The 72089-nt window shown below is 39.9% G+C and overlaps 1 long non-coding RNA gene across 1 annotated transcript; it reads left to right on the forward strand.

The window, feature by feature from the left end:
• Nucleotides 1–1894: 1894 nt before the first annotated feature.
• Nucleotides 1895–36460, forward strand: LOC143157365 (uncharacterized). The gene is made up of 3 exons (XR_012994770.1): nucleotides 1895–1933; nucleotides 2023–2215; nucleotides 35061–36460. It is a non-coding gene; the product is annotated as an uncharacterized LOC143157365 (long non-coding RNA).
• The last annotated feature ends 35629 nt before the right edge of the window (nucleotides 36461–72089 follow it).

A 72089-nucleotide genomic window follows, 5' to 3' on the forward strand; every position in this document is an offset into this window, starting at 1 on the left:
TAACTCCGTGCCTTCAGGTCTGTCTCCATCAGATGTAGCAACCATGATGGAATCATGTCCTTGCTGGATTTTACATACCTTATGCTCCTATTCATTAACCAAGACAAGATCTCAATTTCAACAAGTAGCTGCTAACTAAAGCTACTTTCTGAGTGCTCAGGAAGCAACAAAATTTCCTTTTTTCAATGTTCCCTCTAAAGTCATTAGGTATTTCACAGTGGCTCCATGGAGTAATAGTAGTATCTAGACAAAACATCATAGATCTTTAAGTGCACATCTAAGAGCAACTATGTCAACTTTCCCTTCTAAGTTTCCTCCACATGCCAAGTCTTTCTAGCTGCTTTTCTGTTAGGTGCCAGTATCACAGGCAGCTAGCAGAATCATAGGCATCACAGATTACAAGGCATATATTCATAAATTCCAAACCTAACCCTAAGCCATAGATACCCGCGCTCTTGCAAAATATAAAACAAGAAGGATTATCCTTTTTGTTATCTTCCTTGCAAGCTATGAGGTACTTTGGAAAAGAAAGTAGTGAACTAAATGAAATAATTTTGTTCCACTTAATGTACCATATAGTGCCATAGATACTTACTAGGAGAAAACCCCAAATGGAGAAAAATTAATTTAGAAATCTTTTCTAATGGGATTTGTAAGAGCAGTGTAAAGAGATTGCCACTTAACTCTCAGTTGTAAAAATATTATGGGTTAAAGTTTGATAGTCAGCTGCAAAGTGACTTCAGTGCTTTTTGGGTAGCCCGGCAGTCCATAAATAGGATGCGTAAATGCTTAGGCACCCCAGTATCTCCAGGTATCCTCTGATTCTGTCTAAAGGACCCATTTCATGCAAGATTGCCTTTCCTACGTTAGACAAACTTACTGGCTTTCTGCAGCTCAGAGTTCTGGTTTTCAAGGCTGTTGGCTATTTGGAGATCCTGTCAACATCTCTGGCTCTTCAGCATTGCCTGTCACCACATCTTACTCCCATTGTGGAGCTGTCAGAATGGCTCAGACCCTCTGTCGAGTTAGGCAGAGGAACCACAGGATAAGTGGGTAGCACTGACAGATATGCATTGATGTGGATCTCGTTGGCAAATTCAAGAACTATTTTTGGCTTTTCATTTTTAATATCCATAAATCAGCAAGAAGTGAACTGGAAAGTGAATAGCCTTCTCCAGCAACATTAAGAGGTTATACTCCTTAAAATGTTTTCTTTTTTGGAAATGTGAGTGCATACAATCGGATGACTTAGCTCATAATACCCCATATGTTAGCTCAAAGTTGAAAGCATCAGTAAAACCATTGTCCATTAAAACTGTCTAAGTGCTTTCTTGCTTTCTTTTGGCATTTGTCCTACAATAAAGTACGTTACCTCGAAATAATCTCCCTTTTACTCATGGGGACTACCACATTGGCTGGGAAGATGGAGTCATTCAGCGGGAGTGAAAGCGGTACCAAAGCCTATGGCCAGCTTAAGCATATTTGTATATTTGCATATTTAGACAGAGAAAGGAATGGAAAGCATTCCCCCGCCCCCCCCTTTTCGGTGGCTGTCATTTTGAGCATGGCTAGAGGTAGGATGAGGTTAAAAGTTCAGGAAAGAGAGAGAACACAGAACAACATCCTATGCACTCGCTGTAACTGCGACAAGGGGCTTAAAACCTTTCCCACGTATTGCCATATACAGTACTCACCGCAAGCAGTCCCCTATACTGTCTGACTGTGATTACAGTTCCTTTCTCAGCCAGGAGTGGGGTAGGACAGTCCTGAGCCTGGGCAGGCGACTGCGCTTTCAGCACGCTTTGCTGGATGGATGAGACCTGGCATTTCCAATTAGGGCACTCACACAATGCAGCGGCCAGGCCGTGGCATTGCCATGCAGCCCAGCTCCTCGGCGCAAGCAGCCCCGCTCCGCTGGCACAGCAGCTCCAAGGTAAGGATTATGCTCCCTGCCCTGTATTTGGGTGCAATAACCACGAGAAAATTTATATTTATTTTCTGTACATGCTCTCCTCCTCACAGGGAAGTGCAGATCAGGATTTCTGTACAGCTCCGTATTGAAAGGATGAGGAAGAACTGCTAATTTCTCCCAGGCTTGTGAGCTGCCATCAGAAAGCAGCACTTCAAAATGGAAGGGGCAAGTAACACCCCATCAGCCGACGGCAAGCAGACCGCCCTGGGGAGACAGGGAGATACCTCCCTGGAGAGGCAGCAGGTATTTGAGAGTGCTTGTAGTGGAAAAGGGATACGCTTTTACTTTGTTTGGGGTAGACTCATCCTTTATTCTGATGTGGCCAGAGTAGATTTAATAATGCTCATCAAAAGTGACAAATGATTCACGCAGCAAATTTTGTTTGTGGCTGAATGACATTGAAATACAGGACTAGATGATTAGCTTGCCCCAGATTTGCTAGCCTTGAGTTTCTGACATTAGAAATAAAACAATTAGCATACATTGGCAGCGAGGGAGGCCAGAGCATAGACTCTGTGTATTCCTGAGTTTCACGATTCCCACTTCCAACAGCACAAACAATAAACCAGAGACCCCTGCCTTTTATTTCTGCTTAATCTGCATGGGAGGGAATAATTTTTTTATTTCAGTTGTTGTTGGGAATTTGTATAGTATCTCAATTCACTGGCTGAATCTAATCCTTATCTCAAGACTTTGCATGTAGTATGTAGCTACTGCCACTCAAAGCCTTCTTGCAGCTATCAAGAAAACTGCTCTGGGCTTATGAATATAGCCAGCTTTGTGGATAACCATGAGGAACCTCATATTCTAGAGAAATCTGTTAAAAATAATTTGATCACTTTCATCTCCAGCTCCCCACCTGCAACCTGCCACATTTAGTGGGCACTTTATCTATTACGCTGCTCCCTGACTTCTTTACCACAGTAGGGAATCTTGCCAGCATTTTTTTTTTTAGTCAATACTATTGAGGTTTTTGTTCATTGATAAGAGGAGATCTGCTGTACTGAAATAACAACAGAAAGCTTCTAACAGGTGCTGTGATAATTGTTCCTTCTAGCAAAGATCTAATTCATATGATAATCTGTCATCGTCTGGCATTTCATCCTAACTGATTTTTAATGCTATATTGATCTCAGCTTCCATAATCGGTCCCTTCAAATAGTTCACTTTCTTCTTCTCAGAGAAAGGCAAATTGCAGGTTTGGGGTTTTTTTGCAGGCCTCTTTTACTATTTGGTATATGCTGCCATGGAATTTAATTCTCTATAACTTGTTTTTTTTAAAGCAGAATCTACGTTTCTGGAGCCTAAATAAAATACAGTTAACTTGCATTTGATCTTGAACCTTATGTAAGCCAAGATTTCTTACTTGAGAAAAGAAATTATAACTAAAGAAATTGAACGGTTGTAATTTGCCTATCTTTAAAAAGCAATGATTTGATTACTTCACACAAAGGGTGTCACTCCTCGTAATATCTCAGCCGGAAAAAAAAAAAGATGAAGAATTGTCAATAAAAACAAAAAGAAAAAGAGATGCTTGCGGGCTTTTGTGAATATCTTTCTGAATGGTTGTACTCTAACCTATATAAATCAGCACCACAGATGCAGTAGCTAAGCTAACAAAGACGTATGGTGCTCTGTGACCCTCATCATCCCCGTGCATCTGAGAACAGAACTCAGAACTATAAGGTTACTGCGAAAGTGGAAAATGGCAGGCAGTCAGCTCTTTCACCAGACTTAGCAAAATCGTAAGAATAAATGAAAAGTAAAAACATGTAACCAGTTCCTTGCACAGGGATGGGGGAGAGGGGAGAATTTTAGGTCATCTAACAGCTAATGTAAACTACAGGGTGGATTCCTTCCAGAGCTAAGCTTGTGATTACATTAATCATACACACTAGAGCTAATGCTATACATTACATTTCCAGGATTTCAATAGCGGGTTAGAGCTATAAAAGGGGGAAACAGTCCCCAATATTGGGCACACCATTAATAGAAATAAAGAACAGGAAAATAATTGCTGAAACAGCTAGTCGGCTGAAAACCAAGGAAACAGTGAGTGAGCCATTATCAGTTTGTAATCGATGTGACCATTACCCTCTTCTATAGTCTCTTTTTGAGCACATCTTTTGCACCTGGCACTTCAGCGAAACAGCAGCTGAAAGAGGACTGTAACATGTCCATAATAGACTGCTCCCCTGCCTTCAGGAGCAAGTGGCCATTTCTATGGCTGCAGATGTTAATGTAAGAATGGACACTGCTAGGTACCATTCTCTAGTGGTAATGCCAGAGTCCTTGTAGTCAACAGTTTGAGCTCTTTAATTCATGATACAGTCTTTATGCTAAAAAGTCTCAAGGAAACACTGATAGCTTCTGCTTCAGATGCTCTCAGCAGACTGTGTAAATGATGCGTTGGTTTAGAAGGTCACATAGATGTCCTCTATTTAGGACATAAAGGCCTTCATTGGATTTTTCTGATGCCGTCTGCCTAAATGGATATGCACGTCAGCTGGGTAGCTTGCTGAATTCTGAACACACTAAAAAACCCAACTATGTTGTAACTGGTTCTCATTAAACTGCTAAATAGAATACTAAAAGGTAGCTTAAAATCAGGTGCGTTTAATAAAGCTGTATTTGAATTGGCACACATACGGGTCCCATGTGTTTTTCAGTTTGCTAGTGTTGCAAGTTTATCATCTGTACTACCTATTCTTAAATGTTACTTCACTCCAATAAAAACAGGAATCATTTACAATTTCTATCAAACATCACTAAGTAACTCCATGACCAGATTCATTAGCTAAACGTTTGAGGCAGCATAACACACCCATTGAATTTACTGTATCTTGCCTTTAGATTAGATATGGGTTTGGAGGATTAAAAAAAAACCCAACACAGGGGCATGAAGAGAGGATTTTCTGTAGAAGATATATTTTTAGTTTGAACAGAACTGTACAGAGCACTCATTCACTACAGTTCACTTTCCTTGTTAAACCTGCAGAAGCCCTGGAAAATAAATCACAGGGAGGAGTTTCACCAGTGCAATTATATAAAAATTCCACGTTGAAGAAAGCTGTGTGATGGGATTTGTTGTTGGAAAGAGTGTTTTCCTGTTTCTTCACCAAAATTTCTTTGGGGGGAGAGAGCACGGAGACCTCTGCGGCAAGCCTCTCCTGAGGGTTCCCTGCCCAGCCCAGGAGAGGGGCTGACATCCTTCCAGGTCTGGCTGCTTCTGTCTCTTCAGATCTGCTGTTATGACTCAGGCAAGGGCAAGTCCCGACTCCTACACTGATCCCAAAACAGATCGGTATCCCAGCAAGACTGTGTAATACGCATTCATAGCCAGACTGCCAAAACTAACCTTGGCCATAGGAATTTGGTGTCGTTGCAACTCTGGAGATACTGCGTTCCTCAGATATGATAGATTTGTTGAAATACGAACAGTAGTTTTACAGATTTGCCTCAAACTGCCTTTCACATTCACAGTCATAGAAGCCACTCCTCTGATTTGGGACGCCACCATACCTCCACAGCACTTTGTTTGGTTGCTTACATGGAAACACAACAGTAGGAAACTATTTTACGTCATTTAGCAGTGAGAAAGAGAGCAAAGGAGCCAGCATTGTGTGATCATCCAGCTCTCTGGACCATCATCAGGTACTGCCTAGAATAAAATTTGGTCATCTCTGCTTTACAGCAGCACCAAAGTGCAACAGGTTTCTACCTTTCCTTTTTCAGATTGTGAAGCTGAAATAACTTATTAGAAAAAGAATCTGAATTTTAATTAGTAATCATGCCCATGGTAAGATAAATTTATGCTTGCAAAGGCTTCAACAGATGTTTTTCATTATAATGGCTGAGATCCAGAATCTTTTTACATTCTTATTTTCTTTCCTCAAACTGAAATAAGACCAGAGGTCACTCCAATTTTTTTTTTTTTTGTGTGTGTGTGTCTGTCTGTGAAGAAAGTGGACACATGTAGAAAAAAAAAGAGCCTTCTAAATAGGAAAAATGAATCAGAAGTACCACAAACCAGGATAAACTCAGAATTTCTGAGTGATGCAGACATTTGGAAATAAAAGCCATCTGAAACAGTAATTTAAAAAACATCACAACTTCTTTTGAAGTGAGATTTCTCAATGAGGAAAGCAACTTCTTTGGCTCAAGGAAGGTGCAGTGGCACCATGAAGCTCATGCAGCTTTTCCAAATACTTCAGAAACCTGTATAAACTCATCCAAACCAAAAAGGAAAACATAAAACAAGATACTTGACTCACAAACTAGCCACTGAAATGTCAACTGGTTACAGAATGCTCCACCTGCCAAGGCTGAAATCTGGGACAAAGATCCCAGCGGGGTCAAAATCTTGCAATCCCTACTCAGACCAAAGCCCTATTAACTCTAAAACTCCCCTAAAAAAGGAGAGAAAATACTGTATTATACAATGAGACTGGAGTTAAATGGTTTTTATTAAAACAACATGCTTGTGGAAGGTGCCAGGCTGCTAGTCCCAGTAAATAGAAGGCAGCTATAGCTGAGGCAGAAGTAGGACTTGCTTGTTCATCAACCTGCCATGACCTGAGGCCAGGACAAAGAGTTCAGTCTCCCTGCCTGCTTAAATCCTTGGCTCGGGAGCTTTCGTAGCCAGCAAGTGTGCTAATTAGAGTCAACTGTGGTGTTGACACATATGTACTGGGAACCGGGAGGAGACCAACCTCATTTTTACAACAACATCACACAGAAAGAAGTTTTGGTTGGTTTGGTTTAATGACTTGATTAGAATTTGAGCTGATAATTTAGAAGGGATAGGTGCTGTATCCACTGCTGGTCCTCTAAACCAGCCAGCTTTGTACAGGATCGAATTTATATAACAGTCCCGACTCAGCAGTGACATAAATAAGGGTACAAATTTCATGCCAAGTGTAAATGTGTAATGAAGTAGTTACAAAGTAGTATGCCTGTACGCTGATTTGGCATTCCATGCGTGTGCAGAAGCAATTTGGTATGCTATGGGGACAAAATTCAGCCCGGGGAATAAATCAATGAGACTCACATCTATTGAACACCAGAATTAAAATAGGACTCAAAAGCATTTTAGACGGCATAGGAATTAGTGATGGGAGGGATATGTGAAGGGAGTATGGATGGGGAACAGCACAGAAGGGGAAAAGAGCAGGAAAGAAGCAAGAAGAGAGGAGCGTAGGAGGTAAACAGGACCTTCTCTGTTCTTTTTACTGTTCCTTTTCTTCAATTGGAACTTGATTTTTATTTTTTTTTTAATTCCAAACTGTGCGATGAATTTGGGAACAGCTTGGAAACACTTAAAAGCCTTTTAATGATCAGTTACACCTGATGAGTAACAATCATTCAGGTCAATTCTGAATGAGGTCCAGAGACCTCTGCCGAATTTCCATCTGCTCGCCGCAAACAGCTTCAGGGGAATTTGGCCGCCAAATATTCTTGAATCCATAGTGTTATAGTCGAGGTGAACTGAGCCCAACGTATACAGTTTTCTAGACCTAGTTTCCCGCAGCAAACAGACCCTGAGTGATAAAACTACAGTAATACAAACGCCCAGACACATGGAATGAAGAATACTGCAAATCTGGGTGAAAACAGTGAACTACTGAGATGTAAGACTGGTAGCTGAAAGCAGGCATGGCTTTACCAGGTGGCTGAGGCAGTTCAGTTGTGACTCATTTTATCAGGCACACTTGCATCACAAAAAGCAAAGGAGAGCTGCATGTCTCTGCCGCTCCCCTATATAAACTGAAGCATTCCTTGAAGTGTTTATTATTGCGCTGTGCGAGCCTAGAGGAGACCAGCAAACAATGGTATACGGTATTGCCTAACAGGTTCCAGATTATCCAAATAGTTTGTAAGTGGGCATGAGGGAGCAATGCAGAAGTTCTGCAAATTGTCACCATACATTTCAGACATTTATAAGCTCTCAGGTGTTGATCACAGTGGTTTATTTATATACTATGTGCGCAGTGCTAAGGTCCTCAGCACTAACAGGGAACAGAAAGCAGCTTTTTATTATTTTTTGGTTAGATTTTTTTTTCCAGACTGAGCACTTGCTACCATTTTTAGACAGCAGGTTTCGATACTGATGTCACTTTTGAACAAGCTTCCACTATGGAAAGCTCTGCAGACATTTTAGGCATGGGCATTTGTCTCATCGTTATGCATAAATGCACTTGGATTATCAAAATACTCTCTGATACATTTTCTGAGGCTTCCCAGAGCAGGAAACAATAAAATTCAGGGTAAGACATGGGTATATGAAATCTCCACTGTCGGCAAGCTGTACGATTTCACTACATCTTTTTTGTGCATATCACCTGCATTTTATTACCAAAATCAGTAGAATCTACTTAACTGTATTCAAATCACATTTAAATTAAGTGGCACAGTTTCTGAAAATGTTTCTTCACAACATACTGAAAGGATGCTTATAATTGATGTGGTAAGCATAAATTTATTACAATTATTCACCTATTTGATCAACATCCACCCACATACTGTCACTCCTTGCTGGAAGTTTCATCCACATACAGTTTGAGAAACACATTTAAAGCCACAAAATGGTGTCATGTTTTGCTCCAGTGCAAAAGCTCTTTTCTTCCGCACTACTGTAGCAAATTGTAGAGTAAGTAAAAATTGGTCTTGGGTTCTTAAAAATGCTCAGGCATAGGCTTCCAAAGGCTATCAGAAACATAAACAAATACACTTCACAGCACATCACCATCACCCATCAAAACATTGGTTGCTGAGAATTATGAATACTTCCATGGCAACGGGTAAAAATTAATAACAGAGAGTGAAATGACGATAAATACTTTCCCACTGGTATATAGACCCTTAAGAACTTTTTTCAGATCCTTCCCTGAGAACAGAGAGGATGGAAACTTCAGGGGAAGCTCGTCTCTCATGTGGATTACACTTACCAGAATAAGGCTGATGAGGTTGCTTTTGATTAAACTCAGGACATTTCAAAGCCAGCTTCAAATAACATCCAGTGTATCTAGCTCCTGGCTAGACTCCATCAGAGGGCAAAGGCTGGGTTAAATGGTAGGTTATCTAACCACCTGCTTGAATTAGAGAGATCTAGTTTAAAACATGCACTACAGTAGTTCATTAGAGTCTAGGGCAAGGCTTATGCATGAGCACACAGTAAAGTGCTTGCATTGTCAGAGCCGGGCTAGGAAACGTTGCAGGGCTGCCTTCACTCCTAGAAGGCTCCATACATTCTTGACCTTTCTGCCATCAAACAATCTAAGCAGTCACACTGATTCACAGAGCCAGAGGTAATTGGGATGAGAGAAAGATCCCTCAGGATCCCTGACCGGCTCAGTTCTGTGTAGCACAAGTTCTGTGCAAGAGCAGACATGACCCCCCCCCCCCCCCCCCCAGTCTCACAGGTGGTATTAAAGTTTAGTCATAATGTATAGAACAGGGGATAAGAATAAATAGATTGGCATATAATTATGTTAATTGTGGCACCTGTGCACTTCATCCCAGATTGAAGCTCAGCAGCTGTATAAATTAGGCATTTGAAAAGAAAAGAATTTGGTGACTAACCTTGAATCTACTGTCCTTAAGCAAACAGAGATTTACTTATCAGAGACACACTATCATTTGTTGGAGAATGTCATAAAAAGGGGAGAATTCAATATTTTAAAGCCCATGTGCAGCATCTTAAAATATTCTGCTAATCATGCAGCAAAGTTCAAGCATCCTCTTTAGATCAGACTGGATTTACCCAAGGCTAACAGTCAGTTCATTTTCCTTCACCAAACAAATTTAAGTGCTACAGCTGTCTGCAAGGAACTTCCTGGGTCATGAGCTTAGTCACCTGCTCACAGATCATTAATTCCTTCATGTACACACTGTCCCTAAAATCAGAAATATTTTTCCCCTCCGCCCCTCTCTCCCCACCTTACTCCGATTGAAAGTTTATTCCAGAAGCTGACTGGTTTATTCCAGAAACTGCTCAGGTTTATGGCAGACCTGTCCATATCTGGCAGAGAGCAGTGAAGGGGTGTACCTAACAGTTAGTTTGGCGTTAGAGCACACAAAGTTTTGCCACCGGCAATTGGGTCCCACCAGATAAGACAGCCCAACTGTTATGTGTGAAATAGCTGTGAAAATGGTGAAAATCCTTTTCTTGCTACCATCTCACACAGTTTCCTTCTGAAGATCACAGGACAGATGAGATGCAGTATCCAGTTTTACATTATCACGGTGTGGCATAGTTTGTCAAAGTCTCCCAGGAATCCCTGACTTAGTTTCCCAGGAGCAATCAGTAGCATGTTCCAGAGAAAATCTTCTTATCTGCCTCTGGCTAGCTAGCATCAACCTGAGGAATAGACGGCATGATCCTTTAGGAAAATGGAGATAGATGGGCAGAGGCGAATTAGACCATTTGGATCTATTTATCTGATGAGGAATGAAGCCCTAAGCTGGCATCAGCTTTTTCTGAGGTGGTGGCGGCAGCAGCAGATGTGAAGATGAGCAGGTGAGACAACGAGATCAGAAGGCACCCGGTGCTGAGATGTACATCTCCTTTACAGCAAGCTTGTATGACGCTGGCCAGCTGTCTAGCCGAAATTAGCAACTTCTTGAGGTTTAGCTATCAAAGCAGGAAGCTAGGTAAGACTGGGTGATGCTGACAGAAGAGGGAGAAGTCTTCTGTTAGAGTACCTTTCCAGGGATTATACACTAACAGGGTTTTGTTAATCTTTTTTGGATTCTTGCCTGTAGCCACAGCAACTGAGAAATCACCGCTTTCTCCTGTGACCAGGCAAAATGCCGCTCACTCTTTCGTAATAGAGGTCTGGCAACAGCCTTTATGATTTGATTATTTCAGTTCCTACTGCCGAGCAATCCAGCCTCCCTGAAAAAGCTCCAGTGAATAAGGAAGTAACAGCCTGGTTGAGGTGTTCCCATAATCATCATGACCCTCTGAAGTGCCGGTTCAAGAGGTCTCCAAAGACCTCTGCAGAATTGGTCTTTAGCACCCGTTGTAGGTGTTTGTTACACAGAGAGGCTCCTCAAGCAGTTCCTGTCGCTTCTTCCTGGCGAGGCAGTGGTATGTGCGGGTATGGGACGGCACGACAGCCGTACCCCTTCAGGGCTGAATAGCCGTATAGAGCGTTGCACCGGCAAAGCTCCTGCCAGTCCATGAACCGATGTGTGCGTCTGGGCTTGGGACTGCTGTTTTGTCAGAAGCACCTTGCTTTTGCATTCGTATGGGTTTAGCTGTGCCCATGAGAAGGGTGGCTGGGGGGGCACGCTGGGTCAGGCCCTGTCTCCTTTGCTCTAGGAACTTTCCCTTTCTGCCTGCCCAGCTGGGTAAATGGGGAAGGAAAATGCAGGGGCAGAGGCAGGTTTCTCCCAAACGTTCTTACTCCTCTCCCCATTTGTATGGAGAAATAAAGCAATTTAAAAAAAAAAAGAGAAAAAAAATGAAGAAGGAGAAAAAAAAGCAGTTGTCTTCTCCCCGCAGCAGGAACCACAGTGTGAACAGCCACTGAGTGACAGAGTAAGAGTAGGAGGTTGGGCTTAGCTGCCTTTATTCCGCAGTGCATGTGGCTCACAACAAAGGCCATATGCCCTGATCCTAGACATCTTTAGTCTTTTAAGCATGCAAGTAGCTCTATTAAGCATTATTAATTATTATAGCACATGGCTGTAAAGTTTAAAATGAGAAAAATCTTATCAGTTCTTTTAATTAAAAAAGCTATACAGCTAACCTCTTAGACAGTCTTCGTAGACAGGAAAAGAAGATAAATTAATAGGGTTTTTTGGTGGGTGAGTTATTTGCAAGGCACTCCTGATTTCTGCACAAGCAGTCATTCTTCATAGAGATTGAAAAGAAGAAGTTTAGAATAATACCTGTCAAACTATGAGGTTATCTGTGAATTGTTCATTTTGACCATTCACTATCAATGACATGCAATTTGTCCCATGAAATATTTTCTGCTATCTCAATGGGTGAGATAGTTTTATACAAGAAAAACAGCTGAAGGAGGCTAGGACAGGTTTGTGAATGCCACCAAGTGAACTGCTATTCAACAAAAGACATGAGACAGATTCTGCTCCTGTTACTCTCGTATTTCTAAGGGACTATTCAATGTAAGATTGATCAAGTTGTCAGTTACAAATTACATCAAACAAAAACCTGTGCAGCTTATTGATGAGTTTATTTGCAATGCTGCGTTTTCTGTTCTTTGCTCTTGCTGAAAACCAAAGAATATTGAATTTGCTTGACATAATGAAGCTGATTCTTTATCTGCCATATTCTGGTACTGAGCAATTTTATATACATTTACAAATAAAGCTCTAAGGTACTGTTCATTTCTCATTTTTCCTCCTCAAAAACAGCAGAAGTCTGCATACTTCGTAGAATTCAGTCATACCACTGGGCAACAGAAATGTCTGACGTGATCTTTTCCATTTAAAAAAAAATAGTGACTCAAGAAACAAACCCTTGAAGTAGAAAAGTAATTTTATTCCATACATACATTTTGGCATAGGCAACCCTGTTGATTAACAAAACCGGTTAAAACATTAATCTTATTAGTAAAAATAAAGGAAACTCTCTTACTTCTTATTCTTGCACTTTGAGCAAACTGCTCACTTTAATACAAGAAGCCAGAGACCTGAACATTTCAGTAGAAGCAAATGATAAAAGATATCTGTATTTTGAAATGTGCCTCAAATTTCGGAAAGAAAATACAGCTGGGCCCTCTTCAGTCTAGTCTGTTAACTAACCTCATCAGGTTGAAATCCAGCCCTTTCCTATAAGCACCAGGCTTTTGTAGTGTTTTCTCGACCCACAGTCAGCCGCCCAGCTCACTAAGTGCTTGCATATGCATAAACAGAACAAGGCATCCTTCCCCTGTCTGTCCCCTGAAAGCCTCAAATGCTGAAGTACAGGGGAACCTTTTAAGCAGGGTTTTAATTAGCACCCATTGTTCCTTGGCTGGCAGGACAGGCAGAAAGGCCCAGTGATTTGAAAACTGCCATCACAGTGGGAATCTAACTTTGCAATTGAATCAATCTGCAAACTCCACAGGACTTGTACACTGAAAATAAAAAAAGAAGGAGTAGACCAGGGCATTAATTATAGTGGTGTACTCATACTGCTACATTTAAGGGTCTGTGAGCATTTCTCGTATATTTTTAAGAGGAAAATAGAATCATATAAATCCACTAGAGAATGAGACCTGGTCACACAAGTCTAAACATAAAAGTGAAATTCAGCATTAAGTCTACCACTTGATCTTTAACTTGTAGCATCTGTACTACAGATGGTTATTTCTGAAGATGTCTGAAATGGCTAACTAGGAAAAAGGGATTTCAGGAAGAAGATATTCTTTGGCTTTAGTAGGCTTGGTATATAATAAGCAGGGGTTTAGTTTTAACAGAAATTCCTCTGCCTTCAGTAGAGAGGTGCGTGTGTGATGAAGCATGACATGATGCAGCTGTTTCAAGAAAACCAGGCTGCAATCATTGACTTCAATACCCCAGATAAGAACTTGTACTGGCGGCTATCTTTTCAAATTTGAACAGGTAAAACCTGACTGACTTTTTTGTGGTTCTGCACCAGCCCAGGCATGGCTCACCCCCAGTCATTCTGGCTACCCTTGCGGCAGGCAGGCAATTCACGTCACCATATCAGCTAGTTATTTCTGCAGAGAACTTCTCCCTGCCTTTTCAGGGACCAAAGAGAAGTATATCTTTGACTCTTACTTAAAAAAAGGTGGAAAATGAGCAAGACCAGTGAAAGCAAACTATACTCAAGCTCATTTATCAGTACCACCTATTTTATAGCTATATGGAGAATGCAAAGATTTCCATCTAAATGGAACGTAGAAAAGCATGACATGAAATAACATCTTACCTTGTTATAGTTATGTTTTTGAAAGTTTAATTCTGCATATTTGTTTTATTTCCTTGCTATGTTTTAGGAACGATAGGTCCTCTATTTCATATGAGAGGATGCACCATGAACAGTACTGTTTTCAGGACAAAGAGATCAGAGATGGTCACTATAACTCATAGACAAGAGGACACTCCAAGCAAAAACCTTTAAGTTAAATTTTGGAGTGAATAAAATAATTTTAAATAATAAAATAAAAAATAGTGGAGAATAAAAAACTGTTCTTCAAAAATCTATTTTATGTTAATTTAAGCAGTCAGTTCTATGAGGAATTGTATCTACCTTCAGTGCCAAAAAATACAAAAAGGTTTTCTTATCAGCACAGGTTTTCTTACTGACGGCAGCTGAGATTCCCTGACATCAAGACAGGGGAGCAGTGAAAAGGCCCGCTCTGAGGAACAGATATATTTATGGACCCTTTTCAGCTGTCTAGAATCTGATCTGAATCAAAACATGGATGTAGCCAGGAGCAATTTGGGAACTACATGCAAAGCAAACCTCCTGCCGATTTGAAGAACGTTCTTTTAATTGCATGTTAAATATATCTTAAAAGTCTATGAGAGCTGGCAAGGCAAGCTTTCAGAAGCTAAGTATCACAAGTTAAATTGTCTAAGTAAAAGCAAATATAAAAAGTAAAATCAGCTTTTTTCTCCATTCCTCTCTTCTTGTTCAATGCACAGGATGGGCAGAGTTCAAATAATGAGCAGCTACGCAATGTTTATGCCTGCAGGCCTTATTTACTATACACAATTCATATCCTGCTCTGAAGACGGAGTTATTAAATTCCCCATGAACTTTTTCATGGCTCTACTCACAATATTGTATCTAAGGGCTTTGTGAACAAAATGAATTTATTTTTACAGCGTGTTTCTGAGGACAGGGACACATTGCAAGAGGCAAGTGTTATCATCATTTCATAGAGGGGGAACTTAAGGTCAAAAGGCCAAAAGTATTTTGGGCATGCAATTTAAAGAACCAGGACCTGATATTTTTGAGAGTACTTCACATTAAGAAGAGCTTCATCTATTTGAAGCATGAATAACTTTGCTTACTTCAGCTCCAAGAGTGAGTATTTTTTTTCTCTACAAATCTGCCCACATCCCTCCAGAAAGGCATGCCAAAAATGAGTGACCATCTGAAAAATTTTGGCTTCATTCCATGGCCACAAATCACAGAGCAACCCAAAATTTAAACACAAGGTTCATTTTCCCCTTCTTGCCATCCCTGCCTGATTTGCCCTTAGCAAACAGAGGAGTCCCACAAACAGCAGTGCCTTTATCAAATAGCTTTGATTATTTCTCAGAAAAGGTCTAGCTTTTCTATATAGTGAGGATGATGTCCTGTGGGATAACAGCAGAGTCAAGATCATCTGGATGCCTTCACACTTAAGCATTTACCTTACAGTTGCAAACCAAGGTCCTGCATAGTCAAGGAAGAGAAGTAAGTGCTTCCAAAGAGCAATTCTGAAGACCTCAGTGGGATGGATGACTAGTGTCAGTCAGTGTGACTCCCCCTGGACGCCCCTATGAGGCCATAGAATCGGAGGGGGATGGGGCAAGGTGCCAGGGTATGGTGCATGAGAGAAAGAAGTTTTGCAGGCAAACTACCTTCTGGCATTTTTCACCTTTCTTTGCTGAGCTTTGCAACATTATATTCTTCCAAACTGGTATTTAAGAAAGAAAACACTTGGGAATTTACTCACAAAACTCTTGATTGAAAATAGAAGGCTTCCCTTCTGTTCTCATATCAAAACCTGTGCTGGACATCCCCAGAGCTGGAAGGCTTAGTGCCATCTCAATAACTTCTGATACTTGTGGGTATGAAAAACCGCTTGCTGCTATGGGATCTGCACGAGCTGGAGCATATCCAGCACGGGCAGCTGTGCTGTGGGGTGTGAGACCTGTGTCCTGCCTGCCAACAAGTGGGACTCAGAAGCACTGTGATCTTTTCTTACCCTCTAGAGAAAGGTGTGCTGGGACATGCACAGACCTATGTCTATTCGCCACCATCTTAACTACGCTGTATCCCAGCCAGGCCTGGTTACCTTAGGTCCAAATCCCCTTCCCACCCCAATTCCTCTTGCAGTATTATTTTTCAACCAATCTCTTTCCCTCTTCAATTCTCATTGCCATCTCCTTCTAGTTTTCCCGTTGCGGCTCAGCTGTACAAGCCTTGTTTCTTTTTCATTCAAATGCAACACCTTCTTTTCCATGTTGCCAGGACCTGGCAGGAAAGGACATGGTTAAATGGATTTGATAGCCTGAACAGCCCAAACCAGTCTATTGCAATTACAGGACACATCTAACTCAAATGTAAAAATATTCTTTGGAAACAGAGTTGCCAAAAGCTTACAAAGTTGCAACTGAGAGTGTTCAAACTGCAATCTAAAAAGGCTTAAAAATTGGCCAAATTTGGGTAACAGAATAGCAGAGCCCTTTTCTGACACAAGGCAAGCCTGAGTCACTCCCACCTTGTGTCAGAAATGTGCGTTCTTTTGTATTATACAGGATGGGATTGTTTCATAGGGACAACTGAGTGGTATTTACCTCAGAATGCCCTGTATGAGAAGCATAATTGTTTTAGCAAGGTAGAAAAATTTCAGCTGAAGAGCAACCCTTATCTAATGTTTGATGGCTGGGACATTGCTTTAGAAACTGTGGCATATATATTAAAATCTCTGGAGGATCAGAAAATTGATTCCAGCTTTCCAGTTCTGGAAGAAAGACCTAACTGGTAGGCTCTCTGGAAAAAAAAGGGGAATTAACAACCTTCAACTTTCTTAAAATTCCCCTTCATTGACTTTCATTTTCTTGAAAGCTTTCCCCAAATTGCTAAAAAAAAAGAAAAAAAAGAAAAAGAAAAAAAAAAGGCATTTTTGGGTTACCTTCAGTCCAAACCCCAAAGGTTTTTCCTTTCCTTTTTCCCCTCTTCCCAAGCAATTTGAATCTTGTGGGTCCCTATGATTGCTCACAGGAGGTGACATCTGGTTGCAAACCTGGTTCATATGGGACACAAGAGACCTGAACAGCAGTTCCAGTGAACCTCATTTGGAAAATGGATTCTAACTCAATACTTGAGAACTGTAAAAAAAGAGGGGTGGAGAGAATTTTATAAAAAGCAAATACTTCAAGCACAAAAAAAAAATTGTTAAAAACCTATTTTCCATAGAAAACTAGTATCAATGGAAAGTGTTTGAACAATCCTAATAACTACCCTAGTAACACATGCCTTATATTGACTTTGACTTTTCATGCCTTAAACACAAATGCACCTCTTTTCTTTCTGTCTTATTTTTAATTAAATAGAATTTTCCTACCACATTGTCCAAAGGTAGAGGAAATCACATAATACCCCTACCTTTCCTTTGGGAGACAAAATGCTAAGAAGTTTTTCATCTTTAGCTCTCTTTTACTGCAGATGGCAACACATAGTTTTACAAGTCAAGGTCACATTTAGCTAGTTGTCATGGTGAATGAAAACACATGGGAAATCGGGCATATAGCATTTAGTTTGGCTTTCTGGGAGAAGTAACGTACAAGAAACCCTGTCACGAAGAGGCTGTGTTTCGCCAACCTCTGGTACCTTTAACAGTCATCTTTTTGGCACTCATGTTTAAACAGAGTAATGAACCTTTTCCTCTTGTCAGCTGTAAATCAATACCACCAATGTGTCCCTTAAGAAAATCATTAACAAATTGTATAAATGCCTAACTAGTCAATAGAAGGATTTCCATTTCAATTGTCCATGGAAAGAAAAGAAACTCTTTTTCTAACATATTCAGAGCAAGTTCTGGTAGTGCATTGCAACCATTTTCAAGATAAATATTTCAAAAGATATAACTGACTCAGTGCTAAATGTTTTCTGGGAAAAATAATAATCATGTATGTATCTATGAGCTCTTAATGACTATTTTCTCCAAAGCAGGAATTGAAAGAAGCTGAAAAAATTATGGAAAATGCAATTTCAAAACAAATCTTTCTTCTTTCTAAGTATCTTGAAAGAATACCTGAGAAAAGCTTTCTTAGCAAAGTAGCTGAACTACTGTAGATGAGGTTCCCCTAGAGAAACTCTTCTGGTAACTGCCTGCTCTATGTACAAATTCAAAAGCTGGCCTGGAGAGTGCAGGAGTAGCAGTATGGGAAAAGGGCAGTGATAGGCATCAGCTGAGGAAAGACCAATATACGGTTGCTGTTTGAGCTTTCTCTAGAGGCTAAAAACCATTTGAAGACATCTTAAATTGGAAAGCAAGATGGTTTGAATTTTCACTAGTAAAGTGGAGAACAAGAACAAGTTGCTGGAAAAAAAGGCAGAAGAGTGCAATTTTAATAGAACTGTGCTGCAGTTCACAATAAAATCTTTTCAAATCAGAATATTTTGGGTGAAAATGATGTAATCTATCATTTTTGATTGCCAGTGGAAGCTCCTAGTACCTTCCCTAAATCTAGCTTGGAATCACATGAGGCACTTGGATGTGCTTTGACCTGGATAAGAATATCACCAGCTCTTCCTTCTGTCCTAGCCCATCCCTGTGGCAAAGATTACATACATTCCCACAGAAGTCTGGGCTCAGCAGTTCAAAACTTTCCATCGAAAAATGTGACCAGCAGGTCAAGGGAGGTGATTCTGCCCCCTCTACTCCGCTCTGTTGAGATCCCACCTGGAGTACTGTGTCCAGCTCTGGAGCCCTAACACAGGAAAGACATGGACCTGTTGGAGGGAGTCCAAAGGAGGGCCACAAAAATGATCAGAGGGATGGAACACCTCTCCTGTGAAGAAAGGCTGAGAGAGTTGGGGTTGTTCAGCCTGGAGAAGAGAAGGCTCCAGGGACACCTTATAGCAGCCTTCCAGTACCTGAAGGGGGCCTACAAGAAAGCTGGAGAGGGACTTTTTACAAGGGCATGTAGTGCTAGGACAAGGGGTAATGGCTTTAAACTGAAAAAGGGTAGATTTAGATTAGATGTAAGGAAGAAATTCTTCACTATGAGGGTGGTGAGGCACTGGAACAGGTTGCCCAGAGAAGCTGTGGATGCCCCCTCCCTGGAAGCGTTCAAGGCCAGGTTGGATGGGGCTTTCAGCAACCTGGTCTAGTGGAAGGTGTCTCTGCCCATGGCAGGGGGGTTGGAACTACATGATCTTTAAGCTCCCTTCCAACCCAAACCATTCTATGATTCTATGAAAACCTGGCTGTATTTATTGAAAAATCAAGCAGCGATGTCACCTCCATGGCTTACCCTATTTGTAAAGGGAAAGTGGTCCTAGGAAAGAAAGATTAGCATTTATTTGCTGCTAGGTAATGGGAGAAAAATAGAACCAGAAAAAAAAATAAAAATCACCCATAAAACTAACACTTGAATAGCTCCTTCAGGTTACATGTCCGTTTTGGCCAACCACTCTGAGTCAGAAGGGTTCCCCCTCACTCCCATATCCTCCTCCCAAATCCTCCCATTCTTCCCCCCATCCCCAGGAAGGAGTACATTCCAGCTCTGTGAGGAGGACGGCTCCTTCCAACTCCCTTTTGCACTTAGGTTTGTCCCCTGCTGTTTAAAACCCAGTGATTTAAGGGATAATCTGGCATGATATCTGTGTAGGGGCATGGTAGGGATAAAGGGCCCCTGATTACTGTGAGTACATCTTAAAATAAACCTCAGTATTCCTTGATGGAGCAAAACAGGGAATGAGGAGAGAAAGTGAAACAGAAAAGCAAACACCAAGCTGCAGTTTATGATGAGACTGATTCAGAAAATACTACTTTCTAATGCAGGCTCACAATTATGTATCTAGTTCAGTATTTTTATACAGAAGTGATGAATCCCATGTTTTTTCCTGGTTGCAAGGAGTGCCACGGCTGATCCATGGCTGTGCAAGAGAAATAACAAAGCTGGCGTTCACATGAATTTCCTGAGCATGCAGAGGGTCGGTGCAAAGAGTGAGTGGGTTTAAATGATAACATCTAGTGACCCCAGAGCTCCCTAAGCAGGAAAAAAAAAGAATGAGAACAAGGATTTCTAACAGTAGTGGCAAATTCCTTATTACTGTGTGCAGACAGCCTCACATGCAGTAGTGACTTTGGTGCACGGCTTTCTGACAGCTCATGCCAGAGCCATTTTGTAACGTTAAAAGGCTAAATAGTCAAGAAGAGGGAGAAGGGAAGCAAGCAGGCTATTATAATAATTCATATTAGCCTTGTAATACTTTTTATCATAAATCATAAAGGAAGAAAGTTTGTCACATTGTCCTATTTTACATGATCACTCAGAGAGAAACTTATTAGACGTGTAAGCACAGAGGATAGCCCAATGGCTGCTGCTGGAAACAACTACATGCACCTTCTGGTTTGGGGATACTGGACATACCAAGAATCAGGGTCAGGATGCCTCACGATCCTTTATTTTGTGCCTAATGCATGTAACACTGCATAGCTACCTAGTTGTTTCAGTATTTGTAAGAAAAAAAATCCTGTATGCAAAGACTAAAAGAACAATTAATTTCTTCTAAACTGTAAAAATCCCATCTCTCTCCATATTTTTATTATGCTGAAATAATGACAGAGCAGAGACAGAGAAATCATTACAATTCTGCCCACGTGGTGTTCAGGCAAAGGCCCAGATTCTCCAAGGACAATGTGCTTCAGGTGTTTAAGTGTGACAAGAGGACATAGCCCTGATACTAATTGCACCTCAGACGTGACTACTTCTTCCAGCAGCTGCAAAAGGAGATAGTTAAGCCTCATTACCTAAATCCCAGCTCTACTTTGGATGCTAATAAAGGACGTGGTATAGCTGTCAGACAGTAATTCTTCCTCCTTGGAATCAATACAGCAGAAATTGCCCAACGCTGGGGCTCTGGGCTGAGGGGAAAGTGTTTATAGGCCAAGTGTGAGATCAGTGCACAACTTTTCAACTTTCACCCCAGCAATACTATTTCTATATTGCAATTTGAACTACAGGTCAAGGAAGGTATCTGAAAATACCATCATGAGAAAAAAATAAGAGAATTTGTGTTGAAAATGCAGCTGAGATGAAGAGTTTGTGGAGGAGACAAGAATGTGGGGATAGTATGAGCAATGAATCAGAGAGCATGGGATAGGGAACACATCTCACAGGAGGACAAGGAGTGTGGGGAAAAAGGGTGCAGAAGCAGCAGCAGAAGTACTGGGATTAAATACACATGTGTAAAGAAATCAAAGTATGTAACTTTCTTGTTCCTAAAGTGGAAATAATTGTCAAATACAAAGTATTGCAGATAAAATTTGCACATAACACAAACGTTGGCATATATTAATGAAGACGGAGCACCTGTACAAAGTGATCTCAACTGCTGGATAAGACTTTTTTTCAAAAGACAAAATTGATATGAGTTTTGGCTATTGCAGACTTAGAAACCTAGGGCATACTTTAAAATGGCATTTTGAAATTTATTTAGAGTAGTATCTTGAAAAGCAACCTTTCTGAAATGATTTAGGGTCAAAGTAGGCAAGTGATAGAACATAAGCTTCCACTACGATGCTGTGGCCAAAGGGCTAATACAATCCGTGGATGTATAAATGTAGGAAAAATGGGTGACGACTTCATTTTTCTCTATAGCAAAGATGAATTCATTAGAAAGGTAGATATATTGGAAAAATTTGAGCTCTTAAAAGCAGAGTCACAGACTTGTTCAAGAGCCATAGAAAATAGCCTCCTAGAAGAGACTTAAATACTTCAACAGATTTAGTCCATTAAAAATAAAATTGAGAGTCACTTGACTACAATGCATAAGTACATTTATGACAAGAAAATAGAGGGCCTTTTAACAGTCAAGAAAATATGATAAACATTGAAAGCTGAAGCTGGACATACTTATATGAGAAATTATGCACTTTGGGTTTTCATACAGAATGAGTGATCAACTTCTGAAACAGGAGAAGCTTTAGAAACTTTTGTTGTTTGAAATCCTCATGTGAAAACTGGCTGTTTTTCTGAGGGGTATGATTTTGCTCTGTGTGTATTATGGACCAAGTCTAGAACAAAGAAAAAACATGCCTTTTTCACAGGTAAACCAAAATACAGAACACTTAGCCAAAGCTGAAAAACTGGGGAAAATGGCACTTCAATTTTAGTTGTTCTCTCTATTTTTAAAACTTAAGGAGGGTAGATTTGACCCAAAGCTATAAAGCTTCTGTCAAGCTGAACTGAATCTTTTGTTTCATGTACTGCTTTACCAACATGTTTTGTCTAGCTCTATTCAGCTCAGAGGTAATACTGTGAGATTTAATGGCTTTGATTTACAGGTCTGATGAGACAATCAAATGATCTTGCCAGAATTTAAAGTCTATAAATCTATCAATTTATTCTTATTAACAAAAGAACTTTGCATGCTGTGCTGGTTTTATCTACTGCAGTTTAATATCTTCTTTTCCTAACAATAATCAATGAACATGTTCTCTCATATATTTCCCGTCATTAAAAAAATACTATCTTTATCTGCTTATCTGAACTGCTGAAAAAGCACATCCATTCATGCACAAACTATTCAATGAATTTGAAAATAAAGCTTTATGTTTAAATTAGCATCCCGTAGTCTGCTCTTGATGATCCCCTGTCTTCCCCAAAAGTGACGTGCATTGTGATACTGGGTAGTGTGCACTAGTCTTTCAATGACACTGCATCCTTTGAAGCAAAAGTAGTTGACAAAAACATCATCAGAGTTGTGGGTACGCTGGCAGCAAATACTGATGATTCTCATGAGAAATTTTCTTAGGAACCTGAAAAGCAACAGGAAGAATTTGAAAGCTGGGGGAGGCAACGCTAAGCACTTGGCAAAGTTCTCTTTTTATACTTAAATTCTGCCCTTCAAGATACCCCTCTGCAAGACAATGCAGGCATCAGACTTCACTGTCTGTTATTGGAAAACCGGGCTGCCTAATCTGTACAGGCAGAAGACAGAGCGGAGTCGCGGAGTTTCTATGGAGATGGGAATCAGTGAAGAAGTGCATTTTCTCCCGATTCATCCAGTCTTCCTCATCTTCTAAGGGGCCATTATAGCCATTTGTCTCTCTCTGAAGAAATGATGATGTCCTTGGGAGCAATTGCAAAAGCAAGGTTAAGTTTGGCCCCAAATGAGGATATCTGGTTTATTTTCACTAGGTCCAGCATTTCAAAGTGTAATTCACAACAGTTTTTGGTTCTTAGACCTGACAGTATATGCCAAATATAGATAAGATAGTAGGCTGGTTTTGACACTCAGTAAGAGGTAACAGAGAATAAGAAGCATTTCTCAAGTAACAGTAATCTCATTAACACTAACCATGCTATCAAACAATTGTAGACTAAAACTCTCCGCAGAGCAAGCCTGTCGAACACCACTGCATCTTTGGCAAGCATGTGTAGGTGCCAAAACCATCTGAGTTACTAACTCAGACATGCAATCAGGCAAATTAGAGGTGCTTTACATGATCATTTGTACACCTGAGAGATGCCTGGAAAATTTGAGTTAAATTTCTCCACTTCCAGAATACATAGGGTTACTCAAACTCTGTTTATGTGCCTGTCTCCTCTGCCTCTTCCAGGGAATTTTTTTTAGGAGACGAAATTTATAACTGGAAAAGGAAATTGTCTGCAGGAAGAGAGAGCTACAAAGCTGGATTTTTCTTTTTAAAGCCACTTGTTTGGCTACTGTTACTTTGGATGGGTTTGAGGCTGCTCCCTTATCTACACATGTATCTTTTGAGAGGCTGAAGGGCTGGGGAGAGGAGTTAAAACATACCTTGATGGAGTCATCAAAGAGAAATATATGTCTGGCTTCAATTTAGCTCAGTTCAGGAACATAATATATGTGGTGGGTGACACTCATTTTTAAGGGCTTGTAAAGAAATATGTTTCTCAATTTGTATTCTGATATAAAAGAAAAGTTTTTTTTTCAAATCTGTAAAGACAGATGTTTTTACAGGCTTTGTAGCACGAGCTGAAGAGGTTGAAGGGAGCCCTTTGCCTTCCTCCCCCCGCGCTCTGCCTCAGCGGCGGCGGTGCATCACGGCGGTACGTGAGGTTGACCAGTTACCTGTCCTCCCCCTGGAGAGCACCGTCGCTGCCCCGCGCACCCGCAGGCTCCTTTATTAGCACTCCCAGCTTTGCGAGCACGTTTTGATACACGTTTGAATCTAAGCTTGATTTATTTAATAAAATAGGCTTTCTGGAAGAAAATGTGAAAGTCCCAGGGGGAAGGAGGGAGGCGAGGGGAGGAAGCGCACAGAATTGCAAATTCTGGTCCACCGCTCTGAAAACTCTCACGGGAGCTCAGTGAAGGTAAAGGGCCATCACATAAAACAAGTTCCTCAAAAACCAGAAGGAGCGAGGAGTAGGAATTTCCCTAAAGCCATGTAAATCTTGAGGACAGGAATATATATGTGTATATATCTACATATCTCACAATGACAACCCAACCACAGTAGTTTCTTCTGAGCTTATTCTTAACTTGCAGATCCCCTTTGGTTTTAACCTTTTGCAGTTTTGTTTCATTTCTGATAGAAGCAAGGTTGTAAAATTAGTGTTTAGCTAATGCAAAACAATCCGCATATATTTCAAGGAATATAATTTCATAATTTACTTCAGTCTACAGAAAAAATAAAATTATGGAGCATTCAGCTGACACCAGTAGCAACTAATACTTCATTACTGTTTTCAGTAAAACAGATCCTTTTGATAATGTAGAGAAACATTTTTGTACTGAGGCATTTTCAAAAGAAAAGAAACAAAGAATATGACTAGTGATCTTACTACTAGTTCACAGGTTCGGAAGATATTATTTGCAGTGTAATATTCTGTGTGTTTTGTAACATACATAATAAATCACTTATTTACTTATTAAAAGATTTTTCTTTTTGGATCTACTTTACTCAGATTTTTAGAATTACTCAAAAAGATTTTGAAGCTTTTCTAAATTAGATTGCTGCCTTTCTCTTCTTTTTAGTAAATCAGAGATATTTCAACTGTGGTAGACATACAGTGATTTATTTGCCGGATACATTCTCCCTTCCTCCCTTTCCCCACAAGCCAATTCCTCGGTTTTCTTGTCAGGACAATTCAGGAGCCACATTTTCCTTGTACAATGTGTATCACCTCAGCATTTTGTGGTTATACACATTTTACAAACTAAAAAATGCCAAGCAAAAATACTGAGCCACCACTGGAAGTTTTTTCTTCTGAAACAGGGACAGCAGGTCTAAACTCATTAAAAGTTATACAAAAATCAGCAGGTCAGCAGGAGAAAAAAAAGTAGGCAGAAAAATGTGGCCTCTAGTAGATACAGACTGTAATATTTGAATCTTTTCTGACACAGGTATTGAGAGTACTATCACAACACCTTCAAGGAACAGCACAAGGGGTTTCCTTTAAAGAAAACAAGGTGTTAGTGTGGTCTTCAAACATTGCTTTTGCAACCCACACCACCTCATATTTGTGGCAGCTGTTGTTTGCTGCAATGCACCTGGGAGAAGGCTGCGGGAAGAGCATGGTCCATTTCCAGACCTGCTCTCCGCTCCTTCAGCAGAGCTGCAGCTGTGGGGCAGCATGACCCCCACAGTTGGGGGCAGAAAGTGGTGGAAGAAGGTAAGGGAAGAGAAGCCCAGAACAGGGCAGAAGATGGGTATGGCAGACAGCAAAGCTATTTGACCTTACTTCTTATCATAGGTTTCAGTATACAGATGCATACACATCACTGCCTTCTAGTTTTCACATAAAATACTGAAAAAAAACTCATGCCAGATCTTGACGCACGTCACTAATCCAAACTTTTATGATCAGATTGAAGGAGTTGGAGGGCATAATAATAATTATTATTGCCAATAATTTCTTCATGGTGCAACACTAGATAAGCCAAAGCAATAACAATTCTTCTAATCTTCATGCAGGAACCATCAGTGGAAAAAAAAATTAAACCAATCCATTTCAAGCCTGATTAAAGATGTATGACATGTGAAAACATACTGTAAATAAGCCAAACTCTGCTATGCATGACTGAGTGCAGTAAATTTGACACATCTTAACTATATGTGTAAAGATTTGTAATGAGAGCTAAATGTCATCAAGTTCTGTGTTTCTGCTAAGGTGTCAGTCTTAGAAGACAGAGTAGATCATCCTTTCGTGATGAGCAAACTCTTCAGGCAGCTGCTGTCCTTTACACCTTCCTCATCTCCACCAGACTAGAGAAGAGTTTGTAAGAACCAGCACAGACCAGCAAGAAGAGTAGATCAAATGAGGGGATAGAGCTCTGAATGTGGTAGAGGCTGGTTCCTGGGGCTCAGTGAGGTACTTCTGCTACCCATGAGCAAGAGAGGTGCCTTCTGGGTCTTCTTCCAGGAAGGTGCTAGGGGAAACCCAGAGAGGAGAAGCCAAAAAGCTGCAGCCAAACACAGAGAGAAGCAGAAGCAACCCAAGCGGGGGATATGCGCTGTACAGCAACTTTCCAGTTATGCCCAGGCTTTCCAGTTCCCTTCCGATTTTCTTTCTTCTTTTTCAGCCAGATCTTTTAGCAGCTTCCCTATCCACCTCCCTTTTCTTATTTTTCCTTGCTTTTCTGTACCCTCACCCTCCCTCTCCTTTCCATGTGTGTATTCTCTTTACAATCTTTCACTCCTCCTTCACCACCCCTCCAAAAATGACCAATGAGTTTTGCTGTAATCTTTCTGTCCCCTTCTCTTTTCCATTCAACCTCTCCTCTGACAGCTCTCTTGTCTGTGTAGTTAGCAAGCTCTTCAGGAGAAAACCACTGGATCTTCTGAGACTATGTTGCCATGAAAACTAACACCAGATCTGTGAGCAGTAAAGATTTGACCCAGAAGAGGTCACACAACTGAGCTTTGGGGTTTATGCTGACTCCACACCAGTGCTGAGAAAACAGGCTGCAGTTGGTTTGGTACAACGTTGGATGGCTAGGGGAAGACGATACTGAAGCTGGCATAAAGCCAACCAGTATAAAGCTAAATTACCAACATTTAAAAATACAGTTGAATTTGCAGAATTATTTCATACAGCGTCAGCATTTTGGCTCATGTGGCTTTCGTGCTTTTGATCCAGTAGTGGGAGCCCTGAAGCAGGAGTTATTGTGTTCTTGAACGACAGCCCAAAGTTGCAGAGCACCCAGCAAGATGAAGCTTACCTTAGCTTGCTCCTTAGGCGCTTTTGGAAGAAGCACTATTTTATTATTAATAGTAATAGTAGTAAAAATACTAATAATTATTCTGTGCATTAAGCCAACAGCCATTCAGGTGGTGCCTAAGTTACTGAAAATAACTTGGAAACCTAATCAACTCGAACCACTCCGTTTCCTGGAGGGGAAGGCTTCTACCTCCAGCATGGTGCTGGAGAAGGTGGAGAAGTCTCTGTGCCTTAGCTGCTTTTATCTACCAAGCACTCTTGAGGAGGGCAGGGCCACTCTCACGTGGAAATCACCCAGGCCACATACTTGTCCCAACATGCCTGGAAATTGTCAGGAAAATGAAGGTAGAAGATTGTTCCCTGTCTGGATCTGCTTCACTACCCAGCAGTCTGTTGATCAAAATTTCACCATCATTTCTCTGCAATAAGTACTGAAAGCCTATAAAATGCTCCAAGCATTGCGTAACAGGAATAAACCTGAGCTGGGAGCTCTGAAAGATTAGCTGGACCGATGCTGTGCTTGGAAATCCAGCTTCTGACTAGGTGACAGAGGATCCTGTAGTTTCAGCCTGTTGGGATTTGATATTTGTTGTCTGAACACACAGTTGACCACATAGCTTACTGCTTTCAGCATGCCTCCTTTCCTCTAGAATCCCGTACCTCTGCCCAGGGTCACCCAACAGACCTGTAACCACATGTGCCCTGCAAGGTCTGCAATGTACCTGTGACAGGCCAGGCATGTGGTCCTTGCAATCTACAGCTGCTCCGTGATAAGCAATGGTGTTAGCTAAGAGACCTTGACAGAGGGCCAAAGTCTCCTTCTTCCATTCAGACAATATTTCTACATGGGGGGAAAAAAAAGAAAAAAAGAAGATTGTACATGGGGTAGCCCTCATTCCACGAGTCTAATCTGCTGCTGTGTCAAAGATATCACATAGTGTTGAAGGCAAATGGGCTTAACTGTGCTCAGCACATAAAAATCAGGCTTTTCCTATGACTCAGAAATGAGTTGCTTAACCACAGACCCGAGAATCCGTGACAGTTCAAGCACAGTCAGTTTTTATACGTCTGAGTTCTTAGACGACAGGGACTTGGCTGGGCAGCACTGTGGGTAAAATTAATTGTAGTCCCTCATCTTCTTAACTTTGCTGAGGGATAACCTCCTCCTCGGAGGGCGAAACAGCCGACTTGAGAGAATGAGCTGTGGCATAGCTCGGAGCCACAGCAAATTCTTACTAACCATGGAGCTTTTTCTAGCAGATACCTGCATCTGGACTGTGGTGCGGAGTACAATGGGATTTAATAAGTGCCATTAAAACTGGCAGACAGCCCTGCTCCTAGAGAGGGGCCATATATTTAAGAACTATGCAAAATATTATGCAGTATGCATGTGACCAAATTCTTTGTAGAGGAAAATCCCTAGGACTGTGTTAAATTAAATAGGATTATGGCTTTCACTAATCTGTATCCAGTGTGACCATACAAGGGTATTAGTTTGATAATATTTAAGGACTTAGCTCTACAGCAGCAGCGATCAGCTGTCTAAGCTCAGTGACTGTGTTGTAGGTGAAAATGTTAGCTATTAAAGAGATTGCTATTTACATTGCCCGAATTAAACATGTGACACTCACCAGCTGGCAAATTAAGCACAAGAAAGTTATGCATATGTCAAGGCATTTTTCCCTTTTGGAATAAGTAGAAGAAGTGAATTGTGGGATGTGACTTCTGTGAGCAGCACTGCTGGGCCCTGCTCTTCTGAAGCCGTGGGTAATGCTCCCATCATCTTCGGTGAGAGTGGAGGCAAACCGGTGTGATGCTAACAAAAACCTCACCCTTGCGCCTGAAGCCTTTTCCCTGAGTGGCACAAATGGATTGTTAGATAATTTAGCCATATAGCATGGTACCTAAGCTGGGAGCATTCCTTGTCAACCCGGCATTTGTTTACCAGGAGTTACACAGGTAGTGGTATTACCAGGAGTTACACAGGTAGTGGTATTACGATGCTGCAGCTGCCTCCAGTCGCTGAAATCAGAGGTAACTCTGTGGCATACACTGGCAAACACTGACATTTTAATGGCTCTCTCCGAAAAAGCAAACAGATAACTCTCTTCGAGCCTGTTTCTGCACAGAGACACACACGTGTATAAATATATATATATGCTCAACTGGAAAACATTAGGAGCCTTCTTAAAGGGAAATCCTAGTAATGCAGTATGAAAAACATGCAAAGCAGAAAAAGGATCTAAGCCACAGCTCAGTTTAAAAGTCATAGAAATTTTCCCACTGATTTCAGTGAAACAAAGATTTTCATTACCTGTATTGAAAGTAGTATTATTTCAGTAAATGGATGACATAACCAGACTATTTTTCTATTAATTTTTTACCAAATTTTATTGTGTTAAAGCTATAAAAAGCCTAATATTACATCTTTAATTATCTTGTATGCATAGAATTTTTACCAAAAAATAAAATAAAACTGATAATCAGCTTGCCTGAAGAGGACTCTTACTCCAAGAATGGATTATATGAAAATGACACCTTTTCCATTATCATTCTGTTCTTAAGGTATTAAAATTTGTATATTTTTAATAGGAGGGAAAAACATTTTTAATACTTCAATTACATGTTCTACAGTCAGCACAGCTAAAATAAAACAATAGGTTTAGCATCTTCTCACATCTCTAACATTGGAAGAAGACTCTACCTGAAGGCCACATTTTTAAAAGAGACATCTATATAAATCCTATTCAGGATAACTGTGTTGTGCAAGTGTGGCAGAGCATAACGATCTGAAAATAAAGTATGATTATAGTGTGGGCTGCAGAATGATCACTCATAAGAATACAGAGCACGAGATGTAGTGGGTTGATTCTTAGCTCCCAGACAAGGCTTGCAGGGCTGCCAGGACAAAATATCCTTTGTGTTTAAATGGAACAGCCATGCATCAGAGGTCAGTCAGGGACACAAGCGTAGGAGAAGCCTAGCGCACCCTTCCAGTCCCTCAGATTGGGTCTGTTCTTTGCCCATTAAGGCAGACCTAATCTGTCCCATCATACTAAAATCTTCATACACGAGCAGCTGGCTATGTAATATTTACAGGAAAGACACGCTGCCCAAAGCAGCCTTACTCACTTGGGCACTGCAGGCGACTTCTTCAAGATGAAGATTCCCTGCAATGGAGGGTGATTTTTGATCACCCCACTTCTAACTGCACATACAGTTAGAATATCTTTCATATGCAAATATAGCTACGATCCATCCAGTTACTCTCCACATGCTTCATAAGTTTACGGTGAACTTTTTATGATTAAAATCCAATTTCTCCATTTTGTTATTTAACCCACTTTTATTATTATCTTATTTCCTTGACTGAGTTAATTGGTTTGCTAAGTGATTGAGTGACCCAGATTAAATATCTAGGAAGTTTCTTAGGATACCCCAGCTGATTTTTTTCTGGCTTAGTCAATCAGCCAGCATTTTAAACAAAAGGGGTTAAAGGAATACAAACGTGAGTTGGAGTCCTACCAAATTTCCTTAGAGTTTCTCCCAGAATCATCAGGAACACTGTTTATGCTTCCTTAAGCTTTCAGTATGCTTTCCAGATGGATGTTTTGGGATCCCAGCTTTGTAAGCAAAACCATTCAACTGAAATGAATGTGTGCCTGGACAGGTTCTTCACCGTATCCTGGAGCCACCTGAACTTATGGCAGTTCCCAAGGATTCATACAACTATGCCAATGCTAGGGCTCTTCTCCAGAAGACACACAAGCTGTGTCTGCTCTTGTCTTTTTTATATTAAAACTCGGGAAAAATTCTAGCCTAGACAGCACAATTTTAAGCTAGAAAGACTTTATTATCACTTCTACAATAACAATATCAAATAGTTAAATGCTAAACTACATTTAATTTAAAATAGGAACCAGCAAGCTATTTAGAAACCCATTAAAGTTCATTTCACTACATTTTTAAACATGAAGAGATGTTTTCTAAAGGCCTGATCCTGACTTGCACCACAAAAGCATCTGTCTCCCAAGTAAATTACTACACCATTGCAATGGCACGACAGTAACAATAATATTAATGAGGGCTGTTTCCAGAGCTGTGTGCTGTAGGTGCAGGAAAGGGCTATGGGCAGAAGCGTCTCTCCTGGTGAGGAGGGATTTCTAGATACCGCAAAATCTTCACGTAGTCCTTGAATCACTGCAATGGGTTTGTTTGCCCAGTGAGTCTCAGGGCAAACAAATACCACTGAGACATAAAATATTTTCTCAAGTGTCAATCTTTCTTAAGTTCACTGAATTCAGAGGAGAGAATTTGGATAATTCCAATTGGTGTTGAGCATTGAAGTACATTCTCTAGCAATTACTTTATCTGGGGAAAGACAGCTTCCATTTTACAAAGACAGGTAGAAAATCCTCTGCCTCCATGCTTGAGAACCTAAACAGAAACAGAACGGCCTATTCACATTAAAAAAAAATCATTCTTCTATTAACTCATTTGCAGTGCTGTCACTTACCTGAACAGGACTAGGGTAGAGGTTATCACTGCATGCCTCTTTGTAATTGTTTTTATACATCAAGCACGTTGCCAAGGAACACCTGTGTGTTTTGGCTTAATTTTTTATCTTTAGGAGGTTTTTGAAATACCAAGAGAACAAAAAAAAAAGAGAAAAGAAAAAAGCTTTAGGTGTACCTGTGACCTCCCATTCAATGTGTCAAAGCAAATCCTAAAGACATGGTGCTAGCTCATAACTCATTTTGAACATGGAAAAAACGGCATACAGTGGTACGCACAAACGTATACCGTTAAACGGTAAGAACAGTTTCTGCAGTGCTTTCAGCCTAGGCCAGCTTGAATTCTCCTGGCAGTTATTGGGCAGAGTCTGGGAGCTGGCACAGGGCAGAGACAGGCAGTTTGCATGTGGTCACTGCTCAGAAAATAATGTAATCGGGTAGATGCAGGATGCTCCATGCCAGCCTGTTCAGTGCCAGAGAGCATTCACTGGCACTTTTAAATTTACTAGCATAACTATAAGCCATGTGTTCTCTTTTCTCTTTGTCAAGAGAATAGGATGCAGAAAGTTAAAAACAACTATACATGCCAATATATCAACTTATACTGAGTTTTAAGGTGAAAGGGAAAAAGAGGCTGGTAATCATATTGTTATAGATGCAGTTTAAAGGCTAAATTCATCCTTGTTCTAAATTCACTGACCTTTATTTGTATGTCAGATCAATAATAATAAAATATTGGCAAATAATATAAAATAAGTTTCTCACAACCTTTCAGCAATGCTTTGTCATCCAAAAAGTTAGGTTAAAATTGAAGAGGTTTGAGAAGAATGAGTCCTCTTAAGATAGATAGGTATGTCAGGCTCCAGCTCCCACAGTATAATATAGTTGTTTACTTCATTTGTAAAAATGCTACCATAAACTTTCCCGGTGAAAATGAATTCTCAAGACATTAAAAAAACCAATTACCAAGCATAGAGCTTTCTTTCTAACGATGTTACACACTGAAAATTCAATCTGGATCATGGAATTATGGGGAGGGCTTCTTCTAGATTTATGCGTGTACCACTCAAAGGTTTTGCAGGTAACCGTCTGCTCAGTCCCACTGAAAACAATGGTGCAGAACAGAATCTGTCTCTGTACGCACCACTTGGGTGTGAAAAGGAAAATGGAGCCTGCTTCACTTCTCAATCATTATATTCCTTCCCCACTGGTACATCCATAATTCACGTTAGCAGCTGTAACCCCACAGAATGGTAAAAACCTCTCTGTTGGAAAGCCATTTATAAATCGTCATTTTTCTGACTTTAACGACATTTTTCTGCATAAGATTCTTATTCTAGCTAAGAATTCCCAACTATCTGAAGATAGATAGTTTTACACCCAAGTTGAATGCCTTGTGTTACTTAAAGAATTTGATAACATTCAAAAGATCAAAACTGACTAGCAGTGATTTACAGGCACAATATTTATCACACAAAATTACACAAAGAAACCACAGAACGAAACATGTTATTGAAACCTCATTCTCTTGCAACGTGACTTTGGCTTTTTGGAGGTGCACATAGAAAGCAATTCTTCATAGGAATTCCATCAGAGCATAAACTGAAAGGATTTCAAAGGTTGTGTCAATTGCAAGTCATTGTAAGTCATTTTTACTTGCACCATGAAGCATGGTTTCACTGAGCTATCTCCACTGGTAGGGCCTCTCTAAACCACAGTGTACTGGCTTTTCCCCCAGTGAAACCAAGCAAAGTACCCCCTGTTCCAGTGTGAACATGATTCAAGCAGTCGTCTGGACCTAAGGACACACTATCAAATCGACACACCAGGAAAATGTGAAAAATTATCAGAGATCACAGCAAACAGTGGTATTTGTGAAACAATAAATTCTTCTTAGACAATGTTTATAAACAATACGTTGTTGATCTGAATACTTCAGCAGTGACCTAACATTTACAGAACAGAGATATAAATACTAACTCATCTCTATGCCACAAAGTACATCTTTCACCTATTGATCTTACTGAAGTGAACCCCTCGGCTCTTCTATGCTCTCACAAGACTACAGATTTAGAAGGATATGGGATAATAATAACGAGTGATTAAACACAGAAGTAAAGGCGGAAGTTTTAGACAAACAACTTAGGACTTTTGAGATTTAGGGGAGGGGAAAGGTGGTTAAGCTAAAAACAAAATCACTGTCTGAAATCCAAGCCAATTATTAGAAACACAAAGTAATCTTACTAATTCTCTGTACCGCAAGACTGCAATAGTTCTACTAAAAGTCAACTTAAATCCACTGTAGAGGAGTCTTAGTTGAGACTAAGAGGAAGAATAATGTACCACCGTTACATTATCAAATTCTATTAGGATAGTTAATTGCCCACATTTACAGTGATTTCATAATCTCCCATTATGGCAGCTGCAGGGAGGAAAGAGAGCAGGGGGACATGTGAATTCTTGGCACTGAAATCACAGAATCTATGTTAAAGGCTTATTAAGACTATTAATCCCTCTCCCTGCTGCTTCTGGATTGTCCCCCATTGTACACTTCCTAGTGTTTTGTCTAACCTAGTTTTAAATATCCCAAGCAATGGGAATGTCTTCAGTTCCCTTAGGAGATTACTTCAAGGCTAATGGATTTCACTGGCAGAGACGCTTTTTGATATCCTGCCTACATTTGCCTCTACTTTATTCCTTTTGATTAAGAAAGTTTCTTGCCTTCTCTTTTTCATGTGAAAGATATGAGATACCCCATGAATATTAGAAATTCCACCCCCTGCCCCGTTGTTACACTTGTAGGCAGTTTTCAAGTGAGGGGTCTAGAGGATTTCCATCCAGATAAAGCCAGTAGCAAGCCGCCAGCAATATTAACCGTCAGTGTAGTCAGACTTTCTTCTCTGGCTGCTGCCGTGCCACTAGAAGTGGTTTCCATACGCAGCCCTCAGCCAGCTACTTGTCACCACCCTCTTCCTAGGGGTTATGCACACCCTCCCACTCCTGATTTTCTGGCTGAGCTATTGCTAGAACTGCTGCTTAAAATGAGCCAGCTTAGTTAAAGCCTGTTTAAACAGTGAATTATTGCTTACCCGTCTCTTTCTGGCTGACAAGGGCTAGACAATCCTCCCAGCCACATCTCATCTAGCTGATGGCGGAGAGAGTAACCCCCAGCAAGTTGGTGGTAACCTTTGCTGCAGCAGAAGGGAAAATGTGAATGCATTCACATTTGTCTCCCTGCTCCTGATGTTCTGTGGAAACTGGGATTGACCGGCGATAAAGAGAAACCTACAGACTGTAAGGAGACAGGCTGAACTTTTTTCCAGACTGAAGGTGCCCGATTAAACCAGGCCTACCTGAGCTTTGCACAAACCATGACAAGCTTTGTCACCATGGTTGTGTTGCAAGAACGATCTGCTACTTCCCTTACTTTGATAAGATTACTTGAAGTAAAAATACTTTCTTTTGAAAAAAATGCCATTTTTGGTTCACTACAGGTGCTGACCGTAACTCCAAGAAGGAGGACTCACACACAGTTAGGTTGTGTGGTCCCAGGAACCGTGGTTGTACACGCCGTCCTTCCAGCCCAGCCTGACTGAGGATGGGAAGACCAGATTCCAGCCCAACAGAAGAGGCAGGCAGTCACTTAAGTGTTATCCTTCTGTAGAGCAGTTGAATTGCATTTACTAGCAAAGACACTAGACACCGTAGTGATAGAAATCGCTAAGAATTAGGAAGCAATGCATTTTTAACCAACGCAACACTCTATCCCTCTCACTGACATCAGAATTTCTGTCTGTAAAGGATAACCATTATCAGAAAGTTAAGGATTTAGGACTCTTTAATGCTTTACAAATGGCTGAGGATGGGGTGATAAATGCGTTTTTTTCTAGGCCTGTTCTAAATTATAATGTTTTGCCAACGTAGATATGTCAGTTCCCGGTGTGAAAAACTCACGTCCCCAGCAGATATTGCTATGTTTGCAGAACTCCTGGTGTGGACGCAACTTTGCCAGAAGGGGAGAGCTTATATTGGCTCAACTTACGTCACTTAGGGAGGTGGTGTAACTATGCCAGAAAAACTCCTTCTGTCAGTTTGAACAGTATGTACTGCGGGGTGCTCTGCCAGCTACAGCGATGGTGGAGCTGTGGGGTAGACAAGACTGCGATCACTGTTGCTCCGTACATTCACTTTTAATTAGCATATTAATCAACGTGCCACATTTGAGAAATGCATCTCATGAAAGACTGCTGCATTTATTGACGTCCTTAGTCTGCATGTCTGCTAATATATCAGAACTGCTACTTTGATGCCTGTCTTGAAACAAGAAACCATGTGCTGCTCAAATGTGTATTCTTGGAAACCAGACAGCTAAATTATGACCTCCCTAGGTCTGTTGGCACCTTTGCTGCAGTCGTATAATTTTATGTTTTCTTGTTCCCCTGCTTGGCATCTACTAGCCTCCAGATCTGGAGATTTTGGAAGTATAGCTCATCCAATCTCTTCTGACTCCGTCAAAGAAATTTTTTGATTTATTGTGATCTAAGTTTAACTGAAAAATCTTTCTATAAAAAAAGAGAAAAAAATGGTTTAGTAAATTCTCTGAAGTGTACTTAATTTGTCCTTGATGCCCTTTTCTCCAAAACACCACACCAACTGCTTTCACATGACTCTGAATGCTGCTCATGCCTGAAATGTATATAGATAGATACTGATTTCAGCAGTTTCCAGTATCAGCTGGTTCCTTCCTCTGGCTAGAGCCGTGTCTGGCAGTTCTTTCCGGTGCTGTGTGACCTCCATGTTTATGTCTAATATCCTGTCTCCATTTACCACAGAGCTGTAATATCATGTACACTTGGTAACATTTATGAAATGTATATGTTGTGCTCTATACTAAGAAAATCGAAGACAAAATATTCTTAAATGTGTTGGGTTTTTTTTTAAATTAGTGGATACATATTTTATTTGAATTGTCCTAAAAAGTGCCAACTAAAATTCAGTAAAGCTAGTGAGATATTTCCCATGCAATACAAGCAATAGAAGTATTGCTTAAGGAAGCAACAGAAAAGAAAACCTTCAAAGTACTGCCATGGGAGTGTTCACCCTAGGCTCATTTGTATTAGCTGTCTCTTCCTTAATGAATTATTTTGGCTCTACCTTCCATAACTGTGACAGAATGAGTTGCAATAATTCAACCTGAAGAGAAATACATCTCCACCTAGAAAATGGCAGTGGTGCCTGGCCTTTAGGAGAATGGGAGAGACATCTATCATTGTTACTATTATTTCTGAATCTGAAAGTCCAACACAAATCTGGACACCACCTTAAGAGCAGGAAAGCTGATACCTACAAAGGGAGCTAGAACTGGTACCTGGCAAATTCCCGACAGTTCATTTGTCTTTAGATAATATCATACCAGTGGTTTTGAGTCAGCAGCTTTTCCATTCCCCATGCTTATCTCTTTCTAGCTGCAGTGTCACCTGTGTGAGACCACTGGTTGTTTTTGTTGAAAAAAATAAAGAGGAGGACATCATCAACCCCAAAAGCATCACTGAATCCCATGTGTCTCAGCAACGTGTGTACCAACAGGTGTGCAACTGGAACAAGTGGAGCAGAATTTACTCAGGGTAAGGAAAATGTGAAGATAAATGGCCTTCACAGTTCTGACACGTCTGTCTCTGGCCAGCAAGCAAGAAAAGCAATACTACATTAGATACCTATGGCATTAGCACTAGCTATTAGCATGTATAAAGATGTTCCACTAGCAGTGGATGCACTCAGAATGAAGAGAAAATACTATCATATTTGTGATCAGCTATCCAGAAAAATAAGATAGCACTTTTTTTCCAGTCTGTAAACCACTTGGGGATCTACTGAGTAGCACCCTTAAACCAGTATGTTTATATGTATTTAAATAGTAGCTAATTTCAAAACAAACTGCACAAATGTTATGTTCAAATTAAAGAAGACAGTAATTCTAGGTTAGAATTAATGCTTTCCACACTGAGAGCAAACCGGGATGAAACTTCCAGTTTCACCGTGTGTGAACATCAGCAAAAGGAGCCTGTAATTTCTTTGAATTGTGGAAAGAAACAAGATCACTTTCCTGCTATTCTTTTACAGTCATTTCATTTCCTGAGTGTACAGCTTACTCTAAAATGTTTGCTAATAACTTAATTAATTAACAAGCTTAGACTCTGAGGCGCTTGCTCCTGCCAATCTCTGCTTTATACAGATATGGCTGTATTAAATTGGCTTTGTCATAGAACCGTTCCCTCTTCCCCCTGTCCCAGCGGTGTGACACAATCTTTAGTTTTTAGATGACCTTAAACTTGGAAAGGTCATTTAAACCTTAGTGATGAGATGCCCCTCTATGTCTTAATTATTATGAGCCAAAATGCAAAAAGATATGAAAAGAGTTTAAGGAAGAAGAAATCTTTTAACCTACATAAAGGCTTCTAATACAGAAAATGAAGCAAATATTCAAACTGTTTCACACACAGAAGAGGTGACAGTGCCAGCAGGCCACCATCTTACTGAGCTATTCTCACCGAGCAGAGCAGTTGCATTTCAGAGTACAATGATATTTGGAAAGAATAGCTGGGATCAGCCAATTTGTTAACCTCTCTGCTAATACTGCCAATTGCGGTGGTGTTTGTAATGTGGGAACCTGTTCAAGAAAGAGCAGAACAGAGACAACTCCCTTTACACAAACTTTCCCATTTTGTGAACCACATCTTAAAGGAGACCACATCCCTCCCATACAGACTGCGGGCCACCTCCCATCCCACCAGTAAACAGCGAATATTTCTGTAATAGCTACGGTAACTGACTTTATGAACTCAGCTCAGAAGTAACGAAAAAAAAAAAGCATAAACAGACAGGAATGGGAGTTTTCAACTTCTTTTAATTCTGTTTGCCATCTAGAAATGAGACAGCTACAGTTCTCTCTGGCTGACTGGTGTCCTCTGGCTGACAGCTGTCAGACCGGGAGGTACTCAGTGCGCCAGCAATAACCACTGTCTGCAGAAGACAAGGACACTGAGTCACGAAAGCCAGGGTAGATGTCACCTGTTGAGACATCAAACGGCAGTGCCTGCGTTAGGGCGCAGGTTCCTTTGTATAACCATCAGAGAGCGAGCCACCTCCAGAACTAGACCTGGAGGGAAAGTCACACTTGGATTTGCCTGTTGTTTCCATTGACCGTCGAGGAACCCAGGCACCTCACTTTTACTCACCCTCTGCGGTTGGCACAAGTCAGGTGCCTAAAATCTGGCCAGCTTTACCTATCAGCCAGTCCTGCAATCTATGTGTCAGAGGGAAAATGCAAGGAACCATGAAAGGCACCTTGCAAAAGCCGAAGACGCTCTGGGGCACTGTCCCAAGGTGAACTCGCTGTAGGGAGTGCAGCTTCAGGGATTCCTGCTCCGACACGCAAACAACATGTGATTTACTGTATCTGTTGCAGTTCTAAGTTTAAAATGTTTATTGCACTCCTAATGTTTTATCCGCTCCAAAACAAAAATGTTTTCCAACAAACAGAGTGTTGAGCTGTGGCTAACTTCATAAAATATCTGTTGGTGACTTACTGGGAAAAGAACAAATAAACAAACCAAACAAAATAAAAAAAGCAGAAACATTTAATTTCCTCCACAATGCAGATGAATTCCTCCAATTCTTTCAAACCCCCTCAGTGCTCCCTCTCCTTCCCATCCCCTCTCTTGTCCCCATAATGTGTTAACTTAAGCTCATTTTCAGTTGGGCAATTAATAACGACAAGCTAACCTCATTGCTTTTTTTCTGTTTGTGTGTTTTGGCTGGGAAATTCCTTAAGAAACGCGTAACAACGGCACGCTGGAGCAGGCCCAATTCGCTTCACAAAACGCACGACGTCCCCAAGAGGGACCGCTGCTCCTGCTGCTGCTGCTGCTGCTGCTGCTGCTGCTGCGGCAGAGGGACACATCTGGCAGGCTTCTCCAGACCCGCGGGGGACGCTGAGGAAGGAGCAGGCGGACTCACCTCGCGGCGGGCGTGCGGGGCAGGGAGGCGGGAGGCGGGAGGCGGGAGGCGGGAGGCGGGAGCCGGGCCGGGGAGGGCGGCGGGGAGCGGGGGACGATGGCGGCGGGGCCGGCGGCGGCAGCGGAGCGGAGGACGCGGCCCCGTCCGCGAAGCTCCGAGCGGGCAAACTTCTGCTGGGGCGCCTCCCGCTCTCCGCGGGACTTTCTGCCCCTCCGCCCGCGGCCCTCGCTGCGAGCCGTGACCCCCCCGGGGCTCCCCCCGGCCCCAGGTGGAGGCAGGGCCGGGAGGAGGGTGCATCGCGGCACCCCCGGCGCGCCGCCGCCGCCGCATCTCCCCCGGGGCGGCGGCGAGGTGGGCGGGGAGGCAGGTGAAGCGGGTGGCCGGGCCCGCTGGGGAAACGCAAAGCGGGGAGATGCTTCTCCCAGAGCAGCAAAGCCAGGCTGGGGAGGGCTCTGGGCATCTCCGGCAGGCTACGGAAAGGCTTCACAGGGCCGTGCTCCCCCCCTGGCTTTCGCCCTGCCCAAAGCGGCCTTCCCCACCCGTGTCCTACCCGCCACCTGCACACCTGCAGAGCTGGACAGTCACGCTGTAATATTGTTTGCTCTTTTATTTGTAAGGCACTATGGTGGATCTTGCTGAAATTTTGCGGAAATACCATCGCTTGCCTAAAATTACGTAATTTCAGATGAGTTTGTTTAGTCTAAGGGAAATTTTGAATGATTAAAACAGGTTTATTTTATAAAGCTGTTTTTTCCTGATCACCTTCATATCACCTTTGGGAAAAACCTTTGGTAAAGTACAAGGCCTACCACCCCCTAATGCATCTCTTCAAAAACATCAGCGTCCTTGATATTGTTGGGTTTAGCTTCATAGAAAACACAAAGACATTCTCCAGCTTTGGAAGAGAAAACTCTAATCTTCACCAAGTAAACTGCACGTACGTTACTTCTGGGAGGTTATACCAGTGATGAGGATAGATGTTTTACTAAGAAATTCAGTGTGCAGCTACAGTATAGAAGCCAGAAACGTTTAGCAAATATGTTTTTACAGTTGATTTGCCTTTATAAATAGCTTATATAGCTTTTCCAATTGCAAATCTCCACCAGTCTTGACATTTTATTTCAGCCACTGGAAGACAATATTCATTAAAACCACAGCTGCTCTGCAGGCAGTCTCAAGTCATTAGTTATAATTAATATCTTTCTATATGCAGACATATAAAAAATCTTTTCTCTTTGTCCTAGTGTTTATGGCAGTGATGTGCCAGACTGCCAGTAAATTTGAAACCTGAGGAGTTTGTTTTCAGAGTCTCCAATGGAGATCAAAGTTACAATAGTCACCCTCTCACTAAAAACTTTTGCCTGTATCAGGCTTATTGGTAGAGTTGTTGCTATAAGTACTGAGCAATATCTTTTTCATGAAGGTTGGACTTTTATAACAGCAAAATAAATTAATGCTGTCCAAAAATAAGACAGAAAAATTTCACCATACTGGGGACCAATATACTTCAGCAAACACTGGCTGTAAACCAAAGAAATATTCTCTTTCCCCAGCTCCCACAGACATGGTTTTCCTCTGATACCTTGGGAGGGAAGCTGAGCTACAGCTATTTCCTGACTTAAAGGGCTTTGGAGGGATCATTGTCCCTCAGTAAGCTAAACCTTTCTGAAGAACACTTATTCATGTGTACCACTTATAATAGTCATTAGCACAATATTTATGCATGACATTGCCTTGACTATCAGTGTCACCCTTACACAGCTAGGAGCTTGATTTTTCACCTATATCAGTCTAACGCTGCTGTACTTCAGTAGACCCCTTAATTTTGGGGAGAGCATACAGAAAAAGGCTAGAGATATTTAGAATATATCCAGTATGAACCAGCATCCCCATTGTGAAAGTGTGATCACAGCACTGCTTTGTAAAAAGTTCAGCATGGATAAAAAGGCACCCATGTGAAAGGAGCCAAGCCACCCTTAGACTTTCTAATCTTTCCTACTTCATGAAAATAGTTCTAAACATTCCTCACTTTCTAAAGCTAAAGGACAAACATCTTTTGAAAGCTTTTCAGACATATTTATATGATTTTTCCAATAAGCATAATATAATGCTGATTAAAGCACAATAAAGTAACATCCATGTGTGCAAAGCATCTGCCCTTGATCTGTGAAAGTCTTCCCTTCTGAAGATGTATATACTTTCATCTTTAATTTTTTATGTGGAAGTTTTTGGCTAGAAGATAATCAGATAATTGTGACAGTTTTATATGAATTTTGGCCTGTTCCAAAAACACTCCAGAGGACATCCCACACTGTTGGGTGAAAATAGCTCATATGACTTTTTTTTTTCCCACCTTAACATTGACAGGCTGCTGATGAATAACAGTAAATCTCCAATTCCTATTGGGCTTACATGTGCAAAGCCTCTTGTCTGTCACGCCTGCCTCCCAACCACAGCACCTGCTGTAGTACAGTCCTGTGAGCTTCACCAAATACTTCCCAGTATCATACCAGGTCGTCCTGTGACTGAAACACATCTCTGGCGCTGGCAGAAGGCCACGTTGCTTTTAAAACCCCCTCACTTCTCCCAGCCCTGGAAAAAATGTGCTTGAAAAAAATGTTAAGAGCTACAGAGTTTTCCATTTTCATTTCAATCAACTCTGAGTCCATGCGCTCCATCTCTATTTAAGGGGGTGTAAAATATCCCCAAGTCAATGTCGCTGACAGTTGACTCTTCTTGGATTTCAGTTATGTCATCGGAGACTGTAGGGCTGGGCACAAGGAAGAGCTGAGGAATGACTGAATGAAACAGACCCGCCGGTCTTCTTCCAAGGCTGGTGGGAAAGATGTGAAATATCTTGACACACTTTGTCCTCTCCTACTAGTTGAAGGACACGTAGAGTTCTCTCCTGGTGACAGACTTTCCTTCCATAAATCTTAGAAAGCCTTCCTTAATACTTTATTTTTCAGTACCAGCCTGGCCATCTTCTCACACTCATGCTGCCAAACAATCCTATGCAATTGCTGGATTTATGTGGTGCTAAAAGAGCCTATAAGCAAGGTTATCAAATAAAAAGCTCTGCTCAGTTATTTTTCACCATGCCATTTTTTTTTTTTCAGAGGACCTAGTCAAAAACATAACTATTTATTACTAAATCTAAAGAATTTACTTATATGCTATGGGCAATCTGCTGAATATGACAGAGCGCACTGTGTATGGACACAAGTTTAAGTCAGCATTTTACAATCCCTGCTTATTCCATTCCTAAGAGACATGGGAAATATGTGAAAGCCTCCCCAGCCTGCTGGTCGAGAGGCCGCTCTTCAGCTTGCTTTCCCTACCTACCTGCCATAAAATGGGTTCAGGGGATTAAAGAGTTTTAGTATTTTCTAACTTTTAGCTGTAATTAGGGAGTATTTGACAGGGAAAAAGGCTGGTGGAAATACTGAATCTGGTTTTTCCAAGTGGATTTAGGGTATGTAGCTATAACATAATGAAAGACAAAATTCTTTTTAAGAATGAAACAAAGTTTGAAATATGTTTGGTGCTGGGTGAGTTTGCACTAATCTACAATGGGAAAATGATCTGTTACTTCATTGTAATACTCTTCTGGGTCAATTTTGCAGATTACAGATATGACACAGCAGAATTTATAAATAAGATTAACTGATTTTATAGCTTCACCTTGTCATTCTTCCACAGAAATATCATCTAGTAGAAATCAGCTACAGACGGCCAAGTTTGTAACAGGAGGCTTTTCATTATTAGACCTGCAACATTATCGAAATGACCACACGGGACAATAAGGAAAAAAAGCAATGTGTGTGCACATGTATGTGTGGGTGCATGCTTGCATTATGCATGTGTGCATTTATAGGCATCTGTACATTGCTACAGTAACTTCTCTCGTCTTGGAGCTTTCCTTCAGCTGTTTTAAGATAGCCAGAAGGTAACAGTAACTGTCACTTGCCTGTTGCTTGCTGCTTCAAAATATTTTCCTTTGATTTCTTCTATCAGTTCTCTTTACCTGTCAATCAAATGTAAGTTTCTCCTTGATTTTAGCAGTCTGCTTGATGTGGCACTTATGAGGGCCAGAGCATTTCTGTGCTCTGGCATCTGAACCTGTTCCTTCTGCCGATTACTGTTCCATGCCCCATCCTATGCCATTGCTGAAGCTGGAATACTATCCCCTTTAGGCTCCTTCCTCTAAATCCCTACTTGTCCTGAGACACTGCTACAAACAACAGGCCATGTTGACAAATTACCACAAGCATTTAGAGTTCACCCATTTTTTTAAGTCTTCGTGATTTTTCTCCTTTTACATGGCTATAGAATATGGTTAAATGCCACCAGATCCAATTGGTGTTTTACCACCGTACCTCCCGCGGAGCATATTTAGTCCATTAGTGACTACCTAAGTTTTGCTTCAAAACAATCAGAGATGCCTTTTTGGTTCAACTTAGACTATAATCAAATGTCAAAATTTTGCATTGAGGAAAAGAAACTGGCCAGTTCTGCTCTTGATTATGTAGATACTTGCTTTTTTAAGCTAGCAGCTTCAATACTTAAGAATAACTGTAGGCTGAATAAAATGCCCAAGAAATTGATAACAAGCCCTTACATCAAGGAAAAATCCATGTAAAGTATGTATTCTTTTGCTTTGTCCTAAGATATTTCTTCTTATATCTAAAGCACACTTTTGATTTATCTCTTAAAGAAATACACATCCAAAAATTAAAGGACAATGTACTGTTTTATCATCTTTGAATACCTTGTTACATTACAATGACCAGGCAACTTTCCATCTGTAGTTTTGCAAAGAGCTTCCTGGCTGACCCAAAAGCTATATGTTTTATCTTTGTTGGTCTCTAAGAGCTTAGCCAGGTAAAGTAGTGCAGCTTGAGTTACTTCATCCACAAAACTCCTTCTGAAGTCCTGCCAGCTGCCTCCTTTTGTTTTGAATGGTTTGGCAGACATTAGGGAAAAAATAAAATCTTGGCTATGCCGTGAAACATGTCCACCCTTCTTTGCTGCAAGAGTGCTGTCCCTGTCACTCGTGTTGAAGAAAATTGCTAGCACTGCACTTAAAAACTTGCTCTGCTGAGATTTTCTGGGTGGTATTCAGTTAGCATTGCCGACTGGATCCATGAGGCGCCAGGTCAGAGGAAAATCTGCTTAATATTTTAGAAAAACTTAGACTCAGTCCTCAAGGAACCGAGGAAGTACATTGCTCCTTGCAACAGTGTGGATTATATCCGTATTAAATTGTAACCTCCATTTTGCCTTGTAAACTCCCCTGCGGTTTAGGACTTCCATTTTGGATTGTGTACTGGGATTATGTCTAACTTCTGTGACTGAATTTCTCCTGTTGATCCTGATAAAATAAACAGTGACATATTAAAGCCTGATCATAGCAGCATTTCTTTTAATCTGTTCATGAGCAACACTAATGCCAGTAACAGGGTGAAAGAAAACTGAAATAGGATAGGATACAGAAACCTCACAGGGATAGCAGACCATACACCTCCTGTTTGGAAATGCCATGCTCCAGCAGTTATCTACTGACTACATCCCCTGCTGAGCACAGAGCTGATAGGGGTAGGAGAGGAGAAGCAGCAATGATTGTACAGACCTCCCAGGTAATCTTTGAGGTGGAGAGCCACAAAACACTGATGTCACCTATCAAACACTGATGATGCTATGGCAGTTATGAAATAGAAAAAGGAAGAGAAAATTCATCCCTTGAGATTAGTTTTATCCTGGTAGCTTCTGCCCAGAGGTATGGGAATGGAGACAGTAGAGGCTGTCGGATACAAAAAAGGCAAAATAGGACATAAAAGTGTGACCAAACAACAAAAACTGCACACAGATTTGTAAGTAAACATTTGAGCAAGTTGGGATTCTTTTTGTCTCATTTTACAAGCAAGAACCCAGACATAAAGTTTAGTCCCAGTTTAAATTTCCAATTCCCTAATTCTCTATTAATAGAAGTGCCTGATAAGAGATGTCAGAGGTGCAGAGAAACTTGCATATGAAGAGTGATTGAAACAGCCTGGGACTTCTTTAGAAAGGAGAGAAATAGGAGAGGCTCAGCTGGAGAGATTCAAAATAATGAATGGCTAAATGGAGGCAGATAGATCTAAGAGAGTTCCCATTTCCGTGGAAGAGGAGGGCATCCTTTGAAAGTAAATAAAAGAAAACTCAAAACCAGTAAAACCAATTACATTTCTACAAGTCAAATTGTCAGCCACTAGAGCTTGTCACTACAAGGTAGCATTAAGGTAAAAAACTTGGGAGAATTCAAAAGAGAAATATGGATGAAAGACTTCGTGACTTAAATGCAAAAGAATGGGAAAAAACAAGGCTACCCACTAGGGAATAGAACTTCTGCTTGAAAACAGACACTAAACTTTAGCCTAATGTCTACAGGAAGAAATTTTTCCTAAAGCTATGTTATTTGGTAGCTATCTATCTACCACAAGGTCCTTTGTTACAGACAGCATTTGATGTTAGCTGCAGTTAGAAAGAAGGGTCTTGCTCAGTGGACCACTGCATAACCTTGCTTGTGTTGCGCCCTCCAGGAAGATGAATCAGGTTTTGTAATTCAGAAAAGACTTCTGATTTTTTTTCTAGAAACTAGTCATCCCATCTTTGCCCTGTGCTGGGAAAGGGATGGACAGTTATGTGATATGGGAACAGTTTTCCTGATGGCTGTTCTGGCCAGCTGTTATTTCATCCCAGTAAGTCTGCTATCTTTTAAATGTGCCTGTCTTTTTTACGGTCTTTCTATTGCTCACAGGTAACTTCTTTGCTCCTAGCTGACTGCTTCTGGATTCCTCCGCCTTCCTAACCACAGGTCAAAAGAACCATTTCTGGCATGCCTCAGTCTAAAGGATTAATATTGTACTAAACATTGTTTGATCTGTATTTCATCCCATATTTTAAAAACAAAAAGTTTCCTGCTCTTTTACTCACTCACCCACTCAACTGCAGCGAGAAACTTTTCGTGCAAGCTCGGAATGTCAACTGGTCGCCAAATAAAACAAATTAAATGTCTCACTAATATGTTGGGGGGGTGAAGGTGCTTTTAGCTATTGTTTTTTGCTAAAGTCCAAAGAAGACATTAAAACTATCTTGGGATATCTACAAACCACAAGGATGAAAAGAAAGTGCTATTCCGAAGCTTTCTTCTTCAGGTGAGAAATAACAGATGGAGGGAGATAAAAAAGAGGAGGAGGTCCCCACTATGTATGGGGAGTTTTGTGTGTGTGTACAACTCTCTGAACTGTGGAGAGTCACACAAGCACAAATAAATAAAATTACCCCCAAAAATTACCCATAAGAAACTGCTCACAACTTCAAATGAAATGCAGACTTTAAATTCTTCCTTATTATTTGTACTCTATGACTAATGTCAATAATAATGGCCTCTGTTTAGCTTCATGAACACTAAGAATTATGTTTATCATCTGAAAATTAGTGTCTGAACCTTAGGAAATTTTTTGTAAAGTTAGATCATAAAAGATGAAAAAATATTTTGAAACGGAATGGAAAATAGAGAGATAATAGTGTTTTGCAGTAATATTTATGAAGGTTTCTTTCAGCTGATCACTAGATGCAACAGTGGGTGGAACCAAAGAAAGCAAGGTTCAGAAAGTGTTCCAGTCAGGGAACAAAATCTTAGGTATTTATGAAGCTATATAATTTCCTATTTCTCATGCATAGTCACTTAATAAATCCTTGTCTCTCACTGCATAACATTGTTTTGTATAACTCCATTCTGTTTTATATCAGTGAGACAGCAATAAAAGAGTATGAGCAATCCACCCTCTGCAAGAGAAAGACTTTTTGATCGACTTATAAAAAGTACAGAAAGTTCAACAATTTACCATTCAGAGAATAAGTTATTCTCATAGAGATTTATTCCTTTTTCTGTTCATGCTATGCGGTAGTAAACATACATAATCAGCAAAATATAAATAGTAAAGGATTTATAAAAGCACAGTTTAAGCTTTTCTGAAATACCTTCTGCATTATCCCATGAAAGCTGGATCTACTGAACTCTGGAATTGTGAGCTGGCCACAGAACGATGTTTGGATGGTTGTGAAAACACGTCTTTCCCTCAGGGGGAAATGTTAATTAACATATCTACTGTTTATATAGAAATGAATTACCATTTCCTTTTTTTTTTTTGCTGGCTTCACTATTAGTTATGATTGGGAAGAAAAGGAAAATTTAAAATATTTTCTGGAGGTATAAATCCAAGGTTAAAACACAAAAGGTTGTTACGTGTTTGTAAAAATAAAACGCCCACAAAGAAAAGCACACAAGAAAAAGAAAATAGCATTTATCAAGACCCATCTCTCCAAATAAACTTATAAAACATATCCTGTAAAAGTTAGTCATAAAAATCACCCAGTCTTTTTAAATACCAATTTTATGTTCATGAAAGTGACTGTCATCTAGCAGGATAGTGTTCTCAAATATCTTTGTATCTACACTCAAAAATGTGAAAACGGCCAAGTATCCAGAAAAAAACAAATCACTTAAGATAGGATTCTTGGAAGTTAAGGGACCAGAATCCAAGTGTAATTTTAGACAACATACACTATATGTTTTGGAGAAGACTTGGAGAAGCAGAAAGGAGAAAAATCCTGTTAGCAACAGAACTATATAGCTTATTGGATTTGGGTATCTGACACCTCACAGGGGAATTCTGCAGTGTTGTAACACCAGATTCACTTCTCTCCTCTTTGAGATATAAAATACCAAGAGACTACTAGGACTCATTTATTCCTTTAGGAACTATAGCTGTTATCTCCAAGCTTCCTGGAAGACGTGAAGGTTGAAGAAGAACCAGCTATCATTAGCTAACCAAAATACAAATAAATAAAAAAAAAACAAAAAGAAGACTGGGAAGGCCTCTGTTTTAGGCTGCAGATGAGCGTTCCTTGGCAGGTCGGAGGGTGTTAGAATTCGACACTACAGGAATGCAAGTAGAAATGAGTTTTATGGGGTTTTTAGCTTGTATCACTACATAACTTCAAGATGATAAAAATGACTAGTTGATTACAATGTGCTGCCATAGTATCAGTCATACTTAAGTTGGATTGTGAAAGTAATACAAGGAATTAAAATAAGTTTTAACAGGTGCTTTGTAAATGCATAGAAAATGCCAGTTCTCAAAGAACTTAATTTAGATGATAAGTGTCAAGCACACTGCTAAAAGAGAAATACTAGGAGGAAGGAAAGTCATGGATTTCAACAAAGAAGGGACAGTTAAAGACAATCTACCTGTGGTTTTCTCCAAATTGTGCTTTTTGTCATTTATAATCTAGTAGCATCCGGAAATCTCAGATCACTCATGCTTCCTGTATTTTTCCTATCCTTATCACACCTTAAATGCTCCTGTCTTTTTAAGTGGGGCATTAGAACCGACACAAGGCTAAGCTCTCTAGGAAATGTTTAAGTGTTTAAGGTTAGTGATGGATGATTTTGGAGAAGACACAAAGAGCTCACTTCTCCAGAGTAACTGGTGAACATAGTAATACAATCTGCACTGAATGTCTGAAACATCCCCATTATAAATAGCTCTATTGGAGGGTAAAACATAGAAAATTATTGCAATGGCAGTTTAAGCCTTTTACATATAAGAAATTGCTTGTTACTTCAAATAACTACTCACATTTTTTTTCTGTAAGTGTCAACAACTTTTATTTTTGTGCCAAGATGTTTTTCTTTAGTTTTAGCAGAGGGAATAGGTTCATTTGAAATTGCACAAGTGCATAAAAACTCTTAACAATTTGCAAAGTACCTACATGGTTTAAAGCCAAAAATTAAATGGTCAGGGACATGTTTTCAAGGAATAACTGACTCTAAAATTCTTGCTTGAAAGGCAATTATTTTTATTGCCTAAAAGTTTCTATTACTCTTACTTTTTTCTTTTTAAAGTCAATATACATCTCATGAATAGTGCCAAATTAAGAGGCTTAGAAACCGAAATTTTGCATTATCCAAGGAATAGGGACAGTACAGTACAAGACTCCACAGGTGGCTTCATCAATGTGTTTTAAATCTGACCCAAAGGTCGTTAATCCAGACTGCCTCCAGGTGCTTTTAGAACTGAGCATCTCTCTTTTAAGCAAGTTTGCCCTAAAAAACACTCAAACATTTTAGGAGTTTGCCAAAGGGCTATATACCCAGTCCTTTGGTGAGGATACTTCTTTGCAGTTATGAAGACGTTTCACAATGTTGGTGCCTCCTCAGATTCAGTCTCCCTTGATTCAAATTATGTTTCTTATTATCATAAATTGCACTCTGGCATCTTACACCAAGCTGTGACATTCCTTTCTGAGGTCTGCCTACCTTCTACTGTTACGTAAAATAGAGTAAAAAACCTCACATCAGCTGATCCATATTGTCTTTCAGCTTATGAATAGGCACAACTGGAGTGTCTTTTTGTAAGTTGAAGTTATCTAGGACCCACTTGCAAAGATTAATTTTTTTTCCCTCAAAATGTGATCATTTGTGATAATGAGTTTCTGGTCTTGAAGACTTAATTTGTGCTGGTTCAGAAGAAGATTCCTGGTAGAACTGGGCCAAAATTTATGCCAAATTTTTTTTGTTATTATTTTCAAGAAACAAAAATTAGCTCAACCTGAAATGTTTTATGAAATTATCCCAGTATATTGGATTTTCTGCAGTGAAGGAATATCAATTTAGTTGCTGAGTCTGATCTCACTGGTTTCTGTTCTCATTTCTTATTTTTTTTTTTTCAGTTTCTCAAGTATAAATTCATTGTCTTTTAGAGCTTTCCTTCAGTTTCAGTTTTTATTCTCAATGCTTGACTCAGAAACAAAACATTCTGTTTTTGTCAGGGAGAAGGTATGCTTAACCGGAACGGAAGCACAAAAATTACATGATATAAATAGCAACTACACAACAAAACCCAAAACAATAGTAATATCAAAACAAGAGTGATCATCTTTTCCAGTCAAGCTAGATGTAATTATTTCCTTTAACTGTCAGTGACTCTGATGTGAACAGCTATAACTCAGTGATTCAGAAACTTCTAATTCTCAGTATTGGACCACAAATACTGAGATTTCCTCACACTAGCAGTATATCAAAGCCAGTCTTGCAGCTCTTAAGACACAACTTGATGGTCCAGGCTGTATTCTTGAAGAATGTAGGACACCCTCTGGAAAATGGTTCTTACCCAAAGTCAGAAAAAACATCTGAGACAAATTAGTGCATCAGGAACATGCCCATTGGATAAATCATATTTGTTTGGGAACTTGATGAAAAGGAAATTTTTAGTGCTACCTTTAGTAGTAGGATTTTGTTGTCATGAAGTAACCTTAGATGTAGCGAATTAATTGTAGTTAATTATCATCTCCCTTTCTACAGTAAATAGTATAGTACTAGTACAGTAACTGTACTTTCAGATTTTGTTGTAAGTAATCTACAGTAGTTTTAAATGGCAATAAGCTAACAGGGAGAATGTGTTAGATCTTTTACTGATATGTGTGGCACCTCAAATGTTATTGGACCCGCATAACACTTCATCATATCATAAATCACAACATTTAAGAATGTTGGCCATGCTCTAAAGGTGAACATGAAACTTCTGCTAACACAAAATGTTTAGACTTTCTTAGATTTTACTTTCACATGTCTCTGAACCCATGCCTCATTTACACTCCCTGCTGATTTGTTTTTTGAACTGTTTCGATTTGATAGGCTAGTAGACTGAAAAATAAGATTATGTTTTGAGAGTCTGATCCTAAGCCAGTGCACTTAGTGAATGAACTCCCTTCTGCTTAAGATAGGTTTAGGTTGGACCCTCAAATCTAGTAATAAACAGTACTAACAAAATCTTAATCTTGTCTAGTGCTTGCCTTCTTTTCTCTATGCTCTTCATTGCAAATTAAATCCCCATATCTATTCTCACCGCTCTTTAAGCTATGAGTCTGAGGTAATTGAAATCAATGGGAAAAACCCACATTTTGACATCGTACCATTCATAATGCTGCCAACATAATTAAACTAATCTTAGGAGATACAAAAATATGGGTCTAGTAGATCGTGGTAGACTCAGTGGGCACCTTACACAGGGAAGACAAGAGTACACTGAAGGCAGTACACATGGGCCTGTAAGGGAAAACCAAGAATATTGTGAGAAGAGGTTGGTGATATGGGAGACATAGGGAACTGAGCAATGATTGAGCTAAAGACAGTGGAGAAGACTTCAGTCTGAAATATCCTGACACCCTCAGACACCCTTCTCCTTTATCTGGCTTCAGTGTTGCCCCTGGAAGCTGTCAGAATTAGGTTGAATTTCCGCATTTGCCTTCAGGACACCATAAGCCTTCAGTCCTTGCAAATGGATTTAATTAGACAATAATGCGTTTCTTACCCCTATCTCCTATGCAAATGAACTTCTGCCTGATACAGTTTCCCTTTCATTATGTAAAGATATTTTTTGAGTATCCTACCCAACCAGGTGGACACCTCTCATTATATTGCTTTGTTGACTGTAAATAAATTTATGTATGTTATGCAAACATGCCTTTTCCTGGCAGACATAATGGTGGTGCTAATTTGCTCTGCCTCTGCATAGTCGTGAGCCTAAGTATGTAGCTCTGTACAACATGATTTGTGAAATGTCATCATAAAACATAAATGAGAGTGATGAATGTGACTCATTAGCATCCCTTAAAAGAAATTTTGTAAAAAAGATTGCTGCAACTGGGCATATTATCCTATTGAATACAAATCAAATACCTTTAGTTTTGCTGACTTCAAAGGAATGTGTTTGTAAAAGGAAGTAAACAAAGCTTCTCTTGGATACACTAAATTCTCATGTCAAGATAATTTAAGAAAATACTGTATTCGCTTATTTTCCTTGCTAGATCTTTTTGTTCTGCTTATATAACAAAAACACTTAGGTCCAATAAAATGCATCTCACCCATCAATTAATGCACACCTTCTCTCTCCATGCTTGAAAACTAGCCAGTGTGAAGGGCAGTTTGTGTAGTCCAGTAGGAATGAAAGAAAACAGACACCCATAATCCCAGAAAGTCTATTTCATCTCTCTACTCTTCATGGCAAGGATCGATCAGATGCAGCTGGAATAGTCCCCTGAAGTTTGTGCCAAGTTGTTGAACAAGGCAGTAGGTTTGTTGAAGTGGTTAGCAATCTCCGCTCCGAAAAAAAAAAAAGAAATCCTTTTACCTCCTCTGCTCCTCTGGAGTGGAGCCTATTATAATCAACAATAATCATCCACTTCTTTTAGCTCCTCCCTGAGCAATACAAACATAGGTGTCATCTCATGTGAAGGCTTTCACATGATATTTAGATTCAATATTTTCATTTAATAGTTGCTGCTAGAATAGAACAGTCAGCAAGTACCAAAATGAAGATAAATATAAACAAATTAAGAAAAACAGGGATGATGAAATATATATCATTTAGACATGAGGTCTCCTTGAAAGAAGGAACAGATACCATACACAAAGGACAACGTACTGTGTTTTTCTACTACAAATAATGTTTATGGTTTTTTATAACTCTCCCATGCTTGCATGAAATTTGGCACAGACATAGTGCCTTCACCATGAAACTATCACAAAATGCATTACAAAAAGGACAGAATGAACTGTGGTTTCTGTAACATCTGCGAGTAACTATTATATGACCTCATTAACAGCTTATGCATAACCTTGGCCATTACAACTTGTTTTAGTAAAAGAGGGAATGTCGGGAGAGCCACTGGACTTCATCCATAAACTTTTAGCAAACGTGCAGTACAAATTCCTAACTTATTCCCTGCTGGACAGCCATTAAGGATAAGCAGAAGTGACCATAACTTTAATCCTTATGCCAATGACAGACCCTCTAATAAAGACCGCTACTCTGTGTGAGTACGCACAGGAAAAATCTCCACTTACAAAAGCTACAGGAAGTTTTCATTCAGTTTTTTTATTTGTTTTAAACTGTCTGCAAACAATGACAAGCAGCTGGTTTGCATTGTTTTATTTGTATCGTATTATCTGACAAAAATGTTGATGAGATCGAGTTTTGGGACACTCTATTGTGAGTTATGCTCAGTCTGGATTTAAGGACAATATATATTTATATCCCCCTTCATATGCGCTTGTGAATAATACTTCAGGATTCCATGATGAGTTATGTAAGTCCTGAATGTGAGCAGTGATCACTAATAAATTACCACATTATAAAAAAAAAAACCCACAAGCACTGCATTTTCCCGGCTCTGCCCTGCTAGCTGCATCTGTGTTTGGCTGGTTGGATGAACCATTAGCTAAGCCATTTACCATGAAGGCAGATTTATCACGCAGCCCTAAATCATATGGAATAGTCTGTTAGATGAGAGACAATCAGCTACACATTGGAAAACACTACAGTGGTGATTAAAAGCGAACATGGACCCAGTCTTAATGGAGTAAGACTGATGACAGGGTGTCGTGGTTTAACCTCAGTCGGCAACTAAGCACCACACAGCCGCTCGCTCACTCTCCCCACCCGGTGGGATGGGGGAGAGAATTGGAAGAGCACAAGTGAGAAAAACTCGTGGGTTGAGATAAAAAACAGTTTAATAATTGAAATAAAATAATAATAATAATATGATGATAATAATAATAATACACAAAGCAAGTGATGCACAGTACAATTGCTCACCACCCGCTGACTGATGCCCAGCCAGCCCCCGAGCAGCGGCCCCCCCTGGCCAGCTTTCCCCAGTTTATGTACTGAGCATGACGTCACATGGTATGGAATGTCCCTTTGGCCAGTTTGGGTCAGCTGTCCTGGCTGTGCCCCCTCCCAGCTTCTTGTGTACCTCCAGCCTTCTCAGTCGGTAGAGCATGGGAAGCTGAAAAGTCCTTGACTAGTGTAAGCACTACTTAGCAACAACTAAAACATCGGTGTGTTATCAACATTGTTCTTGTCCTAAATCCAAAACACAGCACTGTACCAGCTACTAGGAAGGAAATTAACTCTATCCCTGCCGAAACCAGGACACAGGGTAACACATTGGTACTGCATTCCAGCACTTCGACATTAAATGATTAAAGTGCGACAAGGAGCTGGTAGCACTGTAGGTCCAGGTCTCACTGACATATAGAGCCCACTTCCCCCAAATATTCAGCAGTTGCCCACTTTAAGGATGTGAACAGTTCTACTGAGATCAGACGCTTTAAAGCGTGATAGAGGAAGAGTAGACATGACATACTCCAGCCAAATAAGAGGAAAATGACAATGATTGTCTCAGGAGAAGCATCTTTGGGGATAACATCGCTGTTCATCGCATTGCTTTTATCTAAAGGAGTCTCTGTTTTTTTTTCAGGAGCTGGAGAAGGATCAGTGTGTATGAACATTAATTACGAGATGATTATGAGTCATTTGTTGTCACCACAAAAAGCAACAGCAGTCAAAGGTGTACTAGAAAGATATTAGCAGTGCGAGGGGTTTAATAAGCTTTGCACGATGGGACGTTGTACCTCCTTTCTTCCAGATGTAGACACTGCAACAGCAACCTATTGCAGGACAGGGGTAGTGAGCAGTACATGGAGCTTCTGTGGGGGCAACATTTGGGGCCATCTTGTTAAGCTGTCTCTTCACTCATTAGACATGTCGATTTCTCTTTTATGAACCTGCCTGCTAGTTTCTAGATTTATGCCATAAAAAAACTAGTTTCAATCTTCAGACCTGCACAGGTCAAAGTGTACTTGAAGAAAGGGTGATACAGGAGTGTGGTGTTTATTCTGCTACTGTGAAGTATTAATTTCTCTGGGTTTACATTTCTGCTGGGGCAGTGTTATACATGGATAATTGCTGAGGACTGCTTACTTTGTGATTATAGTTGTTAAAAAAATTGTCAAGGATGACTAAAGCTTGGAAAGAAAGTTCTTTTATTTAAGATAGTATGATAATAATTTTCTAATTAAATGTGCATTTTTTTAGCAAGTAATCTTTTTTTTTTTCTCCTGGGAGTATTCCAGTTCTCCTTTTGAATACAATTGGCCACGGGTTTATGTTGGCTCTGTGAATTCCCTGTAAATATGGCCAGCCATACACCATACTGATCTGAAATTAGACAACTCATTGAATTAATACCTAATTTTTCTTTAGAATTTTTCTTATAGACTAAATACTTAGACCCAGAAAAAATGTACACATTTCTTAAAATTTTTTTATTTGATTAGTGAGTTGGAATATATCTTAAAAGATACTATTTTTATAAGTAAACTAAGAAAAGAAAAGCTACAGCATAGTGAAATATAATCAAGTTATCCAGAATGTCAAAAACTCTCCTCCGTGATCAGAGGAAATAACTCTGCCCATTCAGCTCTTCTCTGAGAAGAAATCTGAGTAAATAAATGGCCTTTGTAACATGACCAAAAGTCAACAACATTCAAGCTCTCTCTCAAACCCACCAATGTTTGTGCCTAGAAGGGCATCGTTAGGGCAATTACTTGATTAAACAGCAAGTCCATTTTGTTTATTTGTTACACTCCTCAAAGGAGCACAGTTCACTCTCACAGGAGCACTTGTGTATCCAGTAAATAGAAGCAGGTTAATTACATGCCTTAAAATCACAAGACAGAAGACTCTATCCCTTTGTCTTCTGCTAACGCACAAGCAGGAGCAGAGCTGGAGAAAGGCAAGGTGTGTCCTGTGTGCCTGGTTGTAGGCCCTGCGCGACTCTAAAGCTGCATAGCTCTGCTGAGGATGTAGCTCTCTTTTCTTGCACGATTGTGGAAAGATTTGCACAATATGAATATTATAAGACAGGTATAGCATTTATTTATAACAATTAAACATTATTACTGCTCAATGCTTTTGAGAGATGGCAGGAAGAAGTGTTTATTGTATGTCAAAATATCCGCCACTCTTACTGATATTTACACACCTTTTTTTTTCCCCTGGCCTCAGATTAATTTGTCTTAAAAGAGAATTTCCTTTCATTTCAGGTTATTTTGTCCATCTATTTTTACTTTTAAAAATCTCTTATCATTTAAAGCAAATCTCTGGCAATCAGCACCCAACACAAATACTTTCTCTGGGGGAGTTTGGAGGGTTTTTTTTTCAGGATCATGTTACCAGAGTCTTTGGCTTTGTCAATACCAGTCTTAAAGAGGAGTCTCCAAGAAGCCAGAAGCATGGCATATTTCCAGCTCTGCTTGCCTCCGGTCTACACAAACAACTCCTAGGCAGCAGGTATAATGATTGCAGAAATGCTTGCAGGCAGCCTACAGATACGGTATGCAGGTGTGCCTGAGAGCATCTAAACTGCCTAATGCTGAGCTAATAGCATGTCAACAGTATACTGAACCACTAACTGTGCTTAAGAGATGGTGTCTCATTTTGCTACGGAAGCAATACTTGGAGCCATGTTTCCATGTTCACTATCTGGGCATCTCTCAAAACACAATGTAAAAACACCTACTGTGGTTTGGGGATTTTTTTTTTTTTGTCTTGTTTCTTTCATGTCTCTTATTCTTGTCTTCCTCCTCTCTTACATACCTAGAACATCAGCCAGAAAAGGTCTCTGCCCAACTACTTTTCCCTCCTGAGCAGACTCACAATATGCCTGTATTTCTTGGCTATAACATGGCTTGAGATTTTGACAGGAGTATCACTTCTTACGTATAACTGAAATGAGGGTAGCTGTCTGATCTTGGTCCGACTTCAACTATGGCAATACTATGACTACTGTTTTATATATGCGTATATGAATAACATGTCTCTAGTCTAAAGTCCTAGAAAAATGAAGTCTTTGTTACTTCATTTTCCCTAGATCTTACATAAAAGTGACCTGTATCAAAACTGTTAATAGACAGTGGTAGTAAAATCTTGGTATTTATCCAAAATTACATATCCCAAAGTCTAAACTGGGTGTGATCAGTATAAATCCATAAATCACTGAAATATTTGGAAGAAAAGTAGACTTTTAAAACAATTTTATATGTGGCTATGATATATTTTTGTTTCACCGTTCAAAGTTATATTTTCAAAGATGTAGGAAAAGGAAATGCATAATTTCTTTCTTCAGTATAGAAGAAAAAATTTCTACAGTGGATCTAGGTGATTCACCATTTTGATTAGACACCTGTTAATGATGCTGGAGTGATTCTCTATGACGTGCATAATAAGGTATATCACACAGTCTCACAGTGTTCTCATGCTAAATCTGACACTTCAGCCTTATTGTTCGCATACAAAGTGAGGGGTACGTGTATAGTATATCAGATGTGATCCACCTGTGTTTTGACTGCGGTGGTTCTTTCTAAACAGGACTTGCACTGAAGACAGCATAGTGTTTAGCCTTCTTACTCAACCTGATTGCAAGATAAGAAGTAAGAAAGGAAGCAGAGGTGATACAGGATACAGGAGCATGTCTTAATTTAGATAAATGCTCCCTACCCCAGTGTGCTGCCTACATTCAGGGGGCTGGAATTTTATTTTTGGTAAACTTAGAACAATGAGGAAGGACTTAGGTGTGCACTGTCTGCTTATATTTTGCTACTTTGCTGTGAACTGCAACCCTCTGATCTAGTTGAAGGTGTCCCTGCCCGCAGCAGGGAGGTTGGACTAGATGACCTTTAGCGGTCCCTTCCAACCCAAACTGTTCTATGATTCTATGATTCTTAGATTAACTTACATTTTCTCATTAACACTTTTTCCTTCCCTTTTTGTTAGGAAATTGCTCAGCTCATTAGCTGAAAGGTAACTCTAATGTCTTTCTATCCCAGTATTTCTACACAGTTGCAATACTTTGGATCCAATAACAATACCCGCTCTGTTGTTTCACTCAATTTAGTGACTCATTAATTCTTCAACATAACTACACAATTGTCTTAATAGCACATGATATCCATCTTTACTGATTGCAGTAAATACTTCATGCTGAAAGTGACTCTTCTACTTTATTCACGTAGAACCGTAAGTAAACCGGTAGAAGTAAGCTAAAGCTTGTTATCCTAATGCTCAGGATGAAAAGGTACAAAAAGCAGGACCAATATGATTGTATTTATTCAGTTATCTTTTTTGTCCTATGTTCAGCTTTATCTTTTTAGAACCTTGAAACTCTTTCCTTCCCTAGTCCTGTCAGCCTTTTCAGTTTAGGAGGTATATTTTTCTCCTGGAAAAGAGTGGAGAGCAAACCAAAATGCATGTCAAGCTTTAAAATGAACAAAAGTACTGTGAGCTGGCAGACCAGTAGCTCTGCAGGACAGCCCTGAACAGTTGTAAAATCTCACCACATCACTGTGTATCTAGTCATTCAGATACTTTGATCAAAAGGAGAAAATCCTCACAGAATCTCTTCTGTTTAAAAAAAAAAGGAAAGAATGGTTGATCATTAACTGAAGAACAAGAATGAATTAAATCAGTAAATTAAAAATTGCTGGGTCTTACTAAACAGGTATATTCCCATTTAACTTGTTGGCAGACCCTCAACTGTAATATAACTTTTTACCCCAAGGGTAAGAGTCTTTGCAGGAGTCAAGAGATTTTCAGCTCTGGTGCCAGACAGTGAAATGAACTCCCACAGGAACTAGAAGCCATCATTTCTTTGACCTTGCTCTATTTAACACAAGCACATTGCAGCATGTACATATGATGAAGTAAAATCTACCAGACAAAACAATTTTACTTCATGAACAATTTCTGCTTTGGGAAGATGGTAAGAAGAAAAAAAACCCATGTGGCAGATGCCACTCATGGCTCCTGGAGTATTACTGACAGGCACTGAGAAACCATACTAATGAAAGCACAAGTGTAATCTATATACAAAGGTCTAGACAAGAAATACCTGTCTGATAATAAAAGCTACTAGACACCAAAGTGGTTGATTGCCAATGCCTTAAAAACAGAGTTCTCTCATTAGAGCTTGAAATGATCATGTCTCGCTGTTTCCTGGTCTTTAAGAGAAGGCAAAAACCAGCACAATGTGAGTAAAACCTGCCCACCCGCCCCACCTTGTCCTTTTTGATAGAACCGCCAGATTGTTAGTCTTTGGCTAATGCTGTTCTGTATTTTAGTGTCTATCAAACAGATCTCTTGGATGAAGTAGCTGCTGTTATTTAGTCTAAAGACTTGTCTTGTTTCTGTGAACTTTTGTTTCCCATACAGAAGCTATTGGCCAGGCCAGAACACCTTGAAGATGTTTTGGAGCTGGTTCTTGGGCTGCACAGCTTCCCTGGAGATCACATATCTGAAATGTTCCCAATGTTTAGAAGTAAAAACTAGACTCTACTCGACTGCGCCTGCCTTTGGTGCTTTGATACCGTGTAAGAAAGTGTTGGTAAAAAAGGTAAATCTCTCTGTTTCTTTAAAATCTTTAGTATTTAAAAGAGTGCTATAAAAGATGTGGGAGCAGGTGTACCTTCACCTTGCTGGCTAGCAGGCCAGCTATTTAGCATTTGTTTCTTTCCCTACAGTTGTGATATCTTAGTCTGTTCACTGTTGACACTCTGGTTTCTTCCAGCTGGGGAGAGGTAAAAGGTGCTTAGAACGGAAGAGACCAAGGTGGCAGAAAAGGAGTTAACCCGTGCGCCCAGTTTCTGCAGTAGCCCCTGTTGCTGTTGGGCAGGAGTGCTTTGCGCTCCAGGTCATGTTTGCACTGCGGCATTACAAGCATTCCTGACTCTGCCTTTTTTCCTTCCCATTCTGTGCACTGGTATTAATGACCATCCTGCTGTCCCTTGACATCTTCATGGAAATATCTCATGTCTTTCTTGTGGACAATAAAGTCTTTAAACACAGAAAAAAAACCCCATCTGTGAGTGGTCTGACATTTGCAAACATGGCAGTAAGTAATGTTAAATACTTCTCAATCTCCATGTTTTCCTTATTACTCCAGAGCACATGTCTCTCCAGTTTTACTTCACTTTAAACTGAAGAAAGCTTCTTTTAATTTAGTGGTAGCCATGTGGTATTCTAGTGAAGGTTGGGGGACAGAAAAGGGACATGTACTACAGTTATGATATACACACATAAAATAAACAAATTCCAGGAAGTTGAGAGAAATCATGCAAAGATGACATTTCCATTCCACAGCTGTGAGAAGAGTCCTCAAGCTGTGAGAAAATTATGTGTTTTGGATTTTCCAAACAGAAAGATGAGTCTGATCATTCTAAATCTTCTGTAAAATCACTTTTTTTTGCAGATTAAGCAGTTAGAAATTCTAAGTGTTACAATCCTCAGCACTGGAAGCTAAAAAGAGTAAAAAGAGTTTTGCATATAAGTTACGTATGTTATCTTTTTCGTGTCTCTTGTAGTGTTTTTTTTCTTATCCTTGGAGCTATCAAAAGGACAAATCCTCTTTTACCCATATACCCTTACAAGAGTGTACGATTGTATAGAGTTATGAAATGGTGAGATCCTTTGTAATGTGAAGAACGTCTGGATTGTATTTTGTTCCTGTAAGCCTGGTAGAAGGCTTTTTGCATGCAGAATTATTTGCTCTGATAGACTTGTACACACAACATATACACGTGCTCCCAGTATTCATTATTAATAAGTTTAAACAGGGATATTAATTTTATTTCTAAAGAGAAGGAAACACCATCTCACATAGCACTGTTAAAAGATGATGCTTTGTTAATATTTTCTGCTACTTTCAAAGTCAGACTGTTGACTATCTTCTAAATCTGTGCTTTGCAAAAATACTTTTAGGAATAAGTCAAGTGCAGTAAAACTGACTGAAATTAAGGTTTTGGCAACAGTTATTACTGAGCCTTCAACATTCTGTGGAAAACTTCAAAAATATGAAATATATTTTATCCAAACATTTTTTAGTAAAGCTTTATAAGTGTTCTGGATTTTCTTTACCATCATCACTGATTTCTAAGGAATATGTGTGTAAAATGAAACAAATCTGTTTCTTCTCTTGCTTTAGCTATTTCCTGGTGCTGTATTGGCTCTGTTTCATGACGAGCTGTTGATACTGCAAAATCTGGATTGCGGTGTGCAAAATAATTCAGTTAAAGAAGCTAAATGATTCAAATATCCCAATACTCAGCAAACTGGAGGAAACTAAGAGACCTGTTTAAAATAACTTGCTGAAGTTTCAGAAAGTTGGTACTTGTTAAAGTTCCCTGAACTTTTTTTTCTGAGTTATTGAGAAGAATTAGTAATACTTCAGCTTTAAGAAAACATTGGGGTTTTTTTTTTCCAGTTTTTGGAAGTCTTTCAGCTTTTGATGTAGTTATAAAAGACTGATATTTTCAAAAGAAAGTGTTTGCTTTTCTCAATCATCTTTTGCTAGGAATATGGGAAGGTACACTTTTCACATATCAGGAGTTGTACTACACCGAGAAAAATGGCCCTAGAAACAGCATGGTGTTCTCCTTGGAGGTTCTATTTGGTAGCATTATAATGTCCCAAGTGTTAGGATTCATTCTAATGTAGGCAAAATGAAAACAAAATCCATGTGACTATCTGTTTAAACATTTGGATGAAAAATGCTGCTATGGTATGGGCAGAATTGCCATCTAGAAAGTTTGCTCTTTTAGGAAAAAGAGAGTAAAGCTGTCCTGTGTTTCATACCTTTCATAAGGATTGACAGAGTGTCAATACATTTATGACATAAAAGTCAGGAAGGAAAATTAATAGATTCATCTAAACAAAATGGAAGACAACTCTTCAATTTCAAAGAGATAAATGAATTTTGGTTTAGAGATGGCACCAGGTCACAGTGTACAAAAAAAACCATCAGCAGTGATATTCCCTCTTGCCATAGAGCATCAATGAAGCTAAGTTACCTGATCTCCATCTGAAGAGTGTGAAGAAGACTTCACACTCAATTATTGCAGCTGGAATTTCATGACAAGGAAGAAGCCAACACATTGGCTAGTTAGAAATATAAATACTGTTGTACTATGACATACGTACTATTTATCTATAGTACATGCCTTTAATAGCTCATTTCTAGGAACTGAAACATGGTTCTTCATTTTAGCTTTCAAAAATGATCATGGATTTCTTTGTAAGTAAAATACTGCAGTGTTTTAGATTTATTTGAATAGGAGTATCCAAGTGACACTGTGTAAACCTATTCTTTTTTCTCTAGTGAGAGAAAATGTAAGAGTTAAAACTTGGTAAAATTAGCTGATAGTTGACTTAATTGTCTCCGATTTTATTATAAAACAAGTCTTCCAAGGTAAAATACATTCAAAACTGGGTTGTGTAGAACTTGATGAGATAAAGTTAATCGATTCCTTTTTTATTGAACACAATACTTGGAGAGTAACTTTCATCTGGCTGGAATACGTGTACACAACTGCCCAAAGAGAGCAGGGATGCAGCTACCTCGGTTAGTGCTACTGGAATCCTAAAAGACTCGACAGCAACATAATCTAAGAAAACCCTTTTACATCATCAGTGGTCTATGAGCTGCACAGACATTTACTTAACATAAACACTGTACTCACCAGCTGGTGCAGGAAATATCTGTGTACAAATCTGATGGTGAATAAAAGTGGAGCTAAGGGAGAGATGGCTAGAAGTTACTGTTCCTTTAGGATTGCAACATATGTCTAAAAGAACTGTCTGTGTCATGGCTGTGTTCATGTTTCTTAGGTCTGCAGTTATTATTGCACCTCAGGCTCAAATGCATTAAATATTTCTGCTACTTAGGATAAAATACAACCACTTAAAAAACATCAACAGTATGGATTTTGCATATGTTGCTTTTCTAAGCCTGAATTGTGTGCCCACTGGTAACATGGAATTTCCATTAGCCTTTGAAATTTGTCATTTCTAGGATAAACCATTTGCTTTTGTTGACTTTGTCCATGATGTATGCTGCACCTTAATTATAATTAGTGTGATATCTAGAATGACAGAACACAATGTAGGTCCACAAATATTTACGATTAAAGTGGTCAAGAAGTTTGAGATAGTCAGGACCAGCTCCCAAACTGTGAAAAATGCTCTGAGGAAAATTTCAGTCCAGAGTAAGAATGAATTTTGTTCTTTATTTTTTGCTCTTTCACTTAAAATCAAATAATCTGTGGTTTTGGAACCCTAGTGAGCAAAAAATTCCTTAGGATCCTCTTCAGTAACTTACCAAAAGAGATGCTGTATTGCTAAACTTCCAACTAGAACAATATGTCCATTGGAGACATTGCCGCTTTGTGTAAGAGAGCCCCTCTTTTGTTACGAAGCACAAAATGACATCTGTTTAGCACTGACATAGTTAGAATTGGTGGCAGATAGATCTATACTAAAGACTAACCCAAGTGGGTGGTCACAAGAAGTAACAGAGGAGAGAGACATCAGAGGCTGATCAATTCTAACCTCAACTGGACAACAACAAGAGTATTCAGGGAACATACTATGGCAAGGACGTGGTTTGCGTGACTTAAACAGACCTATGAGGAATATGATAACTATTTGCATTATCTTTATGTAAAGGGTGTGTTCTGCTTTCCCCTACTTACTTCTATATGGTTACCTGACTGGATTAAAGGGATTCTTTTTTATTTTTCAGAGTAGAGGGATAAAGTAATACAAAGAATAAGCAGTAATCACACAGGTAGGTCAATCTCATGGTTGTCCCTGTATGAATAGAGAACCACCAACTGAACCTCATAGCTTTGGGGGTTGATGGACAAACACAGTTTTCTTCTCTGCATCAGAAAGAAGAGCTCCTGTTAATTTAATATGACTGCAAGTGAAAACAAGGAATAAAGTTTCGAATAGACAACAAGGCGAATGCTCTGCTGCTTGATGCTGCTTGAAAAGGCAGCCCTGTGTGATTGTAAACATCTATTGGCCTTACAGCTCCCAAGAAAGTAACCTCACAAGGATATAGGCTCACGTGGTCTTGTTGCAGAACCTGTCATGAGCACCACACATCAGACCCAGAGACACAGACTTCATTGCACTCTGCTACCAAGGTGCAGAAATGATCACAGGTATCCTTAGCTGGTGATTGGAAGACAAAGTTTTTGATACTTTATTTGGAAATGACATTGTAATGGGACTGTAAGTCCAGTCCTTCCCTCTTTCAACAACAAAATGAGTTGGACTGACAGTTCTCTGCACTGCAGTGAGAATGAAGGTCTCACCCAAAATGCAAACAGGGCAGTTGGACAGAAAAAGGCATGTCATTCCCACCTTTTTGCTTCCCTACCTTCCAGCAACTCTAATACAAAGGAAAAGCTGTAAGGTCAGATTTCTTCATGTCTCTAAGCGGTCAGAGGAATCTGACAGGAGCTATAAAATGCCTGAAGCTTAGTCATGCTCAAGGAAGCTCATTTGCCTCCTGTGTGGAATAAAAGCATAGCTTAGCGCTGCTGTGGCCTTAGGGCCTGGCCAAGAGGAAGAATAACAAGGTGGGCTGGAGCACCATCAGATGAAGGGAGCTGAATCCCAAGAGACTGTAAACGAGCCTGTGAGATGGAAAGTGGAAATTATGCATATATGATTAGATGTAAAAGCATGCTAGAGAAGTTAAAACTGCCTCAGTTTGATCTATCAGCTGTGACATCTTCAGAGTTGCTTGGCTTCATGCTCTGTTCCTCATGGGTCCTTTAGAAGTAAAAGGCAGTCTGGCCACATACCAATGTAGCCATTATCTGTTGCTATGCCACATGTTGGATGTCAGTCTGATGCTGTGTCTTTCAGTTCTGCCCTGACTGAGAAAGCCCACTGTGTAAGGGAAAATTGTGAGTGGTAGTTCCACATGCCTTCAGGCCTCTTTCCCTTGCCAGAGTGATTTAAGAAGTAAATCACTTTAAGAGTAAGTGAGGATGAGACCCACACCCTTTAATTTATGCTTCCCCATGTATTCTTAATCTTTCTTTTTGGGGTTGAGATTTCATTAGTATAAGACACCGTAGATGAATTTAACAAAGTGTGGTTTACACCAGCTGACACTGTCTCTGAATTTGGCCCCAGGTGTGATGCCTGTTTTACTCTTCATCTCCACACTATTTACTTCATTCTGGGAAACAATTTGCCAGAGGAACAGCTCCATTTCTTGGTGTCGGGTAACATGGTAACATGCTTGGTTAATTAAATAAAACAACCTAAATAAATATTGGAAAAGTTCCATTTTGCCCTTAACAAAATAATGTTAAAATCCAAAATAAACTTCTAGGATTCTCACTTTGGATGCCTTCCATTGACTCCTTACAAAACAACAGCTTCTCATTGCTGCTGACCAGTACAGGAGAGTATGTGAGAAGCAGGAGCTGGAGAAAGGGTGTGAGTAAGATTCAATTTCTTATTGCTCATGAATGACTGCGTACATCTTTATGTGATCGTGTCTGTTCTGCATACATCTCAGCAAAGGGAACAGTGAAATAGATGTGTCCCATTCTCTCTTAGGTGAAACCTAAACAAACTAGATTTCACATCCTGTGTTTCCCACAGAAACATTTGTTATTTTCATGAGCTCTCCTAAACACCCCAGGATCGAATTCAATTACATGAGTTATTTACTAAGTAGATTTGTAATTACTACTATTATTCAGTAAAGTGAAACAAGCGCTCTAAAAATGATCAGTAAAATTTTATATGAAAAATACCACTCTGTTCAGAAAACAAAATAAATATACAATTATAGGGAAATGGAAAAACATAATTTAGTTTCACGCAGAATGCAAAAGTTATGTGCTTCTCAGCTATGTATTTTTTTTACTTACCCCTTTTTGCAAGAGTGAACCTATGTAGTATTTGAAGATTTTTTAACAGAGCTTTGTTTTTTAGCCAGAACAATTTCAGTAAAAGAACAATTTAGTTTTGAGAAATGTTGTGCCATGATGCATTTCTGTGAACGAAGAACAATTATACTACTTAGACGTAACACACTGGATGTAATAATTAAATGACTGTGGCCTGGAAATATGATTGTTAACATAAAACAGATTTTTAAATAGCTATCAGTTTTAAGTACTTTATCTCCAAATGAATTCAGAGATACGTGTCATACTCCTGTGCCTGTGCTACCTGAATTGTACTATCAGATTTTTTTCACTTTTTAGTCTTAATAAAAGCCAATAATACTTGTTTTGTTTAAAGGAAAAATTAAAAGAGTAAAGGTAAATATCCAATAACTGCATTACATATTCCCATTTGACCTGTCAAGGAGGAAATGAATGAAAGCCACAATGTGTAAAGTTTACTGACGTGTGAAGAGCTTTTAATAAATCTGTTAAACAACCAATGTTTGAAATTAAGTTCTCAAAATCCTTCTCCACTTAGTCATACCATAGCAGGTTAAACTTTTGTATTACATTGTAAGACACATTTATTTCTTTACTGATTCTTCTGGGAAATATTACATGATGAAGACATCCAGAATAAACTATGTTCATTCTGATTTTGCTGAAATTAAGTTATAAAAAAGCCCACATCTAAATAGATACAGTTATTTTTCTCTAAAACTCATTAAATAATGGTATTCCTCAATCAATTATGCACACTAGAAATACTTTTCCTGCCCTGCCATCTGCCAAAATAGAGTTGAATGCGATTTCCCTGGCTGCAGTAGAATAAGATGAGTATTGGGGAAATAAAAGAAATTGTAATAAGTTGAGATATATCTTCCATTATTGATCACAGATTTGCAGCTATACCTGTCAAAGCAGTCTCTGTGCTCTCCAGTAATAGCTATAGCCCACTGAATATTAGATAAGTATTCTTGTCATACTCCCTGAAAAAAAAAATCTTTAGCTGGGATATGGAGATCCAAACAGCAGATCTAATTCATGCATCCCAGTCATATTCACGTGCACTGAGGAAAAGAGCCCTTTGTACATTTCATCATTAATCTCTGTAGAGGACGTTGTGTCTAATGTATCTCTAAAATACCTGTAATATGACTCAGGTAATGGCAATCCATGCCTTGTTTCCTCTTGTCAAGAATACTGAAATACATTAATTTTGTACCGTCTGGGTTATCCAGAGGCTCTGTGTGGGAACAATAAAGGCCTACCAAGCAGTGCTTCACTCATTCAGCATTATTTACCTCTGCTGAAGCCTCTGCACCGATCACTTCTGAACTGAATTCCTAATTAGAAAATAGTCAGAGGCAAGAGTTTCCAGGCAGTATCCCATGTAACAGTAAAGAATGGCTGGAGGAGCTTTCCCATTGCTCCTTAGGTCTGGACTGGTTTTGATGCCTGGGTCAGAAATTCACAGCATTTCCTACATTTCTAGATCTTTAGATGCACATTTTGGTTGCATGTTGGGGCATTTCAGAGCCTTGTTCTTCCCCTCTATGCTTTACATGAAATTCAGGTCCCATGTAAGCCACTAAAAGCATGTGCAAAAGCAAATAATCTCATCAGAAATTCTGGTTATACCAAACAGAATAAAAATAAGCTTAAGTTAAATGCTTTCTCCCTGGACTGGGTTTACTTGTGGAAGTCTAATGTTATACCCCAAGTCAGTAGGATTCTGTGCAGATAGTCTTAGTTCCTCAGAATCTACGGAAGTATTTTAAAAGAAAATTTATCAGATCATAGAGTTTTTAGATCTTAGTATTTTCCTGTTCCTGTAATGTAATTTCACGACAAGACAAATTTACATCTGCACAGTAACTGCTCCCTCTGAAATGGAAAATGCTGTAGGTAAAAAAAACATAAAAAATGGTTTTAATAATCACATCTTATGTTTGACCTTCAAAAATAAGTACTTAATCAGATTTCTAAAATGTATATTTGTTCTTAGTGATCCCAAATTGCATTTTACAATCCAATACTAGAAGCCAGCCACATTTGTCCATATAAATCCCAATGATCTTGTCTATTTTCATGCTACATACTATGGAAAAAGAGAAGGCATATTTATCTTTCCATTAGAGCGTGCAGGCAAACCAAGTGAGATTTTAACTTGTTGAAAGAACAAGTTTTTCAGAAATGGCAGAATCAGTAAAAAGCAGCGTGCCAGAGGGGGTCAGAAGACTCATCCCCCTGTGTTTTTGTACCAAACAACCTAGAGTTTTTTGTATCAGAGCTTTCTTTCCCCTTTTTCCTAGGGAATGTAGTGCAGACCACAGGAAATGAAAAAAATGTTTATTAAGCTGTCTCCAGCAGCAACTAGATGCTTCCAAGGAAGATATAAATCCCCATATTCACTGAGGGAGGAGGAGAAAGGTAATACTTTTCTACCCTCAGGCAAAGTACAAAAACAATGAGAGAAGAGCCCCTGTTAAGCTATTCTTGATGCAGTGAAGCGATGCAGTGCTACCAAAACTGAGTTTGGGAACTTGTCACACCAGGATTGTCAGTACATTTAGTTCTAGCTAAATTTTACACAAAACTGAGTACCTTGGTGAAGAGCCATGGGTTCAAGAACAAATGTCAGGGATGCCCTGTGAATCCAGACACAAACCAGTGCCCGATTTCTTCTGTGATAGGCTAGGATTTTTCTGGCTCCAGGTAGGAACTTGACTTCTTTCTGTTATGTGCTGGACTCCTGTCCATTTGAAGACAAAGCAGGGTGCTGTGAAATACTTCAGGTTTTCTGCCCAGGAAGAATGCTCTAGAGCTACAGTGAATGACAAAGCCATACAGAGGGATTGGAAATCAACTATTTGCATTTAATTGCTGAACCAAACAGTACAGCTTGTATACCTGCAGGTCCTCAGTCTAGATATATGGAAAGAGGAGACGGAGAAGTAAGACCACAATTAGAAGATGCTACTTTAAGCATGCCATTGCTTAATAAGAATTTGCCAGGGGAGACAAAGGAAGAGGAACTTTGCCCAGCCTGAAATGCTACTTATGGAGAGATGGAGAATAGGTCAAGTGAGGCTCAGGGCTTATATGTTTTTCCAGAGCTCTCTGACTCATTTGTGCCTTTTTAAGAGCAAAATGACTATGGTTAAGAAATTATTTGGCTAAGGTTATATTCATTGCTTGCTTGCCAAATTATGCTTGAAGATGTTAAGCCAGAGGCCAGAGCTCCTAGAGTTGGATGGAAATCAGAGGAAAATGTCTGAGCCACTGCAAGGCCTGAGAAACCTGAGGCCCAGGTCTGAGCACTCTGGAGTCCCGTGTCTCAAGGAAAAGATTGAAAACTACTGCCCTGTTTAGTACCCTACAGACCTTGCACTAGAATGAGCCAACCTCCATTGGCATATGGGACTAAGCAACTGTGTACACTTACAGAAGACCAACATCCCTACTGAAGAAAGGTGGTAGGCTATCACACTTTCTTTTTTACTGAGAGAAAGAGGTATTCTCTGTCTTTGCTGAGGAAATACTTACCAACAGCACAACAGGCTCCTCTGACCGTTACAAGAAAGGAAGCGTTGCAGCTCTGTGTTTATTCCCTCATCCTACACCCTGTTTCAGCCATTTTCCATCTTCCTACAATGTAGTAGGAGGCCCAAGAAGCAGGAACCGAAGACAACACTGTCTTTGGAAATAGGACCTGTGCAGCTACATCAGCACAGGTGATTTGGGAGTACTTGTTCCCCTTTACAGAGGCCTAGTGGGAAGACAAAATTTAGTTCTTTGTTTCCTTCTACAGCAAATCTGCATTGCAGGGCCCTGTGCTTCTGGCGAGGGCAGGCTTGATAGGTCTCTGCTCAGAGCCTTTTAGCCCCAGGTGGAATGAGCAGAGCAGCATCATTCAAAAGCAGCGTACAGCCTGCCAGGGACCTTGATATCTCTGTCTCTCCACCACACTGAGTGACATTTATTTGGGTCCAAGTCAAGGGCTCGTACTCAGGTCCCAAAACCTGCGGTGTGTGCTGATTCTTCCCAACTCTTCTGTTTGTAACCATTCCACCCCAGTGATCCCACAACATGTTCTTCCAGCCATTGGCATGCATGATTTTGTCATTTGTAACTGCTAAATTTATTGCATAAATATTAATAAGCAGGAGTGTTACAAGACATCAAAGTGATATGTGATTCGCTAAATCATTTTCCTACGAAGTACTTTATAAATGATGCATTAATTCTGTCAGGATGCAGCCCTTCAGCGTGGCTCATTAAGTCTGGCAGTTGCCTACTTTTCTTTTGATCTTCTGCATAGGGAAAGGAAATAAAAGCCATTTTTATCTCCTCAAGAGCATCCCCTACCACCTGTCCTGAAAAAGTACAGACAACATTTTCCATTTGAAGGGGACTTTTTTCCCTATCACCTGAGAAGTTCTCACATCAGAGAGTTTACATGAAGTATGTTTATAAATTTACAGGCTTTTGGCATTACTCTTTCTCTAAATCAAACTACGCTCTGGGCCATAGTGGCAATCTGTGGGCCTGATGGACACTTAAAAAAATTCCAGACAGGTAGCTGGGATTTTTTCCAAAAGAGAACAGTCTGGTAAATGTAAAGCTCAGTCTCCCCCTTAGAAGTCTTTCACAGCAGGTGAGGACCTGAACCGTCTGATTAGAGCTGCATTTTGCGCTCTTGACAAGAAGAGCAAACACTGGTAAGAGGATATGAATAACTGCAGTTAGTTATTTTTACACAATAAATCAGTTGTAACTGCTGTTGTACAGAAACTATTAAAAGGTCATATGCATTATAATTTAAAAATACTTTCCCTTTAAACTCCATCAAATGAATTTTCCTTGTAGAACATGTTATGTCACTAGCAACAGTTCTATTATTTTTTCAACACTGCGCTTTGATAAGAGCTTAACAAGTGGTGCTCCAAATGACAGCAGCCGAAAGCTGCACTGACTTCTGGTTACGTATGGTCAGGCTGAGCCCAGTCAAGCAAAGCTTTCCTCCGCTGACGACTAGCGGGTGCAGGTGTCAGAAATGCATCTTGGCGTGCTTCCCCAGTGGGCTGGTTGGGTTTCCTGCAACTGTCTCTGCACTGTCTCATCAAATCCCCTCTCCAAGTGATAGAACAAATGGCAAGGCTAGAAAATGACAGCAAGGTTTACAAGCGTCTCTCTGTTGTATGGGTGTAACGCTGCATGGCAGTTTGAGAATGACTCGGGGGGGGGTTCCTCTTTCAGTTACACAAACCTAAGTGATGGTACGTTTAGCTCTGGTGAAGCAGGGTTAGGTACACTGCATGCTACAGTGCAACAACTAGCATGTCAAGGATGACGGCATAGGGAGGTAGGTCAAATGTCAGATTTTAGACTCCCAAAATTGTAAAAGGAAGCTTGGTGACACAATGAGAGTTTCAAAAAAGCCAACGAAAGGGAAAGATTATGAAAGTAGCTTACAAATGACCAGGTAATGAACATAAACAGCTGTGCCTAGAGTAAGCTAAGTAGAGCCAATTCTAGATTTGAATTCTCAAAATGTTATGTATACTTATCGTAGTATTATATATTTATAGTGTGATCATTATAAATACTCATTAGGGGGATGTAAAAAGAGCGATATTATTGACAAACATGTCAGTCTAAACTACATCAGTTTCATGCTAAACAGCATGTTTTCAGTATTACTAATACTGTTCTCAAATTTCCATGAGATTTTCATTCGCATTTTTGCCTTTTTTTTTTTGCATTATTTCTCACATATAAGTACATCCATTTGTAT

The sequence above is a fragment of the Aptenodytes patagonicus genome, chromosome 2, assembly GCF_965638725.1.
Source record: "Aptenodytes patagonicus chromosome 2, bAptPat1.pri.cur, whole genome shotgun sequence".
NCBI classification, from domain to species: Eukaryota; Metazoa; Chordata; class Aves; order Sphenisciformes; family Spheniscidae; genus Aptenodytes; species Aptenodytes patagonicus.